The sequence below is a fragment of the Hirsutella rhossiliensis genome, assembly GCF_020360975.1.
Source record: "Hirsutella rhossiliensis strain HR02 chromosome Unknown scaffold00013, whole genome shotgun sequence".
Lineage (NCBI taxonomy): Eukaryota > Fungi > Ascomycota > Sordariomycetes > Hypocreales > Ophiocordycipitaceae > Hirsutella > Hirsutella rhossiliensis.
Genome location: NW_025408679.1, coordinates 1,528,317 through 1,599,190, shown reverse-complemented (window position 1 = coordinate 1,599,190; position 70,874 = coordinate 1,528,317). Strand labels below are relative to the sequence as shown.

Below are 70,874 nucleotides of genomic sequence, written 5' to 3'. Positions count from 1 at the left end.
CAAGCGCTACATTCGCCGTGCTGCATGGTGGCCCTTTTTTCCAACGAGTCGTTATTGACCGTAGGCCCTATAACGTCATGATCTGGGGTCACGACTGCGAGGGCTTCGAGGCAATGTAAACAGAACGCCGCCACCCAAGTGCGGTGTCGTGGAAGTAGCGCACTTGTTTCCGTGCTCGGTACACCTATCCGCCACGTTTGTCGCGGTAGGGTGAACACAGGACGTGCTGAGCTAGTGAGGCGCTCGTTACAAGCCTGCTACCCGTCAGCTCGCGGGCTGTCTTCTAATTCAGTTCAACCGATTGTTTTCTAGCACTTCGGAGCCCTGGTGACCCGGGCGGACGCATGTCGCAGGATCTCTGCGCCCGTCTTAGGCCGAGGAAACGAGAGGAAGGGCAAAAAGGAAGGAGAAGGTCAGGGCGGAAGGGGGAATGAGCGCCTAGTTGCGTGGGCCAATCCCTCTGAAGAAGGAGGTTGCTTCGCAAGCTTGATGAAGCGTACAAAGTCTTCGCCTAGCGCCCGATTGACAGCTGCGGCCGGCGAGGGCGCAAGCCGCAGCCGGTGGCGTGACGGAATCTTCCTACAATAGAAGACATGCGTTGGGTCTTTCCGTCGTCCGCATGAGTAGGTCAGTCGCGCGTCGTCGTGATTGAACCTTTCGTAGTAGTCAGCAAAATCCCCGTGATGGGTTCTTGCTGCAAGGAAATGATGGAGCGAGGGCCGAGAAAGCGCCAATTCAGGCGGGCAGCCGGTTGTAGCCTTGAGGCCTAGATCTTTGTATCGTTCGGGCGCAGAGGCTTCCCACCAAACCTTGAAAGCCTTTTTCGGCCGCTGCCGTGCAATCTTGCGCAGGTTTGCAAGTGTTGGAAAAGCGTCCGCAGGTTCTGGCAGAGGAGTGCCTGCCTTTGCCAGAGCATCTAGGGCTGATATTTGAAGATTTTGAAGTCGAATCGGCCTCGGGACCCTTGAATTGAATGAAGCCGAATCGGGTAAGGTCTTCAAATTCGATGAATCAAAAATCAGGAGTCTTTATTCAATTCATTCATCAAAATCTTGAATGAATGGCGATATGGTCGAAATATACGGTGAAAAAGGATCACCCGCTTCGCAGCTGCCAGCCAAGGGGGCATACAGGGAGGAATGGGCTAATGCCCAAAGCCACCCACCAAGGGCCTCCTTTCTTTCTGAGCAGTGTCAGAAACAGCGGTTCTGCGGCTCGTCCGAATGAGGAAGGTGGCAACGATAGTGGGCACACAGAAGAGGTCAATGGAGCTATATGCACGGCTGTGTGTGTGTAAAGGCGATGTGTGTGTTGCCCCCTTCCGGCTAGGAATGTGCCCTTTGGGCCCGCAGAAATCTCGGCTGAATGCCCCACGTGACCTGGCAGGTGACCCATGCCGCCCTTCCTGCTGCGCCGTTCCAACAAGCAGACACACACGTACACATCAAGAAACAAGCTGCTTTGACCCCATCATACCTGTTGGCAGGGCTCGAGCATGAGACAAACTGGGAACGTCGTTCAACCGGTGTGTCGTATTATGCTATGAGGATTGTCTTCTATCTAGGAGGAGAGGCCAGCGTGGAAGATATAGCCACGCAAGCCTCAGCCGCACACGTGACCCTAAGGCCACATGCTGACCGTGTGATCTAGATACAATTGACGAGCATGATTCCCACAATACCAATAGATTCCACAATGCACTTTCCCATTAGGCACGCCACAGAACCACCGTTCTGACAGGAGCAAGGGGTTCGCCCCGCGCGGACATGGTAACTTCGAAATCGGCCGCCCATGCGATGACGCACTGCGTATTTAAAAGTCTGTTGTGCGTGTTTCAGTTGGATTCCGCCGTCACACTCCACTGGGAAAATCCCAGTGGGTTGGAAGTGGGGTAGTTAGGGCGTCCATATATGTTGGTATAACGACCCTAACAGTGCCTGATACGCCCACCGTTTCAGCAGTCTTGCCACCCTATACGGAGTATCTAAACCATGAAGCTTATGAACAGTGCCATTTTATAATGCACACCATTTAAATGTAGTATCACTCGAATGTTCTGGATTTTCTGGTTCGGGTGATATAACTCTCGATATCTGTGCTTAACATTTGCTCAAGAAATGCCACATCATCCTGAAGGCAATAAATAGATCGGTCATTTGCTACTTGCAAAACTACATCTCAAGCACAGATTAAGCTCGGCAGCCCAAATTTTTGAAATATAATACAAGACTTATACCGTTAAACAGCCTCCGGCAAACTGATTAGAAAAACGCGTTCAGATCCCTCAACGTCTCAATACTGCGCGAACAATTGGACGTGACACGAATTGCGTCATCTCGCGATTTGGAGACTGTTAGGGACTTATCTACTCATCGAGCCCAATATGACTGCTAATTGCTTGTCACACAAACTAGCCCGATCAGAAAGTACCGAAACATCTGCATGATAAGGATATGTTGTGCCAACTAGCCGCGTTTAGACGCGTTATTCGCGCTCAATTGACCACCTGTTAATTCTACTGTCGGAAAGACACGGTCGTCAGCCCATCCCACATTTTTTTGCCTGCATTGGGCAACGGTCTTCGCGACAACTGCCACGACATTATTTTACGACGATCTCGCCTAATTCCTGCTTCGATGTTTCCGACAGCGGCTTCGGGTCGGCCCCCGAATCAACGTCCTGCCCGACGACCTATCCCACCCGTTCAACCTCGACTCCGTTATACTTTATTGTGGGTTATTTGGTGTCGTCCCGACTACCTGTCTCACGTCCATTCTCGAGCCTTTTAGCCTAGACCAGGTAAAACTTCATTACTGTCCAACCGATAGCTAATTATAACATGATACATAGTATGGCCCCTGCTGAATCGAAAACAGCTGCCGCAGCGAATTTCTTTGCTCCTAGGACCCGGCGTAAATTGCCAACGCAGAGTTATGCCCGCATTGAACGCCCTCAATTCAACCTCAGAATCCCGCGCGCGCGCCCTGATCCTAGCACAACTCCGGCTCCTTCGTCCTCCTCCGACTGGCAAAGATACGATTGTCTGCGCGCCCCCGGGCCATCCTGACTGTGAGTCAGATGATGACATGCCTGACGCGGATACATCAGAGCCGCCATTGAACAGTACCGGTAGTCACATGACGCTCGCAGAGAAAGCCAGACTTATCAAGAAGTGGGCCGACAACAAACAGAAGCATGTTCGCAAGAAGAGAGACAAGAATAGCCACGTTTATTGGTACATGCAGAGGAAGCCATAGACAGAAGCTTTTACTCGAGTACAAGGATGGACCGAAAATATTCCAAGAGTTCCGGTGGACTTGTATAGAGTGCCTTCAAAATCCTTCTACTCTTCGGAAGATATTCCAGGTCCTTGAATCGAACCGCCGAGGGGTTACCTCTGGCATGGGAGACCATTTAAAATCCCACAGTATTACGAAGGAGTCTCACCACGGTCGAATCAATGGATACGGCCGCGCCATTGGTGGAGGAGATTATACAGAGGTAGATGCATGGAGCGGTCGACCCAGGCAAAGAGCAAGGCTCACGGCAAAGGAGTCTATCCGCCAGTGGTTTGTAAAACACCGACAACCCTTCTCTGTTGTTGAGAACTTGAGACTCCTGCTTTCCAAGAGATGTTCTTGGCTCACAATACAACCTGTGTGTACAGGAGCCGTATAACCTTACGCAATCACATCTACACAGACTTTGTGGAACGCAGAGAGAAGCTGAAGATCGAGCTTCAGTACAATTGTGCTACCATCTCGCTCACCCTTGATATCTGGACAGCACCGAATCGGGTGCCTATTTTCGCCATTATTACGCACTGGATTACGCCGGAGTTTGAGGAGAGAGAGGAGGTTATTGAGTTTATCGAGCTCAAAAAATCTCACACTGGCAAACACGAGATAGTTGAGAAGACACTTGAGGAGCTCAGGCTCAAGCCAAAGCTTCTCGCCATTACGGGAGACAACGCCGCCAACAACGGCACGCTCTATTATTTGAAGACCAGACCACATTCCAATTTCCGGGCAAGCTGGTAGATGGTGTGAATATACCCTCATTGTTTGTGTATATGCTAATCTGCGTTCAGGCGAGAATCCTCCTCCTCAACCCCCTGCTCCGGCGGAAGTTCCCACCGAGGCTACTACCGAGGCTCCCGCCGAACCTCCTACCCCCCAAACCTCCTGCCTCCCAAGCCGATAAGTCTGCGATATCAACCCCCTGTCCAGATACAATGGAGGCTTCGGAGGATTGAGGCTCTACAAGTGTGTAACTGTGTACAATCGCGGATTCGAACGCGTTGGACCGATATATTTTGAGGATTCGGCAGAGCTTTTGAAAGTGCTTATTTTCGGTCCATTTGCCTAGGACGGGCGGATCAGTATTTATGTAAGTTAATTTTTGTAATATTCGAGATTATCGAGAGACTTCCCAGAAGGCTATAAAACCATATACTACTTATTGGCGTTTTCGAGGTATCTTTGCAATCGCTTAGGTACACACCAAATTCACTTCGTTTAGGGGATTCCTTCAAACTATTCATGAATGGCCTGAATTGGCCCAAACCCAACTTGAATCGCGAAAATTGGAGCTTGAAGATTTTGAATCAAGATCCAAAAAATTCAATTCATTTGATTCATCCTTCATTCAAAATCTTCAAAAAATTCACCTTCGTCTATCACCCCTAAGAGCATCTGCCTCCTCGTTACCTGGAATATTGGCATGGCAGGGTATCCAACGGGTCTCCACAGCTCCTTGTTTTCGAAGCTGAAACGATGTGTCGCCCGACCATGGGTAGAATGCGGGTCTTCATGGCTCCAGAGCCTGAAGTCGGAACTTAAGGTGGAAGGAGCAAATAGGGCATTCTCACTTCTGGCTGTTGTCTGCCTAGGAGGCCATTGGCCTCTTAGGCCCTCCCAGGGAGGGAACCCTGTAGGTGGATAAGTCCCTGCACATAGAAATGGGCACCCCCCTGTTTTGGGCACCCAAGATGGGTGCCCAACCTAAACGGCTGCGTCAACTTCAACAGCAAATTTCACCGCGGAAACGCATCCAATCTGCTAAAAAATTGACGCATGTGTCTTCAAGCCACTACTGATGAAATATACAGAGTCTGACATTCACAGCGCCCTTGAGGCAATCGCCAATGGCGGATCCGCCAAGAAGGCTGCTCGCGATTGGGGCGTCCCGAGGGCAACTCTTTACAATCGCATGCATGGTCACGAATGCAGAAAGGATGCATTTTCTGCTCTTCAGAGGCTTTCTCAGACACAGGAAAGCAACTTACCGAATGGATTCTCATTCAGGACGCCTTGGGCCTTCCTCCCACTCACTCGCAGATCAGGCAGTTCGCGCAGCGCATGCTCGCCGTCAAAGGAGACCACACACCGCTCGGAAAACACTGGATGCAAGCATTTTTAAGACGAAATCCTGCAGTTCGGACCCAGAAGTGCCATCACAGAGACTCTGCGCGTGTCAACGGCGCTTCTACCGAGGTAATTCGGCCTTGGTTCAACAATTTCTTCCTTCCCGAGATTCTGGCTATTAAGCCGGAGAACAGGTACAACATGGATGAAGCAGGCATCATGGAAGGACTTGGGGAGAATGGCCTGGTCGTTGGCAGTGCTGAAAACGATCTGTACAAAAGAAGACGCCTGGTTCTCGGGTCTGGACGTCGTTCATCGAGTGCGTGTCCGCTGCCGGCACCTTCCTCCCTCCACCCGTCATTTTCAAGGGCAAATCGGTCCAGCAACAGTGGTTCCCAGAAGATCTCAGTACTTTTAGTGACTGGCAATTCACTGCGACAAAGAACGGCTGGACTTCGGACCAAACTGCGGTGGAGTGGCTCGGAAAGGGGTTCATTCCAAGAACCCAGCCACCCGACCCTTCGGAGCGAAGACTGCTAGTATTGGACGGCCACGGAAGTCACGAGACGGTTGACTTCATGTATCTATGCTACCAGCATCAGATTCACCTTCTTTTCTTACCTCCCATACCTCTCATGTGCTGCAACCGCTCGATTTGTCTGTCTTCCGCTCTTAAGCACTACTACCGCAAACAGGTCGGATTTTCAGCCTCCTGACCGATTCAAGCCCAGTCGGCAAGCAAAACTTTCTTTCCTGCTACCAGAAAGCACGCGAGCAAGCGCTCACTGTGTCAAACATCAAGGGTGGCTGGAAAGCGACGGGTTTGTGGCCGGTGTCGATGGCGAAGCCACTTTTGAGCCCTCTTCTGCTGGAGAACAGCAACAGACGCAAAAGAACGCGAAAAATGTGGCCAATGCATTCAATAGCCACTTACCCACCAGTGACTGGCAATCAGACACATCCCAGATTGCGTGGTCGACCCCGAGGCGCTCGCAAGATCTGAAGGTTCAGGTAGTTCAATTCAACCAGCTAGACGACGACGTGCCCACGAAGAGATTGCTGTTCAGGAAGATCACAAAGGGTTTGACGAGAAGGATGGCCTTTAGCAAAAGCTCAATTGCAGATTCAGGCACTGGAAACACAATTGGCGGCCGTCAAGCCGAAAAAGGAAGAGGGTGGTCACGAGCCCGAATTCGAGGTTCGCCAATATTGAGGCAATACGACGGGCGCAGGAGGAGGTGAACGCAGCTGAGAATGAAGAATCTGATGAAACCGAAGCTGAGGTTTCAGAAATAGGTGACGATTGTATCGTAGTGCACGGTGGTGGGCAGTGAGAAGGGATTGAATTAATGGTGTTGAAAATGGTCGTGATTTTTTGGGGTGCCCAAAACAGGGGGGTGCCCATTTCTATGTGCAGGGACTTAGCAGATTTCAGGCCTACTCTATTCTCGGGCTCCCTTCCGGACTGCGCACTCACCCGACATCAAGCGATCTGCACATCGGGAGTGGACAAACTACTCAAGAGGCGCCTACAGTACCCCGAGGAGAGTCGCCGCTGCCACCAACTGGACGATGGAGCTTGAGCTTCAAAAGAACACATCCGAGCATTGCGCTTCTGGCTGCGTGAGTTTAGGGTTTTGGATAAGTCACAGCAGCTATTATCCACTTCTTGCCGCCGCGGGACTGCTATTCCCGCACCCCCGATTGAAGGTAATCAGTTTTCGACGTGCAAGGGCTTTACGGAAGGCTGTCAAATCGCCGACGCATCACCTCAAGGAATGTCAAAAATATGATCATGAAACCCCCGCGAACCCAGTCTAGAGAAAAGGCTGCTTTCTTGCCTTTCAGTGTCATTGTTTGCTGGAAAGCATCCCCAACTGGACAAGGAGACACTGGTCGCAAACTGGCGTGTCTTGGCCGCGCGAGGCATCGCATTCATTGGGGACGGTTGTAGCCTTTTGATGGATTGGTCGGTCAGTCCCAGGGGCTCTTGTACTCTTCTGGCCGCACTGGACCCGCTGCTCCAGGGACAACCCCGCCGTTGCACGTCGCCAGTATTGACCTGTCGTCTGTCCGCACTTTGCCGCCCATGAATGCGGCGCAGGTGTGTCGAGAATGCTACTCTTTTCGACCTTAGGGTCCCTGTTTCCTGGGGACAGGCTCAGCTGCACATTGTAACACAGGCCGCGGATCGGCCCGGTTGTGGCTTATAGTGGCCTCGCAAAGCGTTTCCTATTCGTCAGTTTCCCCATGGTGGGGCATATCTGCGCAAGGTCGCTAGGCAGCGACCAAAAGACGCATTCAAAGCCTGGTGGGAAGTTTCTGCACCCCAACAGTACAGGGTCCTCGACCTCGATGCCACGACTGGCTGCCCGCCAGAACTTACCATTCCACGACCTCTGCTCCACCATCTGCTCGCAGCAAGAACCCACCACGGGGACTTCGCTGATTACCACGAAAGGTTGAACCACGACGATGCGCGACTGACGTGCTCATGTGGTCGACGAAAAGAACCAAAACATCTCTTCTATTGCCGGAAGATCGCGCCGCGACATCGGATGAGGCTGGCACCCTCACCGAGCGCGGCGGTCAACCGAGCAATAGGCAGAGACTTCGACCAGTTCGTCAAGGTGGCGAAGGCAAGCTCGTTCTTTGGAACGATCTGCCCCCAGCCGATGAAATGCTGAATGGTGGATTGTTTACGTTCTGTGGAAGGGGCAGAAGACGCGGATTGGTTCTCGTTTCGTTTCGCGTATTGTGGGCCTACTCCGCGATACTAGACTTCCAGCAGCTCAGCACGTCCTGTGCCCCGTCTCGGGGACCTGAGCGACCTAAAGGTCGCTGGACGGAAAAAAATAATAATAATAATAAAGTTGCACGGTGGAGAGCACCGAGCCATCTGCGGATCCAATTGAACCCATTGCAGAGATGCCGAACGATATGGCGTCGTACTCTTGCAAGAGCCTTGGACCCAGGTTCGGGGTTCACGCTGCCTCACAAAAACCCACCCCGCCTATGATACCTACACGCCGGTCAACGACTGGGAGGACAACGACACACGACCGCGCGTCATGACTTATATACGACGAGGCGCAAGACTCTTAGCTGATCAACAACGCCCGGCCGCGACCCGAGACATCCTTTGGCTCATGGTCAACGGCGTAACAGTGGTTAACATCTATCGGGAGCCTTCTTTCGATGCCGCTCTTGATATTCTGTTTGCGTGGCCGATAGCAAGGCAGTGCATTATAGCGGGAGACTTCAACGCTCGGCACCACTCCTGGCAGGTCGGACCCTCCCGCGGTCACGGTAGCAGCATAGCTACTTGGGCGTCGGAAAACGACCTTTCACTCCTCAATCCAATCAATACACACACCAACGTCCATGGAAACGCAATCGACCTAGGCTTCTCGAATATCGCTCTTGCTGAAGCGACCGTGGAAGATCATCTCGCCACAAGCTCTGACCACTTCACCCTTAGCATCTCTCTCCCGGCCCTAACGCCAGCCACCGTACCACAAGGAAAAATTCTGCTTGCAAGCGACGAAGAGCTTAAACGGTATGCAGAACTCGTCGAAGCTGGACTAGCGACCATTCCCGCAGCGGCGTCGGCAACGGAGGATCTCGATACGCTCGCAAACGCAATCATAGACCTTATCCAAACCGCGGCCCGCGCGGCTGGTAGGCGATCCCAGCGTCAACCTCGAAGAGCTCCTTGGTGGAACGACGAGTGCATAGCCGCCGTGGCTGAACACCGATGCGTGAGACGCGCCTTCCCCCTCGGGTTCAACCGCGACGTGCAACTTGCCCGTCGAGACTTAAGGCGCGTTGTTCGACGGGCCAAAAGGGCATACTGGCGCAACCTCATCGACGGGGTGCAAGACGATTCGGACATTTTTAAGATCACACGCTGGCTGAAAAGTCCTGGGGTATTCCGCCCGCCGCCTCTGCTGGTGGGCGAGACGATCGTCGAGACACAGGCCGGCAAGGCCGAAGCTCTACGACGCGCCACTCTCGAGCGAAGAACTGCGGAGGATGACATTCCCGATCCTTGGATACCGGTAGATGTCACCACACCCATCCCGTTCCTGTCAGAGGTGCCGATCGAAGAAGTGCAGGACGCTCTACTTCGAACACGCAATACGTCACCAGGATCGGACAATATCACGGTGCGCCTACTCAGGACAGCGTGGCCTGTCCTGAGTGGCCATATACAGCGCCTATATCAGGGATGCCTTTCAGTCGGCTACCATCCTCGGAAGTTCAAAGAGGCAGAAGTGGTCATGATCGAGAAGCCAGGGAAGCGGGACCTTTCCAAGACCCGCGCCTGGCGGCCAATATCTCTACTCTCCTGTCTTGGCAAAGGTCTCGAAAGGCTAATCGTGCGCCGCCTAGCCTGGGCCTCGATACACTACAGTGTCCTGCACCCTCAGCAAATTGGTGCTCTCCCGAAAAGGTCCGCAGTCGACTTAGTTGCCGCTCTCGTACACGATATCGAGGTGGCCCTGTCCCGCGGCAAGGTCGCTACGCTAGTCACTATGGACGTACAAGGTGCCTTCGACACTGTCATGCGCAACAGGCTCATCCTCCGACTTAGGCAGCAAGGATGGCCACCTAACCTCGTGAAGTGGGCCGGCTCATTTATGCAGGACCGCTCGGCCGCCGTACGGTTCCAGGACGTCACGACGCCAGCGTCGCCCTCAAATGCGGCCTGGCACAAGGCTCCCGGCATCACCGATCCTGTTCGCTTTGTACATCGCCCCAATCTATCGCCTTGGAAGTTCTGGCTGTCGCTTCGGCTACGCAGATGATACAGCGATGCTACGTACCGGGTGGTCGCTGGAGGAAACGACTACGCTCGCCTCTCGCGATATGAAAGAACTGTTGACCTGGGGTGCGTCCAACGCTGTAACGTTCGACCCGGACAAAACTGAAATAATGCACTTCTCTCGCAAGAAGGACATCTCCCGACCGTCGATCAGGCACGGCGGCGTTGAGGTCGCCCCGGAGGGCTCCTTACGCTGGCTCGGCCTCTGGCTTGACCGGAAGCTTTCGTTCAAGACCCACGTAGAAGAGTGGGCAGCCAAAGCTCGACGGGTAGCCAACCATCTTAAAGCCCTTGATAATACCAAACAAGGACCTCTCCCCCGTTCAGTTTGAAGGGCCGTCAAGGCCTGCGTCGAACCCATCCTTCCGTACGGCGCCGAAGCGTGGTACCCCGGCCATACGGCCCCAAGCACCGCGAACCTGACCCGTCTTGTGTCCACCAAGATACAGCGTCTCGTGCTTCGCCTAGACGCGGTCTTGAGACACGCCATCCGAGCGGCCCTTCCCGTCTGGAAAACGACGCCATCCCCGGCCTTACATCGTGAAGCGGGATCCCGCCTGCGTCTGTCTTACTCATGCTCAGAGGATTCGCTTCTCAGCCCGCTTGAAGTCCTTTGACGTACGCCACCCCCTAGTCAAAAGGGTCTCACCGGAGTCTTCCATGACGATCCACAATTCTATCAAACGCATGTTCTTCATCAAGCCGCGAGGCTATAAGTCCAGGCTCGAACGCACTGATCAGCTCCTCCCAATATGCCCTCGCCCAGCGCTTCTACCACGACGCTACTTCGACACTGAAGCCAGCCCGCTTCAGACAGCAAGGAAAGCCGAAACTGCCGAGGAGTTCCTCAAATGGCTCAGAACCGCCCCTGCGGGAACGCTTGTTGTATACTCCGATGGGTCGCAACTGCCAAACGGATCCGTAGGATACGGCTTTGCAATCCACCAAAATAGCCAACCGCTATCCCAGGATCGGGCCGGCTAGGTCCGGCCGAAGTCTTTGACGCGGAGGCAACCGGGGCCCTAGAGGGCCTGCGAGCCGCTATCCGCCTGGCCGAGACTGCGACAAGCAGCATCATAGTCTGCACTGATAACCTAGCAGTGGCCACTTGTCTGCAAGGCAATCCAGCCGATTCATCGCAGGACAAGTTTACCGAATTTCAGGGCCTGACAAGGGCACACGGAGACGTGCAGATCCGCTGGATCCCAGGTCATGCCAACATACCGAGCAATGACGAGGCCGACGGCCTCGCCAAAGCAGGATGCTTGCAACCCGAACCACCAGGGGCCATGCCATCCCTGGCACACCTGCGCAGACTGGCCAGGCAACAACCGAAAGACGCTTTCCACACATGGTGGGCCGTCGAGGCGCCAGTGTCATACAGACCTCTAGACCTCGAAGCCACCACAAGTTGCCCTCTGGAGCTCACGCTGTCAAGAGCGACGCTCCACAACCTTCTTGCCGCAAGATCTCGGCACGGAGACTTCTCCGACTACCACGAGCGTTTCGACCATGACGATGCGAGTCTGGACTGCTCATGCGGACGACGCAAGACGCCAGAACACCCCTTCTACTGCAGAAAGATACCGCCTCGGCTCCGGATGAGGCTGATCCCCTCACCGGCCGAAGCGATACACCATGCGGTAGGCAAGGGCTTCAAAGCCTTCGTCGCGATGACATCGGAATGCTCCTTCTTCCAAAGGATCTGCCCGCGCCATTAGACGGAACTCACTCCTTTTTCTCTCCCTTTTGTTTTGTGTTTCTTAAGTCCACGGTCACTTCACCCGGCCGGGGCCTCCCACTCAAGCAAGGCTCGCAGAAAGCGACAGCCTGAGCGGAAACCCTTTCCAGGCTCATCGCGAATGATGGGCGCCGATTGCGACTTCAGGTCGCATGCAACTCTACACCCCGCGGACGGGTGCGAGGCTCAGACGAAACAGCGCCTTTGAGCCGTTGAGATGCTAGATGATGTTGTTTTGAGATGAAGTCGGGCGGCTTTGTACAATAAATTCGTCAGCCTAGCACGTCCTTTGCCCCAATAGGGCTTCAGCTACACGCTCTTCGGACGTTAAATAATTATAGGTTATAGGTTGCACGGCAGGACCGTTGAATGCCACTTACGACACTTGTATGAGTGAAATGACTTTGTTTCTTCGAATTTGTGTTGAGTCAAAACTCGTCAGGAAGCTATGCATCGTTCATTTTTCTTTGCGAATCCTTGCCTACGTAGGGTCGCCATTTATCGATATCTATCCACACTCTCCCTTAGCAAGCACAAAGCCTACGCTTTCAAATGATGTCCGTGACGTCAACTAAACTCATACACGATGTGACTCGCCTTCCCCGTCCATCCAAAAAAGCGTAGTCTATTGGCATTCACGCGTCAGATACGCGTTTTGAGGCTTTTCGCGATGCCGGTCATGTATTCAACGATACCATTCGCTATTTGCGACGTCTATTGAGTTGGCTTGCTGATGGAGTACCGTACTCTCGACTTTAAATTTTGCAAGCGCGCCTCGCGTCGCGCGCGAAGCTCGTAAACCCGTACCTAGTCCTCGAGGTTTACATCGCGGGTAGACCGAACCGCGTACTTAGTGCAACGCCGTTGACATACTGGGGGATATCCAGCCTTCCAACCTTCTACTCTAAATCGTTTCCACTAGAAAACCCCCATAACTCATTTCCATCCCGCCAACATGACTTCGTGCCCTTCCGTCAGTTCATCCGACAGCGACAGCGAGATAGCCGGAATGGGTCTCGAGCCAGCGCCTGGTCCAACGCCCTCTTCGCCACCCCTTCCTCCTTGCAAGCCGTCTCCTTCGACGGGCATGGCAACCATCTCGCCCACGACGAACAGTACGAACGCACACTATGGAGCCATTTCCCCGGATGGCTTTTCTCCGAGCGAGTCAGAGAGACGCGTTGCTGGGCATGGCAATTCAGTATGACATCCAGAAACAAGGCGATCGCAGATGGGTGTGCCAGGCTTGCATACGCAAGAACGCGCCACGTCCACGCAATTTCGAAGCCGATGGCATTCATAATGTGTACAACTATCTATTCAACGATCATGGGATTGGCGCCCCGCCTGGAAGACCCAGGTACCGCTGAAAAGAAGACGTCGAAACGCAGGAGGCCCGTGGGACAGAAAACTCTCGCGGAGTCCATGAAACTTGACCTACATGACCCTCGAGAACAAGCCATCGCGAACTGCTTCATCAAACGTTTGACAAAGAACACTTCCGCAGAGTCCTTGTGAATTGGATCGTAGCCAAGAACCATTCTTTCTCCACCGCGGAAGAAACCGATCTTCACGCCATCTTTGAGTACTTGAACCCATCTGTCTCGGGTCGCAATGCCAACATGACCCACACAACAGCTCGGAAGAAGATCATGGTCGCGTTCGAAGAGCACAGACACAAGGTCATAGACGTCCTTCGCAAGGCTCCTGGCTTAATCCACATTTCTTTTGACGGCTGGAGGTCTGGGAACCGGCATGCGCTGTATAATATCTATTGCTTTTTCAGGACCGAGGATAACAAACCCTGTAAGATCACAATCGGAGTTCCCGAAGTTAGCGCTCGACACACCGGCCCGAATATTGTGGCAGAGATCCTGGATGTCATCGAATCGTATCAGATTGAAGACAAGATTGGTTATTTTACTCTTGACAATGCGCCAAACAATGACACTGCCTTGGAGATTATTGGTGGAGAGCTGGGATTTGTTGGCAAAGCCAGGCGAGGGCGCTGCTTCGGACATATCTTGAACCTTTCCGCCAAGGCCATTCCTTTTGGCCATGATGCCGATGCCTTTGAGCGTCGGTTGTCAGGTGCAGAGCCTCTCACCGAAGCCGAGCATCTGCTTTGGCGCAAGAAAGGGCCAGTGGGCAAATTGCATAATCTCGTGGTATCAATCCACAGATCAGACTTGTTGACCAACATGCTTCGCAGCATCCAAAGAGAGGCATTCGCCAAATCATCTGATCCCAAGCTGAACACGAGAAAGCCGATGGATGTGATCCTAGATAACGATACCAGGTGGCTTTCCCAGCTGTATATGATAAGGCGGGCCCTTCTACTACGCGATAACGTTGAGCGACTCATCGCGCATCATCGCATCGAGTTTGAACAGCAAAACAAGAGTAAGAGGGGGGGTCTGAGAAGACCTACCAGGCTGCCTTTCATTTGCCAGCCCGAGAGTCAGCTCACCGATAAGGATTGGGAGGTACTTGAGATATTTGACCAAATTCTCACTTTTTACGAAGCCACGATCAGAATGCTCGAAGGTGATGGTCAAATTCGAAAGCGGAAGCACGGATGGATGGGATCATATGGCAACGTATGGGATGTCGTTCAAGGCTTTGAATTCCTCCTGGGACAACTCGAACACTGCAAAGACGTGGCAGAAAATTTTCCCGATCCCGAACATCTCAGGATCAACATCAATCTTGGTTGGCAGAAGTTAAATGACTACTACAGCACATTGAGCGACACTCCTATCTACTACACCAGTTTGGCCCTTCATCCAGCGTACCGATGGAAATGGTTCGAACGCAACTGGGGTAATCGGCCAGACTGGATTGACGAGGCACAGAGGATCGTGCATGATGTCTGGCGTGCTGAGTATCGAGAGGTTACTCTTCCGGATGAAGTGGCGCCGGGGACAGAACTCGTGGTAAAACGGCGAAGACTTTCTGGCAATCCGTTCCAAGAATTTCTGGAACGAAACCGCTATGCGGCTCCAGCTGCAGACCAAGACGGACTCGCGCCCGGCCAGGATGAATACCTGCACTGGATAACGCACTGTGAAGCTGGCGACGGCTCAGTTGACGATCCCATTGCATACTGGCATAACAAGCGACACAAATATCCGAATCTGTCGCGAATGGCACTCGACTTCCTGACCATACAGCCAATGTCCGCCGAATGCGAGCGCCTTTTTTCCGCAGCAGGCAGAATGGTCAACCCTCTCCGGAATCGACTCGAGGCGCAGACGATTGGCATGTGCCAGGTATTACGTTCGTGGCTGCGGGCGGGCATCATCCAAGATTTAGACCCCTTCTTCATCTCAGTTGAAGAAGAGACGAATAATCTCGAGCTGGCCCAGATGTCAGATCAAGAGGTTGAAGAGTGGGCGACAAAGTGGCTTACACGGGTGGCTAGCGCTCTGGAGGAGGCAGAATTCAGCTGGAGATCATCTCGCTTAGGGATGCATAAGGTTATGCAGGCCATGCAAAGGCAGAAGTGGTTCCTGCTCTCAGAGACGCTAGTCTCTCAGGAAAGCTTCAAGCTGCATTTCGAATGAAGGCACTTGCCAATCCACTCAATCCACGCAATCCACCATGGCTCCCAGTGGATCCACTGAATCCACTACACTGAGGCATTCAGTGGATTGTAGTCCACCCACTCCGCTCGAGCTGCCAGTGGATTGAGTGGGTGGATTTCAACCCTGATTCGGCATGGACGGTAAACTCGTTGAGACCACTCATGCCATACCAACTGGATCGTCCCCCATGACCTTCTGGGTCTGGGGCAGCGCTTATGGTGCGCCTTTTTCGACGTTGATCTCGCGGGAACTATGATAGGGTAATATTTGGCGGCTAATTTCTTCACTGAGATTTGGCCAATTTTATGTCCATGGTTGCGCCTGATAATGAAGCATTAGTTGATTCTGATGTATAGAATAAGCGATTCCATGCCGATACTTCGGCCCGTGCTATACCAAAATCTGCTCGAAATGCCAAGGACATAACGAAGTCACCTGGCCAAGCAATGGTGAGCCATGGCAAAAAAATTGAATTACGAGCCTCAGATCTCTTATCGAGTGCGTATTTAACCGTAAATGTAGTAGCTACGCAGAGGTCACATTCGTTCTCAATATGGACGCCGCCAGGGCAGCCCTCCCTTGTTACAATGATCCATTTCCCGTGAGCTTCGCCACCCCCCAATGCTTTCCATGCATATGCTGCGTAATTGTACTTAAGACCGAGGCGAGGAAGAGAGATTAGCGGACAGGAACTTGCTTTACTTCTAGTTATCTAAATGCAGAGAATCCCCATTCCATCTTTAAGATCTGATGCAATCTGTCGGCCAGTCCTGGGACTGCGAGCTGTTCTCGGCGCCATAAGCTGAAAGCCCTAATCACCAAGAGGGCAAAATATGATTGCATTGACAGAACGGTTGCTTTCGAATATCTTCAAAGTTGGCTGAAATCGGTGGAAGTGAAAATGATGGTTTTTGGTGGGCTTTTTTTTCAAATGCGCTACTGCAATAGCAGGGTCGTCGCTGCCCGCATCCCGTCACCAGCCCTTCGCCTTCTCCAGCGCACTCAGCCTGTTATCCACCAGAACCGTCTGTTCTCTCCGAAGCGAGGATCTGCTCTGTGACACCCACCCACGGTCGCAGCTTGTCGAGCTCCTGGCGTGCCTCGCGAACGTCAGGCCTGTCAGGCCCGCTGCGGCCCCCCAGGCGGCGCGACTCGCTCTGAAAACCACTGACCACGCCCAGCTATCTCCACTGGCATATCCCACAGCGTAAGGGTCGAGGTCGGGCAGTTGAAGCCCCACCGCCGGATCGGAGGCTGCTGTCCGCCCGGCCGGAGACACTGCAGCGACGCCACCTTCAGTAGAGCCTCACGGCATGCCCTCAATTCTCTGGCTAGCGGCTACTCTCTCGTTGTGACGTTGAGCGCTCGTATATGCCGGAACTCTACATCAGCTCCATGTTGTGAAGCTGCAGCCCCCTGTATGAACGCTTGTCCGCGGCCGGCGCGGGCAAGAAGGCTTTGTTACCCAACAGCGTCCGATCATTGCCATGGTTCCTTACGAACGGTCTATGGGTTGCAGCGAAGGCGTCGAACCGTGCCCGCATTGTAGCGGGTTGGATTTATGAGAGGGGCCCAGAACTGGATCCTGAAAAGAGCTGGGATGTACCGCGTGCACGGATGACGCATGCACGGACGATTTCCGTGTCGTTTGCTCGATTCCGGGCGCGGCTGCCTACGGTAGTCTGCCTTGCCGCGACCCTGCGAACCGGTCGCCCGGTGGTCAGGCAAGCCCGCGTCGGCTCCTTTTCTTCTCCCTCATTGGTGCTACTCATTCTCTCGTGGCTGCCTATCAGAGTATCAGCTCCCACGCAGAAACAGCAACCAACGCACAGTTCGTGGGAGGTGCCGAGTTGCTTGATGGTCGCAAACGTATAGCACGTTTCAGTAGGCGCTGGACATCCTTGCTACTGCATATGTGGCCCGCCCAAGACTGCGGCCGTCACCCAATAGTTTGCCATCAGGCGACCATCAGCAGGGCATAAAAGGACGACTCTGCCTCCCCCTCAGTTAAGAAAGGCCATCGACCGCCAAGTACAGTAGAACCCAAGATAACTTCATAGCTTCTGTCACCATGGCTCGAAAATGGTATCCTGTACACAAGGTCAAATACAACATTGCCCTTCCTGACCCCGATATGCCTCCCGGCCGCCTTCACCACGCCATCCTCGTCCAAACCAAGAAGAACGGGTCCGGTACCCTCTACCATGTTATCGGCGATATCACTTCGAGAGGCGGAATGACTTACGAGAGCAAGAAGACGGAAAATCCGGCGGGCTCGCGGTCTTTCCACCCAGGAATTACTGGGTTACACCCACTCCGACGCCCACCCGGGACAGTGGAATTCGGTCCTCAGCTTGCTGCCCACTCCACCCCAACAGAAGGTCTCAAACCCCAAGAAGCATGGCCGGGTCGAGCCCTTCAAGGAGAAAATCGGCGAGTACCAATACGTCTTCTACGAACCTGGGGAGGACCGCCAACCTCTTTGGAAGTGCACCGAGTGGGTTGAGTGGTATGCCATTCCGGCCCTGTGGGAGAACGGTCTCATTCAGGACCAGATCCCCTCCACTGAGGGTCAGTCATCGTCATCGGAATGGGTTTGGGACGAAGGGGTGGGACTTTACAGATACTGGGACGAGACGGCTAATGTCTGGGTATGGCAAGAGCGGGAGTGATGATCCTCGAGTTCTTTTCCGCCAAGGCTGCCGGAAATGGCGCCGTTTGAGTACGACCCTAGCCTCGTCTGACCCTTAAACCATGATGTATCTCCAGATCATTACGTTTCTTAGATGCTGCAAGATTGTCATCAATAGGCCTGCTTCCAGCTCAAGATGCTCTTTGTTCGCATCACGCCAGCAACACTTACCGTCGCAAAGAGGCACAGTGCATCGTTGGAAGTTGTAGGAGTTATTCTAAACAATACTCCTGCCGGAAGCTTCCTGCTCCTCTAGAAAATCTTCTCTTCCGGCAAGCCGCGATACAATAGCTACGCCTCCCCTGCTATCCTGTTGTGCTCTGTCGCGTCCTCATGGTATCATAGGTGAAATTTTTCGGTCTCCCTTTCTTCAAAAGTCGTTTCCACTCAGGCGCGGTTTCACTATAGAGCAATATCCTTCCCCCGCTCCTCTAAAGTAACGGGTTGGGCCTGGGGATATCCTGGTTTGCACTCTCGGCCAACCAATCCGACCCGGCAGGGGACCAACGGTAGCTCGGGAGCTCTCAAGGTTCATTTCCTTTTCCTTCTTTCCTCTCTCCTCCCTTAGCTTTAGGATACTCGTTGCTGTCGCTCAGCAAGGTTTTAATATACTCAGCCGAGGCCGCCATATCTAAAGCCCGATAGTGTCAGCTGAGCGCTTTGTGCGTTATCTGTCCAGCTATTAACCTCCTTTCCCTCCTAGACGACATAGGCTCAGCGCGTAGCTTGGGACTTATGGGATTCGTCTATACTTGAGCTATGGGAGAAGAGTCATCTATTTCTGTATGTCTAGGGCAAAGACAAAGGCCGACCTGGATCCATATACTCAAACAAACAATGATTGAACGACTAAATAAATTGCAAGTCCTGCAGCACCAATAGAAACATCGAAAGCTCTAGCGGGTACGGTTTGATGATGGCATCTATAGTCTCCGGCCAATCACTCCCCGATTGAAATCGTGCAACTGCCGAGGCATATTCCCAATACGCGGGATACCATCCCGCCGACTCCCAGTCCACGATACCTCTGACGTGATAGAGCCATCGCTGGTCAGACTCCGCTGCTTTGACCCCGGCGCTCCCTGGCTTGGGTTCTGTGAGTACTTTCTCCACCAGGATGTTTCGCATGTGTAGGTCTCCATGAGTAAAGTTTACTCCATGGTTCTTCAGGGCAGTGGCAAGGTGCCGGGAAAAGAAGCTGGATGTCCACCCGCGCCGCCCGGTTTGTTCCCAATTACTTCGCGATGCGAGGGCTAGCGCCGAACCGACCTCTTCCGCGGTCCTGAACGGACCATTGATACTTGGATTGGGCCAATCCGTCTCAAAGACTGGGTCAGGAATGCTGCCACCGCAAACACCGCCAATAAAGTCGTGGGGCGGACTAAATGAACGCATTTGCGCGAATATAGGGCCGCAGCTGCGTGGCAATCGACGACTTAGCTTCTACCGAGAGGGGAGTTCCAGACCGACTCCAAGTCGACGCCCCGAATGTACTCCATAACCAGATAAAGAGGGCCAGAGGGCGGGTCACGGTACATGGCATATAAACGGGGCGCGGAAATATTGAGATGTTTCTCGACGAAGAGAAGGGCGTTCCCCTCATTTTCCGTAACGGTGGCGCCGAATTTCACAACGTAGACACCCCCTGACGAGGCACATGCCACCGCCGTCTCCCCCAGGCGCTCCTCCTAGGAGACAGCTCGGACTTTGATGCGTCGCGGATTTCATCTGGGGTAGGTAGAGGCCCTGGCAGTTCCGCAGCAGCGCGAAAGTAAGGAAGCTTCACGGGCGCTTGTAGTGCCATAGTCGAAGCATTGGCACATAAGCCGTGGAGCGATGAAGGAGTAGGATCTGCTTCAAAGCTGCAGATATGTACTGCAAGCGCCGTGCGCAGCGATGGTGCAGTGGTTTGCGAGGAATGTTTGCCAAAGGATAAGGTGAATAGTCAACGATGGTAAGAGGGCCTCGGATGCGGGAGTGGCAAGGCGGGCGGGCGGTAAAGGACCAAGAGATTTTCGTCACCGTCCGTCACATTAGGCGCGCCTTCCTGAATATCGGAAAAGGTGCGATAAACGTTCGGGTAAGGTCTAGCCCGAGTCGGACTTGGAAGCGAGAGAACACTTGAAGACCTGGCGAGAAATGAACTGAACTGAACTGAACTGAACTGTATTCTTACTTGTAGCCACTAAAAATGCGTAGCCATGCCCGGTGCGGAGTTTGCCAGGCAGCCGACACGGTAAGACGTTTATCCGAAACCCAACACCCCCAACTCTTTCTTCCCCCAATGGAGCCAGCGCTCATCATATATCAATCAACTCAATCAAGCCATCATCCCAATCAAATCAATCAATTCGTTGAACGGGCCTTCTCAATTAAATCAATTCTCCCATTTTAGCAAGTTGAAATAATTGATATATGTTCATGCCGAGTTAAAACCATGGAAATCACTTAAAATGTCCAGGCAGGCTGGAGCTTACCTTAGACTGGATGTCTACAGCTCTAGTTTACTTTCTTACGCGCCTGTACAACCCGCTGACGGGCACCAGGTTCAACACAGAGCGCCTCAGAGCCGATGAAATGCTGGATGGTGGTTGTTTACGTTTGCGAGAGGAGACTGTAGACAGCCCACTAGCTCAGCACGTCCTGTGCCCCAACGGGACATGAGCGGCCGCTGGAGATACGGCGCAAAAAAATAAGTGCCTCCTATCGCTATCTAACGCTGGTGAGCCCGCGACGCGTGACGCGCCCCAAATCACGTCGCGTTGCCGTATTCCTCGTTTCATCAGCGGATACCATTTGCCATGGATGGCGAGATGTCCGACTCTCCAGCTCCGTCGCCGCCCCCTAGTCTTCCGCAGGTGATATCAACGCCTTGCCCCACACCTCTCTCCTCGGCTTCCTCACGACTGCCCCACGCCAGGACGGTGGCCAAACAGCTCGAAGGGGCTGCTGTCACACAAGGTGCATCAGCCTCCAACGGTCTGATCATGACTCATATCCTCATCAGCCACGCCACCGTTCCCTATAGAACCTTCTACCAGCTTCTAGACACTCATTCGCATCGCTTATAAAGATGTAGTCCCTTTCCCACTCTAGATAGAAAAACAAGAGTCTTCCAGTCCCTGATCTTTATGCTCACTTGCTCATCTCCCGTGCGATAGCTGCAAATGCAGCATTGCCAGCCAATCCGACCATTCAGGATTTGCCCAAGATCGCCAGTACAAATCGTCGTTTCGTGCAGGAGGATTCGCTGGCCCGAAAGGGAGCGAAAGGCCGGAAGAGCTGGATCAGATCCCATGGGACATTCCTCGTCGAATTGAACCACCAGGATCAGCCAATAGGCCATTTCTGGTGCTGCCATCGATGCGACCTGAAGGGCGAGGCCGAGTTCTTCTCTGTACAGGCCACATCCTCGACGGCGGATCATCTTCTAAAGTCCGCTGCTTCCCAGACCCCCCGAAGGCAAGCGAAGCCTTGCTGACTTCCGCAGAACCCATCGGATCACGCCAGCCAGCCAGTCGAACGAATCGAGCCCGAGCCATGACAGCGCCATCGATCTCCATCCGGCCGTGATGCCGAAACGGCGTCGGCTCGAACAAAGCGTCATCCTGAAGGCGAAGGTCAGAGCGCTGAGCGTTGGATTTGTAGTCGATAGCGACGTGCCATTTACTATCTTCGAGCACAGCTTTCTTCGAAGCCTCTTTATCCAGTTCGACCATGACTTAGTGCTGCAGATTCCATGGAGTGGCAGTTCCATCACCCGAGAGCTGCAGCACCTCTTCGACACGAAGCGGAATGTCATCAAGGCAGAGCTGCGCGATGCTTTGACGACGATACACCTCAGCTTTGACCTGTGGACGTCGTCGAATCGTTTTGCGATTGTGGCTGTCTTCGCACACTTCATCGACCGGGGGGCGCGCCAGCAGTCGCGGCTGCTTGCACTTCGATGTCAATTCGGCACCCATAGCGGAGAGAACCTTGCTGCGTCACTTGTGGGCATCGTCCAGGACTGGAAGATCCGGGGGCGAGTCGGCTGTGTTATCTCTGACAACGTAGCCGCAAATGATCATTGCCTGCACTATATGCACAAGCAGCTGGACTCATCCATGAGGCCCGCTGACATCAAGGCACGCCGGATGCGTTGTTATGGGCACATTCTCAATCTTGTTGCGCGGGCCTTTCTCTTTGGCAAAGATGCAGAGTCCTTCGAACTCGAATCCGAGATCAATTGCATGCGAGGCCTTGCAGAGCAGGACCTCAGCCACTGGCGCGCGAAAGGACCCATCGGGAAACTTCATAACATTGTCAAGTTCCGCCGATCGTCGCCACAGCGGAGCGAACACTTCAAGCGCATTGTGCAGGAGGAAGAATATGAGGAATATCGGCTTTACGAAGAGTCTACTGCGGAACTGGAGGTCAACCTGAACAATAAGACTCGGTGGAACTCCACATACATGATGATCGAGAGGAAATGAGGAAGCGGACGGACATCCGGGCATTCTTCTTTGCACTTGAAGGCGAACAAGATGAGGCAAATCGCATCCCGGCGGCTGACATATTATCGAATGAGGATTGGCGCGTACTTGGTGAAGTCAATGCGATTCTCAAGCCAATATACCTTCAGATAAATGCGGACCCAGGGCTGGGGCAAAGCTGACGGCCATGGGCGCCTGTGGGAGGTGTTGGTAGGGATGGAATATCTCTTAGAGCACTTTGAGGACTGGAAGGCATTTTACGCGGAGATGACAATACAGACGATGAGTCAGGCTACCTTGGTCGACCTCGAGCCGGTTGAAGCAGCGTCCATTCCCACTGACTCGCCAGGAGGCCGGCCAAACCGTGCGCGTCGTCTCCCCGCTCGCTTTGATGATGACGAGATTTACGTAGCCAGACAGCGGACCCAAACGTCGAGGTTCACAGAGTCGGCTTTGCCAGAGCATTCACGAACTGAGTATCTCACAATGGGAAAGTCTGCAGCCTCCGAGATCTCGCAGAAGAGCACCCTGCCAGCAGTCTATCGAGCGTTTATCCGGACATCAATAAATAACGGGTGAAAGAAGCTGGACGAGTATTACAGCAAACTAGGAGAATCCCCTCTGTTTGCGGCCGCCATTATTTTGCATCCAAGGTTCGGTCTCGGGTGGCTAGAAGCAACTTGGGTTGCGGAGGAACAGCTAGCCTGGGTGCGCGATGCCAAGGCGGGAATGAAGGACTACTTTTCGCGTTGGTACAATACCTCATTTTTTGCATCAGACGATTTTCATGCGGAATCACACCGATTCCTATGCGACATACTCTATAGCGTTTATCGCAGTACTTCCTCGAGATGTTAAACCTCGGACGCCTCGCGTTGGTTGGCACCTTGATCTGGGCGACGAGGGCCTCGTGCGATCCCATGAACCAGGCGGGTTGCCGCGACGAATGTACCGCTCCGTGGTTTGAGTGGAACCTACAGAACGAAACATGTAGGGCCTCACTATGTGCAAGCAATTCTCCATACCGCAAGGCAGTTGCAGACTGCTTCGCGTGCATGGATAAGAACAATGGGTGGCGTTTCTTTACGTCTTGGGAAGATCTTTATAACTGGCCAAATGTTGAGGCCCTAATGAAGCGTCAAGCCCTGCATCAGTTTTGCCCTCCGAGAGTGTCTCACAATCTGACAGTATACCGTCAGAACCTGAAGAATATTCATCTCTGGCAGCAGTCAAGAGGAGGAAAGTTGAGAGCGACATCGACTTGGCATCACTTTCGGCAAGCTCGAGGCGATGAGCCACGTACGGCAGGTGGCAATTTGCTCCACTACTGTTGACGTTGTCGCAATCCATCGTGGTCAACCCACATTTCTGGCAATGCCCGCTATCATCTTGAGAAGGTCCATCACGTACACGTCAGAGAAGACACGAATGCTCGCTGCAAGCGTCAACTGGCCATCGAGAATGCCTTTGCGAGAACAAGCGAAAAACAGCTAGGGCCGACTCGAGAGAACGAGATCAACACTCTGCGGAGTGTGATCAATGTCGATGCCTTCCGAGAGGCACAGATGCTACTTTCCGCGAATAGGCATCTGCCTCTGAGCTGCGCGACATGGCCAGAATATCAGGCACTTTTGACCGCTATCAACCCTGCAGTCGAAGAGTTCTTGATTGACTCTGGCAATACGGTTGCTTCGGATCTAGACAGGGCCTACAATGCGCATCAACGATCCGTGTGCAGGTGGCTAGAAGGCGCTCGGAGTCTTGTGCACATCGCTATGGATGTATGGTCTTCTCCCTAGCGCAGGGCATACATCGCTGTTCACGCGCAATGGGTCGACGAGGCATACAAGCCCCGCAAGGCATTACTCGGGCTGCCAAATCTTCGCCGATCTCACGCAGGCGCAGCTATGACGCCGCACCTGATGAGAATCATCCGAAGATACAGCTTAGCACAAAAAATCGGCTACTTCACCGGGGACAACGATGCAAAAAACGATACTTGCCTCCGCCAACTTGCCGTTGATTTGTTGCGAGAGTACGGTTTGGCATTCGATCCAATATCTTCTCGAACGCGTTGCGCCGGCCACATCATTAGCCTCTCCCTCCAAGCCTTTCTCATTGCGACCAGCGAGAGCGCCCTTAGGCCGCCATTGAACAGGCGCAAGATGAATCGAATCAGGTCACTGTCGCGGGCGCCTTGCACGACCATATTCAACTGGAGCCTGCGTCAGGACGTCATGGCAGGCGCAGGAGACGAAATGACACTGCCGGCTGGCGGAGCATCGGCCCAATGGGAAAACTCCACAATATCGCTGTATTCATCCGCAACTCTACAATTCACAACGATGCGTGGGATGACATTGCCGGAAGGGCGCTTGGTATCGACAACATTACACGCTGGAACTCGTGGTTCAAATTGCTTGATGCAGCTATCAGCCAAGAGGGTCCGTTGTCGGTGTTCGTTAATCAGTACCACAGAGAGCTAGAGGACGACATCCTGACTCACGATGGTTGGCAAGTACTGAAGATGACCCATGAGCTCTTACAGCCGTTTCACCAGGCCACTCTGGAGCAGCAAATGCAGTGGGCGTCAATAGATCAGGTGCTGGAAAACATGGACATTCTTTTTATGCAATTTGAAAATGCAAAGGTTGGTCATCAATCGTGGGCGGCATCGCCGTCGAGTTGAACTGTTGAAGAACCCAAGCTAAAATTCCGACGTAGGTCAAATACGCCGATAACGCCCACATGGTGAACTCCATTCACATGGGCTGGTGGATTTTCTCGAAATATTACGAAGAAACAGACAAAAGTCCCGTATATGCCACGGCACTGCTGCTTCATCCGGACAAACGGCGGAGGTATCTTGACCGTCATTGGGCAGTGTAGTGGCAACAGACAGCTATCGCCGCCGCACAAAGACAATGGGCGAAGTACAAGGACAGGCCAATTTCGTCGGAAATAGCCGTTCGATCCATTTGCGAAAGGCGGGAGGTGACCTCTTATGAGCGCATCAAGCAGTCAATGAGTGTTCTGGACGAGCCGGGCGATGAGGATGAATTGGACAAGTTCATTAATTCTCCCCCGAGACATATGATGACCGACAATCCGCTCGAGTGGTGGTGTAGGGAGGAGCAGAGAGTCGAGTACCCACGCTTACACCAGATGGCTATTGACATACTTAGCGTACCAGCGATGTCGGACGACCCAGAGCGAGTGTTTTCTTGGGCAAGGCGTACTATCTCTTGGGATAGAGCTCGACTTTCGGCAGACAGAATCGAGAAACTGCAATGCTTGAGTAATTGGGTAAAGAATGACTTGATTCGCAAGCTGTACGTTGCGGTTGATGATGAGATCATGGATGTGAGCAGCGGCGACGGAGATGTGGCTGACCCTTCCGTCTTATATTAATAATTATTGATAAGCTTAAGAATACATAACAATATGAAGAATCCGTAAACAATACATAACAATATGCCAAAATTATGTATTTATTTATTTATTGAGATGTCTGCTCATTGACAATGTAGCTTGACAGGAAGCCCCATAAGAAAAACAAGCAGGCACTGACCGGACAACGCAAATTAGTGACTGCCAAAAAGCGTCCGTCAGCGGACAAGGACAAATGCCCGGACAGAGTCCGACCTGATTCTGCCTCCCCTACTTCCACCAGGGTTCGCTTTGGAGAGCTCCAACCATCAACGGAGAGATGGATCTTGGATTAAGCCCGCGGAAGCTTTCCTCGAAGAGCTTTTTTGTGCTGTTATATGTCCTTGTGATGATTTTAGTGACCTCTGAATGAGAACAGGCCGCCTCGCTCCCGATAGCAGGATTAATGAGTTTCAATAAAGCATGTAGCTCGGGCCATTCAGCGCAACGGTCAGACAAATTCCTCATCGTGATGAGTCGGGCAAGAGCTTCGGAGATGGCGCCTTTATGGAGCACGCTCTTTAAGACCTCGTGGCCATGCCGGTCCTGGACCTGTTTCGCCTGGACAGCTTGCTTTTCGAATATTTGACGGATATGAACCGCGCTCTTCTTCTTTATTTCTGGATACGCTGCTTCGATCCGGATGCCGTGGATTATTTCCAGATGTCTCCGGGCCAAGGTTCTGCAAAGAGCCTTGTAAGTAGGATTCTCGCAATAGCGGCAATTCCAGTACCATGTTCTCTCTTCATCACGTTCTGGCTCGCTAAGACGGGGTTTTTGAACATGGCCCCACGTGTCATGCGCTGTACAGCCTCGCTTCCGTTCTGCGAATGACAGAAAGGGGAGGATGATGCTCTTTCGGGGCTTTGGCTCCCGCTGGACGACACTTGAGTGCCACTGAGAGCTGATTGTGCCTGGCGGCATGCCGACGAAGTGAGCATCTCTCGTTATCTTCGACTCCAGAATTATCCCCGCCGGCGGTCCGAAATTTACTACCATGTCTGCCGAGATCCGATGCCATAGGTCCAACTTGTCAAGGATGACCTCCAGCGCTGTGTAACTGGCACCGTTTACCAGCTTCAGCCCCTGATGGGTGTTATTATGGTTCACGACGACCGGCATCCTGGGCACGAACATGAAGACGGCCGGCACCGGCATTGTGCTATCATTGTCCTGGTTGAGGATCATGACTGCCTCGTCCTCCGTCGGCAAACCCTCTTCTCACACATGCTAGGACATGGAGGTGCGCATCATCGACCGCTGCTGAGTCTAATCGCCAAGCTGGCCTCCATGTTGAGGTTCCACCAGCTCCCGTTCGGCGGCGTCACCACGGTAGTGCCTAATTCCCACGGGATTTGCTCACCCTCGTGGTAGCACATTGAGTTGAAGAGGTCCAGATCCGTGCGGTCCACACGCCCCGTGGGATTCGCTTCAGTAGCCTCTGCAGCTACGGATCGCCCGCGGCGCACTTGCTCGTCCAGCATGACGACCGTCTTTAACTTCTTCCACAGCACGTGCGACTTGTCGTGCTGGTGGCGTTGATCGGCCCTGAACGAGTTGTCCAAGTCCCACGAGACGGCCGTGCTGGGGAGGAGGATCGACCGCTCTTGGACCAGGTGGAACTGGTATAAGTCTTCGCGGTTCACCGTACTCGGAGCATTGTGAGCTGCTTGAACCTCTCGGACCCACAACCTTCTCTTGTTACAAAGTTAGCTGTATCGGTTTGTCTTCAGTCTCGCTGTGGTGTCATACTTCGACTCCGCTCGCTGGTGTATTTGGCTAGCTCGGACAATCCGAGTTGTGGCCAGTGGGCCAGGGCCTTCTGGTCAGTCATCGAGGTGAATGTCGGAATTGTTTGGACTTGCCTGACATCGCCACGGCCACTGCTACATCGGATTCTTCCAAAATTATATGGTGCGCCTGTTTCGTCATAAAACACATGTGGCACAGTAGACGCCTGCCTGAACAATGCGGCGCCAGTTGGACAGAACAAGGTATCACTCGCAGGAGATAGATACGCAGAGAACCACCCTTTGGCCTGGGCGGACGATGTAACTTTGCGTCTTCACTGTGGTGATTGCTCCCCCTACAGGCTTGCGGACTACATGTAAGGCAATGGGGACCGAGGCGATATTTTGGTAGCTTGTATCTATTTGCACCAGAGCAATGCCTACCAGACCGAGGGGTACTTCTCTGGCAGGAAGTACAGCAGCCATTGTTCTAAAAGCACCTGCAGAGAAAGGACGCCACCGTTCGGTTTAGAAAGTTGTTGGAAATTGACCATGATATGCGTCCAAACAAACTATGGTGCGTAGGATTCTGGAAGACTTAGAGAGTGATGGTGACGTCGACTTAGATACGGTGTCTTTACTGTAGTTATTCCACAGGGATAGATTTAATCTATCGGTGTGTGTGGTGCAGGTCGGGGCTGGCGAGACACTGGCTATGACTTTTAGCTGCTCTCTCATAGCAGGACGAAGGTGTTGCCGTGTACTACCATCTGACACCCCCCTTTCGCTCACACCCCCCTTATGCTCAAACAAATTACACTTGCCTCACCAAAAATCTGATCTTTGAACCGCATGAATTCTAATTACAAAATAAAGATACACTCATAATAATTATATCATGTGATAGAGAATTGAATTCTTCATCCGATTCTTGGTCTTTTGACCATGCGACCTGATTGGGTAGTGCGCGGAGGAGGTTCAAGTACTCTCACTTCAGTCCCTGAAGCTGCCTCCGACTCCGACTCCGACCCCGTCTCCAACAGGTCACAATCCACCACAACAGACTTTTGGACTCCAAAATTCGGGAATGGCTTCTCCGACCGCCAAAGCTTCAGCGAGATCCATGAAACGTCTGTCGGGGTTCTGAATTGCCCTTCTCTTCCTTCCCCTCTTTAACCTGTCCACTTCTTCCTCGAGCTTGGCTATTTTGCTGTTATTCTCTGCTAGTGTCTGTTCCTGCGTTTCCCAGCCTTTACCTATCTTAGTATACCGTCTCCAGATCGCAGGTGTTTTGCTCTTGCCAAGGTCACGAATATGGGGGCTTGTTTTCGGCGGATCGTCTGACCCCAAATATTCTGGAGAAGCCTTGACCCTGTCCTGTTGGATTTCAGGGTGCCGCAGCGCCTTCACTCGTGAGATTGGCCAATTCCCGGTTACTCTCCAGCCAGACAATATGTTCTTCTGAGTCATTCCCATCTCACAGGCTCTCGCGTACGCACGTATAAAGTTGACCTTATCAACTGGCGCAGAATCCGTCAAAGAGCCAGTCTGTCAAGCTCCTTCCGATGGGCTGCCTTTATGGCATTGAAAGCACCGTTGTCTAGCGGCTGGAGGCCATGAGAACAGTGAGATGGAAGGTAACAACAATAGATATTGTTCAAGAAGCACGTAGCCATCCAATTGTTCTGTCGTCAAATTAATGGGACTCCATTGCCATATACGGAAACGATGCACCGTTGCATGACTTCTATGTCCATCAAAATGATAAGCCTAGCCTCAGACTCGTCAGAAGGCCGTGTTTGGGGCAAATAGACCTCCTCAAGCCATTCAACAGCGATGTGGTTGTCCGTCCACCCGTTGGGCGAAGTTATGTAGTGCCAGTCCGCAAACATGCGAAATTCTTCCTTAAACCATTGTTTCTGCAGCTCTTTGCTCTTAAATATAATCCGGGAGTCAAGGCGCGCCCATCTGCGGTGATAGCCTCTGTAAAAGAGGTCCAGCCGCGGGACTGGGGCCCCTTGAGAAGAGCCTTCCGTTTAGGGTCTGAACTTCCATCTTCCAGACTGTCTAGACCTAACAAAGAAATCGGATTAGCTTATATCGCTTATGGAGAGTTGATTACATACCAAAGCCCGACGTAATTCCCCTTCATCAACATTTACGGTGTTCTCTGGCTTGATCCACCCGTACTCTTTCTCCTGATGTCAAAGTACCAATGCACCGCTTTAGGGGTAAATGAGTTGAATCTGTTGGCTTCTTGACGTCTTCCAATCTTATTCTTGAGCTCTGGATGGCATCTAATGAACTTGACCACCCAGTGAACTCCCAAATACGACTCACGGCCTTCTTGTTTCAAAACAGCTGTGACGCAAGCGCGGATCTGACTCTGAGACGGAACATAACCCACAGGCTCTTGACGAAGTATCCAGGCGACTAATATGGCCTCCTGATCTCTGGATAAGTGTTGTTGAGGCTGGCTCTGGTCAGCCAATGCCGACTGACCTCGCATTCTGCTGGAAACAGTCCTCTGGGGTATTCCCCATTTCTGAGCGGCCTGGTGCTGCGAAAGACCGTTATCCGTAATATCTAAAATTGCCTCAACCATCAAATCTTCCGTGTATGTCGAACGGCGCCGTTTTGAAGCGATTTGTGAGAGGTGGTGGAGGATGAGCAAGTGAGGAAAGGAAAGGAGGCAGGAGAGGATTAGGGGTAAAAATTGCCATTTTGCGATGCTAGGGTGTCACGGACCATGAGGACCGGGGTAACCAAATGACATTCGAAAATGAATCTCTAGCCATTTTCATTTACTTGAGAGGTTGCCGCTTGTGAATTGCTTCTCAATTGAGCAGATCCGGTGTAAGTGAAGTTGGCCAATTTTGTATGGGGCGGTGGCATTTTTGCTAAGCATAAGGGGGATGAGCGAAAGGGGGTGTCAGATGGTATACATTACACCAGACTCAGCAGAAGCAACTCCTTAGTCATCCACCCTCCCCTTCTTTTTGTTTTTTTGGTTGTATTACGCCCGGAGGGTTCCCCCATAGGGCCACTACGCTAAGCTACGTACCTACTGTACATGGTTCCATCGCACCTGAAGCCCCACGCTTCTTTTCATCTGTTTCCAGCCTCGTTCGCTGTGACATGACAGGCCTACTTGAAGGTCAGTTTCTCCAAGTGTTCAGCGTCCTACCTTCAGCGACTGAAGCGCGGTCTGCCAAGTTGAAGGCTGTTGTGTTAGTATGATTATCCCTTGATCAGTACATGGTCCCTCGTCGGTCCATACTGAAGCGTTTTGTTGCCAATGCGAACTGTATTGTCGCCCGTACAGCCCCCATATCGGGCTGCCACTTGTCGTCGTCTGACTCTGCCTTTCCTCCTAGGAAGAAAGACAGGTTTCCCATCTTTCCGCGAGCATATCGAAGCATGATTTCTCGTTGTACCGTCCATCTTCTGCATCGAAGAGAAATGTTCCACCGTTTCCGCCGACTGTCCGCAGGTGCACTCATCCGATTCCTCTGCCCCGATTTTGCAAAGGTAGCCATTCAGTCGTGATTTGCCAGTTCGAAGTTGTACCAACACTTCAGATTCCTTTCTAGTTAGCTCGTCGTACATCTTGCGGGTGTACTTGCCCGGCAATGCTTTATCGATGCGCTTTGAGTGCTTTCCAACCCTTTCTGGGATCTGACGAACGCGAGTGTGTTCGTTGAGCAGCAGTCGTAACGTCGTTGCTCTTGCCTGAAACGTTGCTGGTTCAGCGATGCATTCATCTCGCGTCGCTCTTTTCGCCTGCATTTTGGCCAGTGGCCCAAGGTTGAACTCCTCATTCTTTGCAGGCACCCAACGAAGTCTGACTCTGCAGCCTCTTTTCGCAAGATACTCAACAGATCCGTATATCGCCCGTATCGTGCACTGACCAGACTGCTGCCGCGGTCGCCCGATGACTTGCAGGACAGAGCGGTTGCTTGTCACAACTGTGAGCTGTCGGTCATGAAGACCTAGGTACACACCTCAGGGCCATGGCGATTGCCTCGAGTCCTGCTGTGTAGGCATTCTGCTCATCACTGGAGCCAAGGGTGACGGAGTAGCTGGCCAGCACCTCGTCTGCGCTGTCACGGGAAGCATCCCGAACGACGCCTCCCAACCCGACCTTGCCTTTCCTTTGCGAGCTGGACGTCGCGATAGTGATGTCCTCCGGGTCATCCGACTTCAGCACCTCCGCTCGGTCTGCCTCGTACGTTGCCTGCATTCGTTCGTCCCACGGCGCCAGTGCGAACTCGTGGATGACTTCCAGGCGCTTGGTATCTAGTCTTCCCATCGCCGAGGCGAGCTTCTGCATTGGTGACGCATACCTCCTGTTCAGCTTGAGCCTCAACGATGTCATAGGATGCGTCTTCGGGAGCGTCCGCATCCTTATCCAGAATTTCGCTGCCGCTTGAGCATGCCGTTCTCGGAACGATTGCACGCCGGCCTCGGCCTCGGCCACTGCCGTTGCCACTGTGCGAAAGCCTCCCGTGACAGCCTGGGCTCCGATTCGCTGGGCCCTGCCAATCCACGCCGCTTCTTTCACCCCGCACGCGTGCGACCACGTTTGAGGCATAGTCCATGGCTGGCGCCACCGTCGCTACGAACAGTTGCCTCGCCATCCGTGGCGAGGCCATCTTCAGTCGTTTCAAGCACATGGCCGCGGCCAGCCCTTGGCGGCTGCTCTGGCGATGTGCTCTTTGAAGCGAAGCGCTTTGTCCATGATGACTCCCAACAGCTTCACGTTGCTCTTCGGCTGACATCGTTTCCTTTGAAGATGAGAGGCAGGTCGCTGTCGCGCTCCGCGATGCGTGTGAAGTGGATGACGGATGTCTTCTCTGCTTCAAATGTGGCGCCGCTGCGCTTCTCCCAATCAAGCGCCTCATCGATAATCGATTGAATACCATCTCTGTTTGACTCTGCCGTTGGCCCCGTGACCCAGGCAGAGTAATCGTCCACGAAGGCGATGGAGCCGCCATTGTTACTGATCCGTCGTTGCACCAGGTCTGCGTTGAAGAAAGAAAAGCCACTGGCGACAGAGGATCCTGGGGTAGGCCGGCCTGCGGCAGGGTTTGTTGCTCGGATGTGTGCCCGTTGACAACCACCGACGCGGTCCGTCCCGAGCAGAATGCGTCTATCCACTTGACCAGACGACTCAGGATGCCTCGGGCTTTCATCCTTTCGAGCATTCGCTCTTTGCACACTCCGTTGTATGCGCCTTTGACGTCAAAGCTGATGAGGCTGAGCACTCTGCCCGTTCTCCAGGCCTTGTAGATCCGCTCCTGCAGAAGCACAAGTGCTTGATCTGCGGACCTGCGCTTCCGTGCACCAAAGTGGTTCGCGGGCAAAAGCCCTTGAGCCTCTACTGCATAGCTGATACGTTCCGCAACGACTGCTTCCAGGATTTTGCCAAGCGTTGACAGAGAGAAATCGGTCGCCACGCCTTGGCAAGGTGTAACCCCTTTATCTGGTTTCCTCAGGGGAATGATCTTAGCCGTTCGCCATTGATGAGGCACGACGCCCTCTCGGAGCGATGAGCTGAAGAGCGTCCACACCCGGTGCTTGACCACGTGCCAGAGCTTCTTCCACACGATCGCAGGAAGGCCGTCCTCCCCAGGCGCTTTCCAGGGCTTCGCCGCCATCACCTTCTCCTCAATCTCTTGCAAGGTGAGGTCTGGCATGGCTATTTCTTGTCTCTGCGGACGTTCACCCTCCGGCTCGATCCTCGTTGGCAGAGGCGGAAAGAAGGTGCTCAGGAGTTCCTCGGCTTGCTCGCCCTTGCTTTCAGTGATCGAGCCGTCGGCTCTCTTCAGCGGGGGCACCTTGTCATCCGTCATCTCCGTACCAGGCTTCAGATACTTGGCAGCCCTCCAGATGTTGCTCCCTTCGATGACGAAGTCATCCCAATGGGCCTTCTTTTGTCTCCGCAAATTGTCGTGGTACTCCTTCGCAGCCTCCTTGGCGCGCTGCTCCAGATCCGGCCGCGATTGACCGGCTCTTCGCTGCGCCCTTGCTTGATTGCGCCAATACGTGTACGTCCGACGGAGTCGCGTCAGGTCCTTTGTCCACCATCGCCTGTCTCGCTAGCCATTACGGACGCCTATGTGTGGGTCATCGACGGCAAAAAGAAAATACGGTTAAGTAGCACGTCGTTCAATTGTGCTTCTTGGTCGGTAAATCGCCCAAAGCTTTCTTTTCCAGACTAGTTCGCAAAAAGGGCGGTTACGACCGCCTGTATTCTGACAATGACGTTTCTGGCCAATGCGCCAAGCTACATCGACCATAAACTGCCCCAGGCCGGTCATAATCTTCTGAGTCTATCAAGCGCTTAAGACAGACAGCTCACCTGCGTCTATAGTCTTAAGACATGGATTACAAGTATTTACTGTCATATTCCTAATGAACATCCGTGCGTCGGGACCTCCCGGTCGAGTCCCAACATTAGCCGCTGTGCCCATTATTGAATAGAGAAATTTCTATACTGGTTATCGCCCACGGCAACGGCGATGGCGGTGAAGGTGATGATTGTACTTCTGGCTTTGGTTGCCCATGGCTGTGCAGTGTTCACTCCCGAGCATCATCACATCTTCAGTGGTCCTTACATCAAACGCCAATTTGTGAATAGGACCGCCGCCGCAGCGGACCCATTCACGGCAAGAAGTATTACTATGGGTGAGTCGAAATCATCAACGCTGACTCAATCTACCGATTCCATCACAACGGAACCGAGCGTTGGGGTTGAAACTTCGTCCAAACTTAGGAGTGGGGAACGATCAAAGTTTTCGACTGTCGTGGCGGAAACTATGGAGACCAGCCATTCTGAACGCTGGACCACTCGCGTCCAACATGTCAATACTCGTAAAGATACAATTTTCCCGACCATTCCCCCATTGGCACCAAGCGCTCAGGTCGAGGCTGCTGGAGGCAAGCCGACAACATTTGTACCAGTTTATCAAACCCCTCGCCAAAGCTACGGCTTTCAACCTTTTGAGTCAGGAGATCGCGGAGTCACTAGTCAGGCCCTGCTGGATCCGGCACCAGGCACCTCGACTCCAACCACCTCCGCAGTGCCTTTAGAGGCCCCTCAATCGAGTGCAAGTCGCATATCTGGATTGGCTTTTGTTGATGCTCCGACCAGTAGCGTGGCGACCAGTCCTCGTGGACCAGACCGTACCACCGACGCGTCGTATTCCGAAAATACCTCAGATTGGGCGCCGAACATGACAAGGTTTTTCCTCAAACAAACACCTCTTCCGGAGGGCAAAACTGCGAAGACTTCAGTCTCACCGTCATCCAGCCTCGCTGCACATATGACGTCTCTTGACGTCCAGTATCGCACGAGTTTGCTGTCATCGGCTTCGTCAATCCCCATACGCTCCGAGTTCGCATTTCATCTATCTTTGCCGTTCGACAAGAAGGTTGCCCATGGAATACTCAAGGAGAATAGCGCTGTTACTGGAGGCAGTAGGTCGATTTCGAGGATAGCAAGCAACGCTTTGCCCACATATTCTTCTGCCACGGTGTTGCCGTCTCTGGGCGACTCTGCAACAGCCAGGGAGTTGCATTTGCCACCTACAGTCCCTGACAGCTCGGCTGGTCTAATTGGCTCGAGCACCTCCAAGCCTGAAACAAGCCTTGATTCAACTGTTGTGGCTCAGCAGCCCGGACGGGCGGCCGGTGATAAGGAACCCCTTCCCAATGGACGATTCACCACTGCCACAGTACCAGCTAGCAGTAGTCCAGAGAACGATGTATTTGCCACCAATGAAACAGGAGACCAATCTCCGAAGCAAAAAGCCACCACCGCTGGCATCGCCATGGGCGCAGTTGGTCTTGGCTTGTTGTGCGGTACAATGACATTCGTTGTCGCCAAGCGATACAAACACCGTCAACAGTCATATCGACGTTTCGGTTCTGCAACGACCAGTCAAAGTTCTTTGGAGATACGGTGTGCGGGGCTTGTGACCAGTCCTCCTGTGAATCCGTCTATGCTCCCAGGTCCGTTCTCAAATCATATCAACAGTAGTCCGCCCAAGCAATCTAGCAGTGGCCAGTGGAAGACAAATCGAAACCGAGCCCCAGATATTTCCAGCCCAGTTTTGGTGGAGAACACGCTCAGCTGGAGGTGACAACGGTATTCAAATGCACTGCCACTCAGCAACCAGCGGCTCGGTATTAGGTAGTTTGCTAGGCTGGCGCAGATGATAAGGATCATCTCTATTTGGCGGGAACAAAAGCCCTTCAGATGGCTCAAGCTCAATGCTGCCCGAAATACTCATATTAGAAATACTTTATCTGCGCCAAGCAGGACTGGGCTTGCCGCCCGGCCCTCCGTGTCGAAGGCTGTTCAGGGACCGAAGAGAACCCCGTGTTTCGTGCTTCCAAACTGACGGGACGGTAACATCTTTACTGCCTTTCTAGCCAGTTGAAGATCAGTCTCTGGCCTGAGCAGTCATGTAACGTGGCACTTGCGACACGGAAGCTATAGCGCGACGGGGACCAGAGAGAGTATGATCCCAGAACGTCACCATTAAAGACACGCGTGCCAGATCGTCCAACTCCGTGATGTTCCGTACGAGTTTCCGACTACAACTGAGCACCATAAGCTACTGTTCGGCATCATGCCCAGAGTGAAGTTGTATTGTTGATTGCCGGTACTGCCCTCGGCGCATTTCCTGTATTGGCTGAGGGAGCCAGCATAGCAATTGTCTCACTGTGGGCTAGTTTCTGCTTACTACCGGTAAGTCACCGTTGACACGCATGCTAAGCCCCACCATGCCGTCTAAACGCAGTGGTGTTAGCATTGCCGACCGGGCTATGGGCCATGACACGCCAGGTAGCAGTTTCCTTTGCTTGCGGCAAACTGCTCCAAAACCCCCTTTTGAATAGGAATCAAGCCTCCCAACCTTTTCTGCAATCCAAAATAACATTTGCTACTGTACAGTGCAAGGCCTGGGTGCAACTCGTGTCGCGGAATAGGCTAAAATGTCTTTTCTGATGATGCCGCTTATGGCCAGAATGGTCGCAAGACGATGTATGAAATGCTGACTCCACACTCATCTTCAGGGTAATTACTGCAGGGCAGTAGATGGCTGCCCTGAAGTGCACGTACCTGTGAGGCAAGCTTACTCTTCTGCATGTTGTAGGCAAAGCCTGTAGTGCCCCTTTCTGGCCATTAATGAGGCCTCGGACAGGTGTCAACATGTCCGCAGCCGCAAAACGGCATGGGATATGAGAGTCCGAAAAGGGCCAATCGGCTCCGGACGGCCTAAAATATATGGCGCTATAGTAGTAGAAGCAAAGCCTGGACCTCCAAGGGTTACGGGTTCGGTGCAGAAAGGGCATGTCCAAGAAACACTAGCGACACATCGAGCAATGGATGACCTGGCTAGTCTACAGAACTTAACAAGGAGATATGATGCTGCACGGGCACCAGAAAATCCAATTTTGCCATCAGCAGCCTTATTCATTGGTATCCCAGAGGCCACGGCCTCACCGGGGCAAAATGGTATTACATGCAACTGCCTCGCTCATGTCGTTTGAAGGTGTAGAAGCGACTGACAAAATCACCATGGCAACTTCCATCCTCTAACCTCCGGGTGATTTCACCCTTTGCGGCCAACGAACGGAGGGTAGCTAGGTGGGTGGTGCGGCGTGCGGACAGGAGCGTCCCATCTAAGTCGGCAGGTAGTCAGCTCTTGGCTACAAACACAACTGAACTCTAAGCATTCGTAGCTGGTTTCTAGATAGCGATACAGTACTGTATCAAATATAAAGGCAGGGTGCATTTATTGCAAGAACAGGACATCAAGCTGTGAGCACTTTCCCTCTATGTTTTTTTCGCATACCTCGTCCGAAGATTCTCAACTAATCAAAGGTAACAACAGTACGGGTGTTCCAACTCGGGCACTACCAGTGCGGAGGAGTAAGCACGAGTGGCCCGAAGTGGCCGCTGGCCGCTCCTTTTATCCACCGCATATCGTATAAACCCGTCGTGCTAGCGATAGAACCGAAAACAACCTGGGTGATTGCTGAGCGCCGGACCGACCACCACTTTAACATGCCTTCCATGCGGGAAATATGCTTCGTTTGTGAAAGATGTAACCGATCACGCGTCAAAACGTACTATACGCGGTGTCATCCTCCGCTCCGCTGGCTACACTGGCTCAGTCGTGTCTTTGTCCAGACAGTCACCATCTACGACATCTGCACGCGATGCAGGCCAAGGCAGAGGTCGGGCTTGAACGCATTCCACGAACATCATCTCTATTTTCATGAACAGGATTACCCGCCACCATCATTTAAATGCGCAGAATTACCTGCCAACCCCATTTTAAGACCCGGTACTGCGCAATGACCCCCTCCTCTCCGCGGCGCGTCACAGAGTGGGAGCCAGACTGCACGGTTTGTTGTTGGGTACGAAGGTACACACTTCACGGATGTAAAGCGAGGCGGGTATTTATGAGCTCGTAAGGCTTGGAGTGCCGGAAGAGCCAATCCTGCAGATTAATGGGGGAAGCGCCAGTTTGGCACCAGAGGCACCAGAATAGTTCACTTCGTTGTGTCGCCTGGATAAAGCATCAACGCCTAGGACCGCTTACCGCTACAGAAGACACACACGCAGGTACGGGTGCTCACATATCAGTCATCTACTGTCACCATCTTTGCCAAGCCCCGAGACTGCTTGCAGCTAGCAATGAAGTCCTCTCCCTTCCCGGCTTAGACGGGCAGCTGGGCTATGAGAAACTATCAACACTGAGTAAAGTGGCCCATTGCGCAGCCATCAATTGTGCGCCTGGGGCCCAGCCAACCTAATCGCTCGCCACCCACTAGAGCAAATCCATGCAGTGCCTTGTTGCGTGCTGCAAAATGCACCCGGTGCCAGATAACGATGGCGAACACAAGAGCACGAACACTCTCCATGCCTTGAGGGTACATCGTAGTAGTCAAAGAGGTAACTGGAACCACGCTATGGCCACGCGATGTTTTAACGTGTATTGAGCAATTCCTTTCAAATATTGATTCTAATCAAGGTACTGTTATAAATCGAGCAGTAGCACATATTATTTGGCGGATTAAATGTCAACAAAATATTATGGAAATGATTGTCAAGGTTCATTCGCTGTTCCACTCTTGCTCTTGGTGCCCGCCCAACTGGGCGATCAGCGGCGCCATGCAGACTTGTAGGACTGACCCGCAAATAGAGACAATCCTGCAATTAGGAACGCAAGCAACAAAGTCTTTATCCAGGGAGCGTCGTCGATTGCGGGGAGACTCATTGGGATCAATGCAATAACAGCGTTTAATAGCAAGGGACTGGTTTGTTTATTAGCAGGCGCATTATCAATCAGGACGGCTTGCGTACAATAGTAGACGATAAAGTATCCAGACGCAGTTACGCCTTAGGTACCACCAGCACCATGTTAGACTAACGGCGGAAACTACACCAAAGAGGACGGCGCATGACAGTGCCGGCATGCTTTTAGCGAGCTTTGCGGCAGGTCTCATCAATTTGCCCGCCATCCTTAGGAACCCATGACTATACGTGTAGATATGAGACAAGGATATGGTCCTCGTGAAAAATGTCCAAGACAGAAGCGTAGGTATGAGCCATTGGCTTTTCGAGCCGGCGTTGTCTTTTTCTAGGATATCGGCGTATTTCGCCAAAAGGCGCCTGTACTGAGCTTCGTCTTCTTGACGCTGCGAATGGGTGGAGTCAAACTGCCTTCGATGTTGCATTTTGCTTGATGAGGCGAGAAATCTGTACTGAGGTCTACCAAGCTTTAATACTTGTACCGCGTATAGACCGCTGTCTCGGAGGAAACTCTTGCACTTTTAGACCAAGTACACGGCTGGATTGATTGCATTCCACGAGATGATGACTTCCAGCATCCAGTCATTGCTAGCCGTACAGACGAAGCCAGACTAAGGCCAATATCCAGTACTGTGGACTTGCCCATATACACTCGTCGTCTGTTATCGACGTGCATCCCGTATCCATATATGGGTCATCCGTCGTAGTTGGCGACGAGACAAACCTGTGCATTCAAGTAGAATCACATGCTGCATAGTACTGTAGTGAGATCTGTATGGGTGAGATGAAGCCAAAGGCGGCTGACGATTCATTTCGTGGCTTAGTTTGCCCATTGGAGCTATATTTTCAGGTAGTCAGACTTGCGGTCTGGTGCCGCCATAACGAACCTATGGCAAATAGGCAAATTCTGGCTGAATCGCTGAGTTTGCAGCCACTATGGAGACAATAAGTGGCATGTCACATTTCTGACTAGTGCATTACACGGAAATGCTGCTGGCCAATCTAAACATGGGCGCGATGGCAGCATTACTTTATGTACATATCAGAGCTATTGTACCCGCGTGTGGCTCTCCCACAAGGTCGTTTGTTCGAGCGCAACGATTACTTACAATACAGGTTATCTGCTTGTACAATATGCTACATGGGCGATCATACACCACAAAAGTCCACTGTATCATGAGAAAGTTACACCTGCGAAGACGCCTATCGCGTTGGCTGAAGAAAGACAACTCATGTCTCACTACTCGCCGACGGCGCATTGTCGAACCCGCTCACTCGGAGCTGCGCCCGGCACTAGAGGAAACTGTGAGGATTCCGCTGGACTGCGCCTCCCGCGACCATGTCATCTTTATGACCCGTGCAGTGGGCAAAATCCGCTCAGATCTCGCGCATTTTCAAGATCTGTCTAACAACATACTTATACCGGCCATTCCACTTATCCAATGGCATTGCGACGGACTGCTTTCAGCTGTCCGAAGCTGCAATGAAAGGGTAGCGCAGGCTAACGCAATCTGGCAGAAGGAGTGGTTTTGCGGCGACCGCTGCTGGGATGGTCGGGGCTAATAATAGTGAGATACAGGGGAACGTTTGTTTGATGAGCTTGGCCTAGCTCCAGCCACCTCGTTTCAAAGCTTTTCAAGCAATCTAAACGCGTTAAACCTGTGCCATGGAGCAAGCTATGTACTGTACGTGAAATTGTTGCAAGGCGACGAAACCTGACGCAATGCGAAGCAACACGTCACAGCAACCTGCCGTTAGTGCCCGCCTCACACTACTACGGCGCAGCGCGGCCGATCGCCGGCCTCTCCACTAAACACTCGCAATTCACCATCCTAGTCCCAATCTTGCTCTAACGGCCTCGGGCCACTTTGGCTGCCCCCTGTGGTCTCTGATCCGTGCACTGCCCGGGCGCGGATCGATATACGTTCACGTCGGCTAACGGGGGGATTTAGTCGCCAAGGCAGTAGGCACGGTTCACTTACGAGCCAAACGATCAGACGGGCTGGTGACTGAGATGAATCTCGGCCGGTCGGTCTATTGTCCTAACGCCCCGATCAATCTCCTCAGCTCGGAACAGCTAAGGGCTGGCGGTGCCATTCGCGATGGATTCAAAGACTGCATCATACACAAAGATTCCAAGACTGAAATGGCAATGACTGACTGGATCAACAACGTGGCTGTCGTCCGATCGGAGACACCTTCCCGCGGCACGCCTAAGGCTCCAATGCTTCTGGCAGCAACCTATCAACTCATGCTTGCTTTTTCGAACTTAAGGACCTTGGAGAGGTGAAAGACTTTCTCGGCTTTACAGTCATCAGAGACAGACCAAACAGGCGTGTATATCTCTCTCAGAAGAATTTTGCCGAGAAAGTCATTTCGAAATATGGATTCCGGACATAGAATGCAGCGACAATCCCTTGGCCGCGAGGATTTGAGCTTCCTGCTACTTGGGAGCCAGATGAGACCTCTCAAAAGTCGTACATCAAGCAGACGGGCTCACTGAACTTCCTTTCAACCGGAACGAGACCCGATATCACGTACACGACGAATCGTCTCTGCGAAGCCAATGCTGGACCATCTAATCAGCATAAACAGCTTCTGAAGCATCTTTTTAGGTATCTTATTGGTACTACAACTCTGTCTCTCTGCCTAGGCGGAAAGTGTTCTATGACCAACCTTCCACTACTTGCCTTTGCCGATGCAGCATTCGCCGACCGAATACCGACACGCCACTCGACTGCCGGCTATATAGTCCTTTTGGCCGGTTGTCCAATTCTCTGGAAATCCAGCAGACAGACAATTGTTGCACTGTCGACAACGGAAGCGGAATTCATGAACCTCACACCGACTGGACAAGCTTTTCTGTGGATCAATCGCATCATTCGGAACCTTGGGATTCGATCTAGCAAGCCGGTCATCATATTCACAGACTCGCGCAATGCACAGCTCACGGTACTCAACCCAATGAACGGCACGAACAAGACACATTGACACTCGTTACAAATGGATTATTGATCGCACAAGTCGAGAATTTGACATTCAACATGTCTCTATACAAAATATGACTGCTGACGGATTGACCAAGCCTCTCACTCAAGAACGCCATGCTGCCTTCGTTCGTCAACTTGGACTTATGTCCCCTCCGAGTGTCTACTTTGTAAGTGAAGAACCTTGAGCTTCGGACTATTCAGTCATCTACCCATGTCTGGCTACGGGGGAGTGTTGGAGGAGACCAGCTGTCTCTAGAAGGTTCTATGGGCACAACGACTCTATCGGCTATGTCTACGGTACATAAGACCTAGCATTGCACTCCTTTCTGTAGCTCGAAGACATCATCAATAGATCATTTTCATTCACTCCTTCACAGTCTGCGTGTGCAAAATAAGGTAAGCTGTCCGGTGAAATGCGTGCGGAGTTCTTGGTTAATGACTCTCTTGAGGGTGTTGATCCGTACGGAGTCCGACCAGGTGGCCCCTCCACTGTCCGCAAGCTCTCTCTCAAACTTGGCAGGAAAGTGGCGAAGCTCTCCTTCTGGCTCTGCCTCGGTGTCTCGAGCCTGTGTGAGGGCTCGTTGTTCTGCGTTTGGGTCGCCGTAGCAGCCCACAAGGTAGGTATTCCATAAACCGGGTTGGTTCGAATTGTCCGTTGGACGGTTGGAGCCGCCGTTCTCGAAGAAGGCTACTGAAATCGACTGGGGCGTCTGGCCAAGCCTCGCGTATATATAGGCGAATTGGTCGGAGGGCGATCCAATGGCGGAACTATCGACTCGCAACTTGCTTGTCATCTCGAGCTGCCAGGCGCGGAACTTCCTGCGCGTTCCATAAAATTGTTTAGGGGCCAGCAGGGTGGTTTCTTCTTCGTCGGTGCTTGATCAGGTGGTCTCTGATCCTTGGGGGTCTCGATCGTGGTCGGGGCGTTCGAAGGACTCGGAGTGGGGGTCGCAACTGCGGCTTGAAGGTTTCGGATTTGGGGGCGTACTTCGTCGCGGTCTAGGTCTCTGTCTGCGTGTAAGGCCTGCAGCAGGGCCATCATCTCACTCAAGACTTGCATCATTGACTGAGGCGTGGGCTCGAACGAGCCGCTCTGAGTTTTGCCAGCTTCCATAGTTGAAGCTCTTCCCCTAGTACTTTGTGGCTGGGCGACCTGATCACACAGCAAGTTGACTGGGAAGGGATCAATGCACCGCGATCAATTGCCATTGGCACCGCACAGGCTCCTTCCTCTGCTACTGGGCTTCCCTAGCACGGCGTCCATGCCTATTGACCGGACTGTCGCACCCTTGGGACTCGTATCGCCATGGCTGTCGGCGTGGGGAGCGTTGATCACAGGTATTGACTGCGAGGTGACGGCTCTGACGGTCAAGCCCATGGTGGGCGACATCTGAGGCGCATTCACTGCACGGCTATCCGCTTGCGCCACTCCAGACATTGGAGACTGTACTGGGATAGTGACGAACCACGACTGACTCTTCACCGATCTTGCCATAATCTGTCACTCTGCTCTCATATGGTGGGCTCGGTTGGGCATCAGAAGCTGTTCCAGTGACTGGACGGCGGCCCCAGGGTCGCCCGCGCGAAAAGGATGGCCTTGATGGCATCAAGTGGCACGAAAGTCCCCGACTGCAAGAAATGGGCAACATGGCTGTCACTAAAGCCATGCCTGTTGAGAAGCTCCCGTAGCCGCTTGTTCTCCTCGGCTGCTCTCCTCGCGGCCATCTGAATCTCGGTCGAAACCTCGATGCCCTGGAGCTCGTATACTCTGAGTCGCTGTTCGAGCTCCTGGACATACTCTCTCCGTCGGGCGCGCGATCTCCTTTGATTGTCTCGAATTCGGACCTCGAGGTCGTACCCGGACTGCGTACACAAGTCTGACGAAGCTCAAGCAAAAGCCCAATCAGTCATTCCGGAATTTCTTCCGACAGTACCGAGCGATCGAGAGCGAGTTCCCTCACAGCGTCCCAGACTGGCTGCGCATCGAGATGTTCTTGTTTTGTTGCAATAAGGATATCAAGGATCTTTTCCGGTCTCAGAACTACCCTAAGTCGTGGAACGACTTGGTAGAAAAGGGTCATGAGTACGATGACGATTTCCACGAAAGGGAACACCATACCGACCGGACCGTTGGAGAGTCAAGACCAACAGACACTTCTGGTAGGGACAATGCGCCGACAGGGAAGGAGAAACCCCCTACGTGCTTTAAATGTGGCAGGCCAGGTCACATACGACCAAATTGCACCGAACCGGATTGCAAACGATGTGGTGAGAGCAGGCACACCACGGCCCGTCATGACGACCCAGCCACGGGCGCAAATGGGGTGCGCAGGGTCAAGCAGGATCAGCGAGATCAGCAGAACGAGGATTAGGGACCGCACCGGCTCCTGTCTGAAAGCGGTGAAAACTGGATACCTTACCAGTTGCGACAGGACGGCCGGTGGTCCAAAGCAAGCTTTGCCTTGCTAGATCAAGGCAGCCACTACAACCTGATCTCTCCAAAGTTGCTCACTCAACGCGATTGCAACGAGTGGAACCGACTTCGGAGCGACCCGAGGTGTCAGATCATGAAGCACCTTGGTGACCACCCGCATGAGCTGATCCGCCTGCGTCTGCACCCCCACAGTCCACGGGAGAGGCCGAAGCTCGTCCTCGACCCTTGTTGCGATGGCGATCCACGGCGCGTTCTTGAGCATCAGGCGCTGCGGAAAGGTCCGTTCCGGTACTCGTATGTCAAAGGTCGTCTGGATCGCTCTATGGTCCGATCCGTGCTCTGTCGGGTGAATCAGGCAGGATGTCACCTCGTCCGCCAGTTCTGCCGATACCAGCACCAAGTCGATGGTGCTCTCCTCGTCCGACCTCTGCCACGTTTTCGTCCCTCTCGGGAGAAGGCTGCAGAGACCATAGTCGTCCATCAGGTCAATGATGGGCTGGCCCTCCCCTTGTCTGCTCGCTGACACTTCATCTCCGCCCCAGAGAATATCGTGGCAGTTGAAGTCCCCCGCCAAAACCACATCGGTACGTCTCCCTGTCCCATTGCGGAAGCGATCGATCACGTCGCGCAACAGTTCCATCGCGTTCGTCAGCGCCTCGTCGTTCTTTCCTTGCACATACACTGACACTACCATCACCTCCCTTCCCTCGAGTCGGAGTACCGCTGCTGTGAGATCGGCCGACGGCACAGGCACTTGCTCCGCCTCAAGGTCACTTCGGATCCAGAGCATGCTGCGGATCGGCCATAGGGCGTCACGAACACACGTCGGAATCATCTTTGTCCAGTTATGGTGTCCCATAGGACTCGTCACCACCTTTCCGTCGATATTGCGCGCATGTGGCTCAGATATAGCCAGTGCGACAAAATCCTTCAGGTCTTCGTCGTTCATCAGACTCTGCTGCACCACATCACTCTTGTGTGCATTCAGCTGTAGGATGCGGAGGGACTCAAGCATCGCTGCTCGGGTTCCTCATCCTGCACTTCCAGCTAACCGACTCATGCGGTCCGCCGCACGGGACGCATTTTGGCTCAATCGCTGTGCACTCTCGGTGGTGATGCCCAGCGTTTGCGCACTTGCCGCATGTCCGCTGCTTCTTGCATGAATATGCTTTGTGACCGATCTCCTGGCAATTGAAGCATTGGATCGGTCCCGTTCTTGGCTCGAACTTATAAGTGGTGGCCGACTCTCCCGCTAGGTCAAAGTAGTCACCGTCCAGAAGCCTTTCTGCATCGCTTTTCTTGGTGACGTATACTACCATGGATCCGTAGGCTTTACCAGACTCTCGTTTGCTCAGCCAGGAAATCTTGCCAATGGTCACTCTGTTTTCGGCACTCAAGGCTTCGATCGCTCCGGGCAGGATATTGTCCTCCGTGTCGAGGATTGCTGTCCGGTTGGCGTTGTCGACCCGGACCGGATACAGCTGGTCTCTCATGACTCGCGCTCCCTCCACGGCTGTCTTCTGCGCCGCCTCTTTGACCAGCTGAAGCTCGGCTTCATCTCTGCAGACGATCTTGACTCGGTCGGCGTTCCGGGATTCTCTCACAACTGCTGCGCACCTCCAGGTCTCATGTCCGTTCTTCGCTCTCATCTCAACCTCGATGGCCTGTCGTATCTGCCCGATTTGCGCTTTGTTCCTGTTCAGCTCACTTACACGAGACGTGTCAATGGTACAATGGACAGAATCGTTGGCTGTCTGCTGTTTGGTTGGACCAGGTATGCTGCGTGTACTGGAGGGCGCGCTGTTTGGCAGGGCGCGCGCGACGTCCGCAAACGTTGCTCGAGGGCCGCTTGGCAAAGCCACCTCGCCCGATACATCCAGCTTTTGCATCAGCTGATCTAGTTGCTCTTTCACTCCGACCAATTCTCTCTTAAGATCCCGGTGCTCCTGTTTCATTTGCTTGTCGTGCTCTTCGCTCTTACGTCGAAACTCTTCCTTGGATTCCTGGACCTGGGCTTCCAAGCCTCTGATCAGATCTTCCTGTCCCTGAATGGTGGTGCTTTGCTTGTAAACCGTGGCGCTCAGCTTCCTGATCGTGTCGCTTTGCTCGGATACTCGATGTTTCAGCTCCACCATCTCACTTCCCATCTTCGCCAGCATCTCTAGAACCCTTTGCATCGTCGATTTGGCGGTCTCCACATTGCTGCGTGACTTCACCTCGTCGCCTCTTTCGCTTTCGTTGCCCACCGATATGACTCGTGTGGTTCGGGTCGAGACACGCTTGGGAGCTCTCGCGGTCGCATTTTCCAGCGATCGTAACGTATCCTGCACTCGTGCGCTGGGCGTCATCCCTCGCGTCGGACGCGTCAATGGCGACGGGCTAGTTGGATCCAGCCCCGCCCCCACGTCGGCCGGAGGCGCCACTTCAGGCTCTGCCATGATGGCAATCAAGAGCCACACCTACCCCAGAGTAAAGAAATATGAAGAACTATAGTAGAACGTCGAGGAGCGTCGAGTTCCTGCCAGGACTCGAACCAGCTTATTTTTTTTTATTTATTTATTATATTCCGCCATTGACGATAGTCAGAGGCACTGCGTCAGACTCGCTAAGCCTAATCTAGAGCTGTCCAATACTCGGTTCCGAGCCCAAGGAATTCGTCCCGATCTAATCCCTGAATTTCTCTTACATCCTTCAATCCGTCTCTTGCTCACTTGACCTGTCCCTTTCCAATTCTGGAGCCTGTCTGATGAGGTACAGACCACTCTCCTCCGCCGCATTTGACGAAGAGTCCACCTGCCTTTAGCCGTCCGGTGTAGCTAACCTACCAGCTGTGGGGCAACCACAGGTATAGGTAGAGGTTTGTGCTGAAAAGAAAAGGTTAAGACAGAGGATGTATGTTAGTAGGGCGACGGTCGTAACTGGCGAGTTCCCGGCGATATACCGGGCACCCAGGATCTGTAGCCTTGTGTGCTCCTTTTCCACCGCACGCTGCACACTTAAAAACGTCCGAGGTGCAAGTCGACGCAGAATGGCCCGGTTGGGCGCACTGTCCACAGATCGGAGCTGGCGCCTTGCAGCGATAATGCAAGTGTCCGTAGAGGTGGCAACGGTAGCATCTCGCTGGTTGAAGTCCTGAACAAATGGTCGCGTGTATGCACACTCGCCATTCGCCATCTCAACCGTTCGTTGTGCAAGCAACCTGTCCACCTCCTCTTTCTTATCCAGGTGTACCACCAGAGAGCGGTATTCCTTGTCGACAGACGCTGTCCCGAGCCATCGCATCTTGTGCACTTTCACCCCGTTCATCCGCTCAAACACGGCGCATCCGATATCATCCGTCGCAACCCCACGATGGGCTCTATCAACCCGTAGAGGGTACCACTGTTCCCCATATAGCGTTCCCTTGTCGAAGTGTGTCTTTATCCAGGTGTCGTTCTGCCGTACTTTATCGACGTCCGTCTCTCGAAAGAGAAGCCGAAAACGCCCTTTTCCTTAGAATTGACGCCCAGACAGGTCACACCCAACTTCTCGAGGGCAGCGTTCGCGCGCCGACGAATAGTGCCGGCGTTGCCTTCCTTTATGTCGCTGTCTAGGACCCGACTCACGTCCAAGCCAATGCCAGGCAGTGGCCCTGGGACCAGAGGGTGGTGGCGAAAGTGGCAGGGGCTGTTGCTGTTGCTGATGAGGGGCACTTGGGTGGCGGACTCCGGAGGGCTAGCGACGCGTGGGAAGAGCTCGTTTCGGATGAACTCTTCCAGAGACTCGACGCGTTTCTCCGCCCTTTCGGCCCGCTCCTCGACGCGTTTCAGGAGAGCTTCGATTCGCGCCAATGAATCCTCGTTGGAATTGGGGTCGGCATTCGTCGGTTTCGCTTTCGGGACGGCGGATTTCTTTCGTGATGGGCGCGGTTCAGGGTCGAATTGCAGCGTCGGTTTCAGAGGGCGACCGCGGGCGCTGGTCCTTGTCGCGTCGGCCGCGCTTGTCGAATTGGCCACGATGCTACAGGCCACATTGTCGTTCGTACCGTCTTCCTCGTCATCGAGCAACTCGAATTGGTTCGAGTTGCGCTTGGTGCTGTTCTTGCTCTTCCGCGGCATTGTTCTTTTTCGCCAGAGCGCGAGTTTTTGGAGCTGGTGAGGAACGAACGCGAAAATAAGTGGGGCGTGGCACGGGTAGCTTTTTTTTTAGGTCAACCACCCCCCCATCGTGACTAGGGAGCTCCAGGCCGTCGTGCGACGAGAGTGGGTCGAGGCCGGATTGGAGATTTGCCGCCATGCCCTCCCCGACCCAAAGACCCCATGCAACAGCGGTGGCAGGCCGATTCTCGGCGCGACGTAAATATGCGAGCGCGTCGAGAAAGGTGTTAGCGGCAGCGTAGTTGCCCTGGCCCGCGGTGCCCATGATGCCGGAGACGGAGGAGAACATGACGAAGAAATCCAGGTCGATGTCGCGGGTCAGTTGGTGCAGATGCCAGGCTCCGTATACCTTCGGCGCAAAGGTCATATCGCATCGCTGCGGCGTCAGGGCCGAAAGGACACCATCGTCCAGTGCGCCGGCGGCGTGGATCACTCCGCGCAGGGGACGAAAGTCGCTGAATAGTAACATGACGGCCTTGATGCTGTCGACGTCGGCCATTCCACTGGAAACCAAGGAGGCTTTGGCGCCGAGTTGCGCAAGCTCACCCACGAGTGTTTCTGCACCCGGAGCCGCCATGCCCGGGCGCGAGGTCAACACCAGGTCGCGGATGCCGTGGGTGCGCGCCAGCCACTTGGCTACGCGCCGGCCGATACCTCCTGTCCCGCCCGTTATGAGCACCCCGCCCTCACGGTGGAGGAGTCGCTCCTCTGTCAGCCGGGGCTTGGACGGGACGTGAGGCTGCATCCGGGGGACAAGCACCTGCCCCTGCCGTACGGCGCATTCGGGTTCGGCAGGTAGCATCAAAGCAAGGGCGAGGGCATTGAGGGCCCCCTTGCCTCTCGCCCAGGTCGATCAGACGCAGGCGCAGATCCGGGTGCTCGCTCCGGGCGGTGCGCATCAGGCCCCATAGCGGCGCGGCCCCGACCCCCATGGCAACGTCGTCGGAACCGGTGCCGACTGCCTGCCGGGACCCACACTACCGGCGGAGCGAACTCGTTCCGCGCTGCGTCCTGTAGCTGGGCGAGCGCCAATGCGGTCAAGTCGCGCGATAAGAAGGGGAAAGCCGAAGTTTGGCGAGGGAGGGAAGACTCAAGAGAGAGGAGCTTACCCGTCGGCGTTGTTGGCGAGGCGGGCAGAAAGTGGCGACTCTGGGCTTGCGCATTGTCGCGGCCGTCTGTCCTCAGTGAGTCAGCGAGAGATGCCCAGAACCAGGTCTCAACAGGACGATGCGCGAAAGCTGTTCTTGTCTCCATGGCGAATTCTACGAAGGAGGCGCGGCGGTGGACAAAGAGATAGAAGAGAAGACGAAGAAAGCAGGCCAAGCCAAGGAAGGGGACTCACGTCTTGCAGCTTGAGTCCCTGTTCGGGTACTGAGCAGGTCTCGGCTGCTGTTCGAGGAGCGCCTTCAACCTGACAATATCGCGCCTCGCTTCCTGGCGCCCCTGTTCGGCTCCATCAAAAGTCTCCCCTTGTAGTGACTCGAGAATGACCTCTTGGACTGTCCACTCCTCCGTCAGCGCATCCCGGTCCGGAGGCTCCGCCAACAGCCGCGTTCGTGCTTCAGTCAAATGACAGGGGGATAAGGCGCGCGCATTCGTGCTCGCTTGGTCTTTTCCGACCCTTGGGCTGCCAAGGAAATTTGGCCCGATCGTGGAATGCTCGAGGTGGGATGTCGGGGGGGGAGCCTGCGCGTTGGCTTTCGTCTTGTCGTCGGCCGGTTTTCTGAGCGAACAAAGATGAAAAGAGGGGTCTTTCCGTGAGCAAGCAAGAAAGAGTTTCCTGTGCGACAAGCCGTCGTCAGTGGAGGGGCGGTTAATTGTCGAGTCCAAGTCGCGACGCGTCGTACGGGCTACTTGGAAGTTTAGGTGCCCTCTCGAGAGCCGCGCAGACAGTGAGGTGCGCAGTGGAGGTACTTACCTCAGCAAAGGGGTCAAATTGATGCAGGAGTCTCGCGTATTTCGCGCCATCAGCTTTGAACCTTGTGTTGGGTTGACTTAGGCGCATCCAGAGTCATGGGGAGCCCTGCGCGGCGCAAGACGGGTGGGGGCGGACAGCCATTCACCATCGAGGCGTTCGACGCGTGGAGTAACGCCGAGAGGAAGGGCCCAAGACACGCTCCGTTCGCCGGAAAATGAAACGGCAAAGACGGCGAAGAGATCAGTGACTCGAGCGACGCGAACATCAACAACCGAAATCAATCTCGAACGAGCGGACGAGGAGAGAAATATGCGAAGCAGATGGCGAGACGGGGAAGGGGATGCTCCAGAGCACGCTGGAGGCGTTGGGGAAGATGGGCGGTGAAATTGGGCAGCTGTTTCCGAACAGAGTGACACCATACGCATGCAGAGCGACAGACAGCATCTGAACAAGGAAACACAATAAGGAGCTTCAGAACGTCGACTTCTTCCAGCGTACACGCACGGCTAGGACCCGCGTGAGGTCCAGTAGGTGCGACCGCCCGAGAGAACAACAAGCTCACATCTAGTTCTTCAGGAAGCTACCCTGGGAACGGATCATTAGTGGCCCAAGCAGACGACGGCCCGAAGCCGCGATTGTCCAATATTCTCCTGCCAGTTCAAGCTCCGTCGTTCTGTTGTAGAGCCGTGGCGACGTGCATTTCAGCCTTGGTCGGCGCTGCAGTCCATCGCTGCGGCCTGTGCATTCGGGTCTCACTGAACAAAGAAGCATTGTGGACATGCCCGGCCGCTGCTGCATGGGTCGGGGCGTGGACAACTTGTCGACGCCACCTCGGGCCCCCTCGCGCCGCCGCGTCGTCCAGTCCTCGACGCGCAGTTCACTGATGTGGCCGGTTGGATGCTGATGCAAGTCCAAAGGGGCCCTGAGAAAAGAGCAGGCCTCACGTCCACTAGCTCTCCAGAAGGCTACTATGGGAACGGATCGTTATTGAGCCCCTACAGACGGCGGCCAGAAGCGCAAGCGTTCAATATAGTCTTTCCAGTTTAAGCTCTTTCGTCTGTTGTGGAGCAGTGGCGACTTACATTTCACCCCTTGTTGGAGGCACTCGCGTCGCCAAGAACAAACAATGCGACAACGGCCACAAAATGCATATGGACGTTGAATCGCTGCGTGTGCTCAACTGGCCCAGGTCAAAAGTTGCCTTTTGCTCGCCGTTTCGGGAAGAATTACATGTCCGCAGCTGCACGTAATGGCTGACCAGGGGAGTTTAGGACCAGACAACACGGCGGCGCGGTCGGCGTAAGCCGCACAAAGTGTTAATAAGGGACCTCAAGAGAGCCCCTCAAGGGGGACACAAAAAGGGCCCACGCTCATACCTTTTGAGGAAAGTCATCTCTTTGCAGAACGGACTAAGGGAGGGTATCGATTAACCTTACGTAGCAGGACCTCATTTGTGTCAGGATCATTCTCAATTAAGGGCCCAAGGGAGGTATCACTACCTATACATACCGCCCTGATGTCTCATAGCTAAATAGATGCATGCATCGTTGTTTATCCAATTGTGAAGCCCCTTTTACCGTGCTCTCAATGTCACCAGATAACGCCACTTTGACATACCGGTAAGCAAATCCCTATGTAGGCCCCTTTGATGCCAGTCGAGCGCGTAAGATGTTGGTTGCAAGACGCCATTGCGTAGAGCCTGTGCACTTCAGCGCACAAGCATTATTTTCGTATTGCTGCAAGGGCAGTACCTAGCCAAGTCAACTTCTGGCCGTTGTACCGCACTTCTATTGCGACAGCTACGGCTCGCTGCAATTCCTTGTTGGGAACGACCCACTGGCAGAGTCCCGCGGCAGAATCCCGCTGGAGGGCTCCCCACTGGCAGAATCTCGAGCGGCAGAATCGCCACAGCAGAACCCCGCTGGCGGAATTGGCAGAAACCCCATCCATCACGTGACGTTGCTACTTGTCCTTCGCGCGATGAAGACACATTATGTCTTTCTCTTGCTTCCTTGCGCTACGTCTTGTATCTAGAACCGACGTATTCTGCATCTTCAATCAAACCTTGCCTTGGAGAACATTACTCAGCCTGATCTCGATACGAAATCCTCACATAGCAGAATCTCCACGGCAGAATCGACCCCGGCAGAACCCTCTGGCAGAATCTCGACTGGCAGAATCGACCCCGGCAGAACCCCGCTGGCAGAATTGACAGAATCCCCACCGGCAGAATCACACGGCAGAGATCCCCCCTTTGGCAGAATTTGAACTGGCAGAACGCCAAGATGCCTGCCAAGGGCAAAAATTTCCTTTACCAATCTCTTCGAGCGCTGCTTTTCTGACACCCTGCAGTCTCAGCGAGGACGTGCAGCCATTCCGAGTATCATAACCGACATGCTCATACTGTCTTTCACCCTTCCCGTGCAGTGACAATACAACGATGTGACTATTCTCGTGGCGACATTCAGAACTGGACCATTGCCGCGGTCGAGGAAATGCACGTTGCAACACCATTTGCACTGTGCTTTGTATACGTACTAGTTAAAAGGCCACCCCGTCACGCTAAACGGCCACCCAAAAGTGGGTCAATTGTGGCTTGGTCGCGCGCAAGGTCCGATACCGCAAAGTTTGGGCTCCAGAAGATAGGGGGCGAATACCGCGCTGTGGCAAGGAATGCCGCTTCAAGCGACCAAGAAAAGCCGCCGCCCGGCCGCTGTGATCTTCTTCATCACTGCGGCTTCAAGTCAAGTCTTGGTTGGCCTTCCTTGCCGTCACGATATTTTCAAGCGGCCCAATGCCGCCGCCGCCGTTCCCTTCGAAATGAATGACGTTGACGAGCTCTGGCATGGCAGAGCACAAGCCCTAACGATGCTCCTCACGATCCACTCCTATGCACGGGAAAGGCCGGCCCAAGGGCTCATTGAACCTCGAGGCAGCAGGAGGTCGTAACGGCCACGCGGAGAGCCGTCAGCACACGATATCGCGGAATCCGACGAACGCAGCGAGGCCACAAGGCCGCCGCCGTCCACAGCGCCGGCGGCTCTCCAAAGTACGAAGACGAAGGCTACGGGTAAGAAGCGCAAGGCTGGGGCAAGGCTGGAGGAAAGCTGCTGCTGCTACCGTCAACACCGCCGGCAGCGCTGCTGATGTGACCAAACGGGGTTGGAATACCTTCAAGCCAATGGCGATTCGTACGAGCCTGGCACAGCGATGCCACGAGCGTATCAGCGTGCCGTACGCCGCACGCCTGACTCTGACGATGAGCTTACTGGCCCGGGCGAGACGCAGGGCACGATTCGCTGTGCCACGCAGCCAATGCCGATACCCTCAATTCGTCAAGGAGGTGAGGATATAGAGGATGAAGACGACCCTTTAGCCGATTTTAACGAGATGGACCGGCAGGTGGATGAGGAGGAGTCTGTACAGCAGGAATTGTGTGCAGAGGGTCTACTATAGCTACCGGCGTTACCGCTGCATTTGAATTGACGGAAGTGTGTTTTCTACGACCCCAAGAACATGGCCCTACGTACTTGAATTTGCATCACGGCCAGCTTCACTTTGCGGCTTCAATTGCGGCTTCAACATGCCCTCTGGCGCGCACCTCGATGCCGGCAGCGAATGCGCGCACACACCTTTGCGGCATCGGCGCTGCGCGGCGACCAAGCCACAGTTGACCCACTTTTGGGTGGCCGTTTAGCGTGACGGGGTGGCCTTTTAACTAGTACGTTTGTATAGCAGCAAGCCACGCGAAGTGGCTGTGCTGGCAGAATTCGCCGTCACGTGGCGGCCGCACCAGGCAGCAACGCGTCAGCAAATGTGGAGACAGCTTACCCGCCTGTTCCCGGGGAGGAAACCGCGCCTTCCTGAGTGGGATGCTCGAGGATGAAAAATACTATAGTAAAGAGGACCTACTTAATCTATAATAAGGAGATATTAGCGATTATTAGCTACCTTAAGTAGTAGTAAGTAAAGCTTTATAGCTATAAGAGCTTTAAGATCCTTATAGACTATAGGAACCTTAAATACTTTATAACCTAATAGTATTTCTTAGAGTAGTAAGCGCGCTAAGCGGAGTATCTCTTATACTTTTAGTTTTATATTAAGTATAAACTAAGTAAGGAGGCTATAGTCTTAAACGCCTTCTTATAAAAAGAGTAAGACCGGCCTACCTTTATAGACCTTAATATATAAGATATATAGATAATCCTAGATAAGGCGCTTTAGACTTACCTTAGCGCTACTTTATTAAGGGCGGAGGGTAACCTCTTAAGAGCGGCTAGGGTCCCGGCCCCCTTTAAGGGTATACCTAACGCCCCTTAGCATATCTTTTAAGATAAGGAGCTCTAACGCTTATAAGACTAGCTAGCGGTATAGGATAGTATATATATAAGTATACGCCGCGCTATAAAGGTAGGGGCGCGCTTTCTTAACCGCGGCCTTAGGTTAAAAGTCTAAGTAAGCGACTACTATATCGACCCTTATAGCTACCTTCGCTATAAAGGTAGGCTATAGGTCCTAGGCGCGCTAGCGATAATAGAGGCTATAGCTAGGGCGGCCCCCTTAAAAGTTAAGGAGCGGGATAGGTTAAGAGGGTAGATCGTATAGATAATCTACGACTTAAGCGTAATCGGCTATCTTAGCCGCGAGGGCACGCTAGTAGCGATTAGCGAGGACTTTTACTAGCTACTTATAGTACTATACGTCTATTATTTCCTTTATAACTATAATATCTATAGCCGCTTAAAGATCTAGCGAGCGCTTAAGATAGGGCTATTAAAGTTACTACCGGTCCCTAACTAGTTCTATATATATATATAGATAGACTTTATTATAGACCTCCCCTTTATAGCGGGCGGTAACTATAATCTCTAGGTAATTAAAGACCGTTTAAGTAAGGAGGTAGTACTAAAGCCTATACTATCTATAAAAGTAAAGGCCTACGCTAAGCGCTTCCTTTAATACTATACTTACTTTTACTAATAGCTAGCCTTAATTATTAGTAATAAAGGTACTAATTAAACTAGCCGCTTTTAATAGTACTTTTATAAGCTACTTTAAGTTACTTAGTTACTAAGTATAGTCTATTACTTATAAATTAATAAGGGGCCTAAACGCCTTAACTAAGAAATATAAGCTTACTTTTAAAGGGTAATAGCTTATAACTAAGTAGACTAAGATAAGTAGCTTCTTATAGCTTAGATAGCGCTTAATAGTAAGTTAAACGCCTTTATTAGTATATCCCTTTTCCTTACGCTATATAGGTTTAAACCGCCGTTAGTATAGCTTATTACTATAGATATAAGTATAGAGCGCTACCTAGCTAGCTCCTTAAAAGGTAGGGCGTCTACCTTTATATAAAAGCTATAATAAGTTATAAAGTTTTATTAATCCTTAATAGCGTCTACCGCTTAAGACTAAGAGCGGTAGGCTAATAAGTCGCGGGATCCTATAAATAGGTTTATAGTAAGGGATAAGGTCTAGCTAGACCTCTATAACTATAAGTTAATAAGGCTAAAAAAGAAGCTCGACTAGCTATATATTAAGTATATAGTAAAGAGAGTACTAAGTCTATAGACTATAAAGCTAAAGGGGCTACCCTTTAGTATTTATAGTATAATTAATATCGACCTCCTTTATTACGCTACTATAGACCCCTTACTAGGCTAAGAGATAGCGGATCCTTAACTAGCCGCTATCCTTATTAAAAGGGAGAAAGAGTTCTTAGTAAAGGAGTTATAGGTAGCCTATTAAAAGAATATAGGCCGCGGTAAGAAGTATAAAGTCCTTATTAAGTAGCGCGGCTACTAAGACCTAACGTAAGAGCTAGCTTTTAAGTTTAAGGGCGCGGTAGCTTTAAATAAGTTCGAGGCCCTTTATAAGCTAGTAAGAGAAAATAACGGCCTAGTAAAAGAAGCTACCCCCTTAGTAGTAAAGCGGCTAGTACCCTAAGATATAAGGGAGACTATACCCCGCCCTTAAAAAAGCGGCGGGGTACTAAGCCTACGGCGGTTACTATACTAGTATAAGCTATAAGTATATATTATAGATACTATAACTATAGATAATAAGCAGGGTATACTTAGGTCGGCGGTAGTATAAATAAATCGAATTAGCCCTTATAGGCGCGCTAAAAGGTATATAGACTAAGCTTAGTAGGGCTTTTTCTTTAGTAGGGTCTTAACTATTAAACGGTTATCCTTATCCTCCTCCTTATCCTCTTCCTCGTTCTCCTCCTTAGTATAAAGCGCGGCCTTAGCCTTAAGGGCGCGGATCTAGCCCTCTAGGCTACCTAGCTAAGCGGCGATAACGGTAGCGTTAAGGACGGCGGCGGCAGCGGCGTAGGTAGTAAAGTTAACGGCTAAGAAGCTAGGTAGTAGGTAGCGCGGAGCGGCGGTAAGCGTGACTAAGGCAGCGGGGGCAGTAGGTAGGGTAGTAGGCGAGGTAAGGGCGCGATTAATAAAGTTATTAATCTTAGCGGAGAAGTAAGATAAAGTAAGGAAGGATATATTAAATTATTTAAATAACTAATAGGGGTATAAGTTCGCTTATATATAAGCGATAGCGTATAGCTAGGCGCTAAGAGACTTATAGTTATAGTTATAGCTACTACTACTAATATTAATAATAATAGTATAGTTAAGAGGAAAAAGCGATAAGGGCGCGCTAGTAAGTTATTTACTTCTTAGCTACGCACTAAGGTATAGGATTAATATTATAAGGGACCGCTTATAAAAAGAAGGGCAGGGACCTTATATAAGGGTATTTACCCTTAGTATAGGTCTAGGTATTAGCCTAGACCTTAGCTAATAGCGTTATAAGGTAAGGTAAGCTATATATATAAATATATATTTAGTAGTAGTAAGCGTAGTAAATAGTTAAATCCTATATAGCTTATTATTATAATATAATAAAAGGTACCTATAGTATAACCCTTTACCTACCTTATAATAATAATAGTTTAATAATACCTTTATTATTATTATTAAGATTATACTAAGGACTTAGCTAGAGGTATTTAGAACTTTAATATTAAATAAGAGGGAAAAACTAAAGTACTTAAGGGAAAACCCTCCTCTCTTTTAGTATAGGTCCGCCTTAAATAAGGTTATAGTAGTAGTACGTAGGAAATTTACGCCGGCTACTATAAGCTTCTCCTATATATTTATATTTTAGCGTAGGCCCTTTTAGGCTATAGCCGCTACTATCTTAAGCGGCCGTAGCCTAGGCTAGCTAGCCTAGGCCTAGGGTTATAGGTAGTAGTCTCTCTTTAAAGGCCTAACTTATAGGCGCCTCTATTCTTTATAACTCCTACGTCGCTACTATATACCCGCGGCCGCGTTAGCCTATCGGTCTATTAGTTAGTAGGGTAGGTAATATCTAGTTACCGGGCTAGGCACTAGTATAGGTCGCTCTTAGGTAGGGCTAGCTAATCGAAATTTAGTTAGCTAGCTCCGCTAATCGAAAATCGGTTCCTATCTAGCTACGCGACTTCCTAATTAAGGGCGCGGCGGCCTATATTTACTATCTATCGTATAGTTAATAATTACGCGCGCTTAGCTCGCGTATATATATACTTACCCTCCCCCCTTAGTTTTATTCTTAACTCCTTTTACTCTTTATTTACTATCTCTTTTATAGGTCTTAATTTCTTACCTATATCGTTTCTATATCCCTAGGTTTCTCTAGCACTATATTTAGTTTATTTATCGTTATATTATAATATCTAACTAAGAAGCCGACTTAGGTAATAGTAGCTTGCCTCCTTTAAAACCCCTTCCTTATAAGAAAGTTACTACTATAGCGGGATTAAAGCGCTCTATCTTATATTTTATATATATTAGGCGCCTTACTAGTAAGCTTACCTATAAGTCCTTTACCGGCTATTAAAACTAGTCTTATAAGTATTAGTCCTAGTCCTATCCTAGGTCGGTCTTACCTTTAGTAATTTTTCGCTAACTTTATTAGCTATAAAAGCTAAAGTATATATTACTTACGCTAACTTTAACTAGTCTTATTATTAAGTAAGTAACCTTATCCTACTATAGTATAGTTTATATTTAGTATTAATCTATATTTTAGATTACCTCTAAGGGTAAGGAGGCCGCTTATACCCTTTACTAAGCTTAGTCTAAGGTTAATAGCCCCTCCCTTATTAAGGGCTCGGTATAAGAGCGCCTTTACTATATTACTTTAGAAACTTATATTTATATTAGTTAGAAGGCCCCTACCGCTAAGGGTAAGGGCGCGTTAAGTAAGTCTGCCCTTAGTTTAGCTATAGTCGCTAAGAATATTAAGACGCTTACCTTAGCTTTTACTTACTTTATAGATAATACCTACTATATATATAAGTCCTTAAAGAAATACCTAGGTAAGTTTAGCGATACTATTAAGACCTTAGCTTAGGTTAGGCCTAAGTTACTTTTAGTTACTTAAAAGACTCTTATAGCGGTTAAAGATCTCGCTAACTAATTTTATCTTATTACTAGTAATAACTATAATAGTAAGGATAACGGTTTTAATCTTACTAGGTCCGGTCTAGCCTTAGCCCCTTTTAATAAGGGGAAGGGTAAGGGTAAAGGTAAGGGTAAAGCGGCTATTACGTTTAAGGCTCTATCTAAGGCTAAGGCTAGGGAGTCCGCCGTTATCCTTATACCCGCGGTTACCTTAAAGCTAGTATAGGGTCTTACCTTAATATAGACCTTAGTTATTACTTTATTTTATAAGCTAGCTATTTAGGCTAGCTTTAGTTTAAGTTTAGGGTTAAGCTTAGCTAGCCGTTATTAAGCTTCTTATAGTAGTAATAGTCCCTATACTCCTTATATGTCTTAGGTTACTCCCTCCTATACCCCGCGTACTACCTTAAAGGGGTCTTATTATTTCCGCCGCGATAGTAAGGTAAACGTTACTATTAATAAGTTAAGCTAGGGTTATAGTTTAAGGGCTAGTTATCGGCTCTATCTTAGTTTAGTTTTAGGTTAGGTCTTATTTAGTTATAGTCTTTTAATAGTAGGTCTTATTCTATAGCTATTAAAGCTAGCTTAGTTAGGTCTTATTAGTTCTATTTAGTCTATAGTTTAAGTAGTAAGGTTTATACTTAGTTTAAGTTTAGTTTAGTTAATACTATAGTCTTATTATTATAAGTCCTCTCCCTTTCTTAGGTCGCCTTAATAAGGGAAGTAGTTAGCTAAGGTAGTCTTAGTTAAGGCCGCTTTATCTTTAGTATAACCCTAGTCTTATTATCTAGCGTATTTATATATAGCTTTTAAGCTAGGTTAAACTAGTAGAGCTTACTTAAGTAAAGGAACTATTACGCTATTAGCGCTACTATCTTTTTCCTTTAAAGGCCCGCTCTTATATTACTTATATTCCGGGCCTATATTAAGAGGGACTCCCTTACCTTTATTATTAATAGATAGTTAATTATTATATAATAGATAGTATCTTATTTTTATCTATAGGTATATATTAGCGAGACTATACTAAGGACTTATTAATCGAAGAGGAAGTTATTAAGCCCGATCTTTCCTATATATATCTAAGTAATTACTATACTAATATACTTAAGGAGGCCCTTATAACGGTCTAGCGTTATCGCTTTATTAAACTATAGCGGGAAGTTAGAGGGGTAAAAGGTAGTTTAGTATTATTAAATCCTATCTTCCTTAGCGTTCTATTAAGCGGTCTATTCCTTATTTAGCCTTTCGAGCGACTTAGCTTTATCTAAGAGGTCGTCTAATCCTATCTAGCTTTAGACCCCCTTTATCTCCTCTACGAGGGGGGGCCTACTAAGTAGTAGCGCCGCTAAGGGCTTACTTTCTCTCTAGTATTACTTCCTTTTAAGTATATCTACGACTATATTAAACGTACGTTAAATTTAGCTTAAGAGCCCTAAGTCCTTTAACCTTTAAAGGGTATCTATTATTCTTTAGTTTAAGTAAAGGTCGATTAAAGGTACCTATACCTCCGCTTTTACTTAGTAAACTAGGGTTACGCGGTAAGCGCTTATTACTACCTAGAAGTAAGCTAACTAGTCTTATACTAGGTCCCGCGCGATCTTATATAGTTTCCCTCTTATAAGCATTATCTTATAAAATATAACTATAGTATAAGAGATTAAGGACCGGATTACTTTACTATAGACTTCCTTAGCGCGTAGTAGGGTATAGCCTTATATAAACGCCGCGAGCTTAGTTAAGGTTATAGTTTAGCGCTTTATCTTTACTTAGAGCTATTTTAGGTATACCTTTTAACGTAATTTCTAGTATACTTAAACCCTTAGTAAGTAGGCCTCTTAGACTAGTATTACTACGTTAGCCTTAAAGTAGACTAGCGTTAGTATTACTTATCTCCTTTATATAAAGTATATTAACTTACTCTTTAATAGTTTAAAAGTAACTATAAACTTAGTCGCTTACTCTACGTATACCTTTTAGGCCTCCTTTAAGCGTACTACTATAATAGCCTTATTAGGTTTAATACTAACTATATTTATATTATTAGCAAAGCTAATAATATAAATACTATATATTATACTAAGCCTTTTATATAAGGGGGTTATATAGTATAGAAATAGGATTAAGGATAAGGGGGAGCTTTAAGGGACTCTTATTAGCACTTAAGTTAGCTCTAAGGTCCTCCTATTAAAGTAAAGGGTCGATCTTCTATTACTTATAAAGCTCTATATTAAGCTTATAAGCTATCTAAGGTATCCCTTAAGCTCTAGTTCCTTTATAAGCTATCTAAGGTATCCCCTAAGCTTTAGTTCCCTTATAAGCTTATTATAGTTAACTATATTAAATACGCCCTTAATATCTAGCTATAAGAATAATATAATACCCTTATAGGCCTAGGTCGCGTATATTAGTTCCGTTACTAATAAGATCGCTGCTTTTATAAAGCGTTCCTTCTTATTCCTTATTTATCTATTTAATAAGATACCGTTCGCCTTTACTATTCCCGCGATCCTTTAAGTTAGTATCTACTTAAGTACTTTCCTTATTATAGGTAGGAGGAAAATTAGTCTCTATCCCTTTATTATATAGTAGGCTTCTAGCCTCTTACTTAGCTTCTAGATTACTACTATATTCGCGCTATAAAACCGACCTAAGAAATATAAGAGTTAGGTATAAGCGTTAAAGATTATAGCTAGTCGCTAGACTAAGGCTAGTTTATACTTCTTAATAAACCTTAAGAGGACGCTATTTAAACCCGCTGCTTTCTAGCTTACTATCTTACTTAGCGCCGCTATAATTTTAGCTAGCTAGATCTATTAGTTAACTATAAGGGTTACCTTAGCTATAAGCTAAGGTAGCCCTTAGGTTATACTAGCTTTTAATAGGAAGAACTTAGTAGCTAATATTTAAGCCTTTCCTTTAAAGGTTTCTATTAGTTAGTCCTTACCCTCTTAAACTAGTAGTAGGATATAAGTTAGCTCTAGTAATAGCCTACTATAGAGTCTAGCTTACCTCTTTATATTTTAGAGCTTAGTATTATCGGCGCTATATTCTTCTAAGAACTCGCGCTAATAGGCCCTCCTTACCTCGCGGACGGTTTACTTTTAAGCTATAGACGCCTTATATAGGTCTTCTTAGTTTACCTCGCTCCTTTCCTACCTATACTTCTTTCTTACTATAAGGGAATACGTATTATAGTATAATTAGTTAGGTAGTAGAGATAGCTAGAGGTACTACGCTATATATATTATATTCTCCTTATTATAAGACTAAAGCTTATAAGAAGAGGGATTTCTCTTCTTTAGTTAAAGTAGTAAGTAGTCTATAATATATAAGTAAGGTAAGTATAATTCCTTACTAATACCCTACTAATATATTAGTACTATATACCTAAGTACTTTATTAGCCTATACCTCTTAGTAGCGCTCTTATAATTATCTCCCTTCTTATATAAATATCTTAGCTATATCTTTAATATATATTACTTTTACTACGCTATATATATTTAGTTAGGAAGAGAGGTAGTTTCGGTTATATATCGCGTATATATACCTATATAAGTATATATTAGTCTATACTTTATAATATTAATAGTTATTATACTAGTAGTTACTATTAAGTAACCGTTATAGTATCGCTTATATATTAGCCGCGTAACTATAATATAAAGAGTATATATATATCTCTCTTACTTCTTTTATTTTCTTTTCTTTTTTAACTCTCTTACTTATAATTACTATAGAGTTTTATACCTTTTTTTATTAATCCCTTATACCTTTTTATATTACTTTTTATTAACGATTTATTAATAATAATACCTTTTATACTAAAGAAGATAAAGAACTATAACGCTAACTTCCTACGCTATATATAAGAGTAAGTAGTAGTAGGTTGGCCCTTAAAGTATAAGTAATTAGCTTAGAAGTCTTATAGTAATATTAGTTCCCCTTTAGCGAAGAAAGCTAAGAAAGGTATAAGGGAATCTTAGTCTTAGGAGACTTTTAGTCTAGGACTTAACGTTAGTAAGGGTTATACTCCCGTTACCCCGCTAAATACCTTAACTCTAACTACTAATAAGCTTACCTTTATAGGCTAGGAAACTTATAAGTCTATTACCCTTATTAGCGATACTAATACTAGTAAGGAGATCGTGCCTAGGCGCTCTTAGGTAAGTACTAATAACCTAGCTACTTTATCTTAATAGGGCGGCTTTAGCTAATAAGAGATTATCGCTTAGGCCGCTCCTTAAAATAAGTAGGCCGATATTAACGATAAGGCCTAGCTAAATAAGGGCTAAATTAATCCTAATACCTAGCTAAATAAGGGCTAAGATAACGATAACGGTAATAATAAAGACGGCCGCGATCTAACTCCTCCTACTAATAAACCTAAGAATAGCGGCGCTAGAAATAAAGGCACCTAAGCGGCGGTATAAGGCGGTCGCGCTCCTATAAAGAAGCATACTTAATCTAAGGCTAAAGCCCGCCTAGTTAAGGCCTAAGGGGTTATCCCTTATAAGCTTTAGTATATATATTATTTTAAGATAGTTATTAAGGAGTATAGTATAACCGAGCTTAAGCCTATTAAAGTGCTCTCGATTAGCTATATTTTCTTAAGGGTTTCCTTAACGCGCTATAAGTAGTACTATAGATATACCGCGACCTATAACTAAGTAAGTTTCCCTTTAACTTTAAATATTACGATTAATAAGCTAATCTTTCTTAAGGCCGCTACTCTTATATCTAGTAACTAGGCCGATATAGTCGCTATCGTAGAGCACCTACGCGAGCTTAATAAGCTAAAGACTAGTAATAAAGATACCGAGGACGATAGCTTAAATATAGGCGTACTTATTTTTAAGGAGGGTAATCGGCGCCGTCTTACTATTATAGTATAGTATTTAGCTAAGGCTTTTAACGCCGCTAAGACGGCCTATCGTAAGTCCTTTAAGACTATAGGTATATAAAAGTCTATAGTTATAAGTTTTTATCCGACCCTTTTATTAGCGATAGCCTAATAATATACTAAGTCGAGCGTGCTAACTACTATATACTAATTAATAAGCGCTATAAGCTTATTATTTACCTTAACCCCGCGCCCTTATTTAATATTACTTATATAAGCCTAGAGTACTAGGCCTAGGAATCTTAGTTAAAACTCTACTTTATTAACGGCGATATAGGCTATACTTCTTAGTAGTACGCCTTATTATTTACTAAGGCTAAGGTAAGTGCTATACTAATAGAGATAGGTCTTAACGCGGAGGATAAGGAAAGAGTAAAGGATAAGGTAGTTCTATTATTTCTAAGGGTATTTAGTATAATAGAGGGGGTGCCTCGGTTAGTTCCTACTATATTAATAAAGAAAAAAGGTAGTTAGAAGTAATAAATAAGTCTTATCTTTCTTTTATTTAGTTACGACTATCTTTCTCTCCTTTATTATTAAGGTCTTAATAGAGTTATAGTTTAGTTTTATTTTCCTTAATAATATTTAATAGGTAATATAAATAGTTTTCCCTTATTCTCCTATTTTACTATTTTATATATAGTTATAGGACGTTTAAGTATACTAATATATTAATAAGTTAATAGTAATTTAGTAGGGATTTATTACCGATTTAGTAGCGTCTCCTTACGCTAGTAGGTTTCCTTACCTTACTTAGTCTTATACTTCTTTTTCCCGGTTAAGTAAGTAGTATATTCTTTAATAAGGTCTTAGCTATTCGCTATATCTTTAATATCGACCTATTAGTTATACTTAGCTAGCTATCCTTTTTATTTAATAAGGAAAAAGGTATCGCCCTTAAATCTCTTTTAGTCTTTAATCTCTTAGACTTCTTATTTACCTTCGTCGTCCTTTAAGTCTAGTATTAGTAGGGTTTTACTATCTTTATAGGTGCTTTTATACTCCTTCTATAGCTCTAAGAGACTAATATAGAAAACGTTATAGAAGCGTAAGTACTTCTTAGGGAGTATAAGATAATATACTTACTTTCTAATAGCTTATAAGACCTAAAACAGTCTAATATACTTAGGTAAGAGTTTTCTTTTTTTATCCTTAAGGTATAAGTTCTTTATCGATAATATTATAAGGTCTCTTACTTTTAGTATAAGCGGTTAGTGCCTTAAATTATAGTATTTTACTTACGATTTAATAGCCTTTCCTTAGTATTCCTTAAGCCTCTTTTATAGCTTTTATAGCTTAGTAACTCTTACTCTTACTTTAGGTACCCCCCTCTAAATAATATTATCCTTAGTATTAATATAGAAGTTTAGTTAGTAACCTATTAACGCTTCGTTAAGTAATAACCTAGGTATCGCGTTCTTTATATTATTATATATAAATTAAGTAATATATAAGAGTAACGCTTAATTAGTTTATTCTAAGTTAGTAAAGTATCTTAAGTAGTACTATATAGCTTAGTTTATTTATTCCGTTTACCTATTAGTTTATAAGTAAAATACTATCGATAGCCTATATTTTACTTATAAAATAAAATAAAGATCTAACTAAAACATACTTATAAATAAGGACCTTCTATTTAAGATAATGCCTTTTAGAGGTCTATATATTAATTTAACTTAGTAATAGAATAATTCTACTAGCTTTAAAGCTATTATTATCTTAGAGATAAGAAAGAAAAGGTAATACTTAGTATATTAGTCTATAATTACTAAGATTATATTAACGTCTTATCTATTATACTATACTTTAAGTAGACCTATAGTAAAGTCTATTAATAATTCTTTCTATAGTTATATAGGATATAGTAATAATTATATAGTACTATAAGGGCGATGCCTCTTAGATACTATACCTTAATATACTAAGTATAACTAGATATATTTATTTACGTTTTTTATTATTTTATCTTAGTAGAAGTTCCTCGCTAGTAGTTCGCTAGTATATTAAGAGCTAAAGTATCTTATTAATAGATCGTTATAAAAGAGCTATATTAGCTTTTACTATAAAGCTACTTCTAAAGGTACTACGATATAACCCTTTTATAATAGTAGTTTATCTAAGCGTATTAACTAAAAACCCTTCCCTTTTAAGAAGTCTTCGGTCTCCTTTAGCTTACTAATTACTATATTAACTAACTAAGTACGTTTTAGTAACTCTAGTAATAGTTCTAGAACTTCTACTATATAAACCTTTATATAGTAGGCCGCTTTTTTAGCGGTCTTCCTTAAGAGTAGCTATTTATAACTAGCTCTCTCTTTAGCTTAATTAGCTAATTATTTAGGTCTTACGCTTAAATTATTATAGTTTCGCTATAAATAAGCTTTTATATTTTCCTTATATAAAGGCACTTTACTACGCTTATATTAACTTAAGGTTAAGTATCTCTTTACCTATAAAAACGCCTTATTATTTCTCTATATAGATATAGTATTAATAGTAGCTAGCTTCGCTTATAGCTCTAATAATAGTTCTATAGATAGGGGCTTCTCGCCCTTATATCTAGGTATTCTTAATAGCGCGTCCGCTAGGTTTAATTTACCTATATAATACTTAATCGTAAAGTTAAATAGTACTAAATATATATACTATCTTACTTACCTCTTATTTAAGGAGGTCTAGTATATAAACGTCTAAAGGTTATAGTAGTCTAATAATACCTTTACTTTATATACTACCCCTTTAATATAATATCGCTAGTATTTAAATAACTTAACGATGGTAAATAGTTCTTAGTTTAAAATACTATAATTAAGTTCGGCTCTAGTAAACTTCCTTAACTAAAATATAATCGGATAATAACGTCCTTTATTATTAAGTTAAGAAATAATCCTTACTATCGCGAATTATAATATATCTATTTCGATATAAATACGTCTTTCTAGATTATAATATTAAAGGAGTAGGGCTCTTTAAAAAGCATCCTTAAGAGCCTAAAACGCTACCCTTTTAATAAGGTTTAGCTCTATACTCCCTAGCTTCTTCTTATTCTTACTCCCCTTTAGTAATATAGTTAAGGGCGCTATAACTCTTAAGTACCTATATATAAATCGTTAGTAAAAATTATAAAACCTAAGGAAAACCTAAATATTATAGTAGGTTATAAGTTTAGGCTATTAAGCTATTGCCTTTACTTATTAAGGGTCTATTAATACCTTAAACCTAAGGAACTTAACTAACTATTAATAAAAGATATACTTTAATAGTTTTATATAAAGCTCTATAGCCCTTAACCTTTCTATTACTTATTTTAAGTATTTAATATATTCTTTTCTTATCTTAAAGTATATAAGGATATTATTAAGGTAGACTATATAAATTATATTTATAAGACCCTTAAGCGCTTAATAAATATAGCTCTAAAATATAGCTAGTATATTAGTAAGTCTAAAAGGTATTACTAGGTATTCGAAATATCTATAACGCGTTTAGAAAGCAGTCTTTTATTTATCTCCTTCCTAAATTTAAATACGTTAATATATATTTTATATATTAATCTTAGAAAAATACTTAGCTCCTTAATAGCGGTTAATAATCTCTAAAATAAGGGGTAAAAGGTACCGATTCTTTTATATAACCTAGTTAAGTCCTTAGTAGTCTATATATAGCCGTAAGGTATTATCCTTTTTTAGAACGAAAAGGATAGGCGCCCTAGCTAGGCTCTTTAACTCTTAGATTATTTTCCTTCTTATCGCGTCTTAGATCTAGTCGCGTAATAAGTTAGCACCCTTAGCTTCCGGCACCCCCTACTTCTAGCACCCTTCGTAGTACTAAGGCAGGCATATTCTAAACGTAATTAAAGCCGTATTTTAATATCACGATAATTAAATTTAGTGTTTCTAGCTACTCTAGCTGCTAGCTATTGCAAAGAGCTTTAAATCCTACGTTCTAATTAGCTATAGCGGCGGCAGCCGGCTTAAGCGTGCGCTCGAGCTATTTCTTTATCTTTATAACTTATTTAATCTATATAAACCGCCTATTAGGGTCCTAAGAGACCTTTTTCTATTTTTAAGGCCGTAGATAATATAATTAATGCTCTAGCTACTATATTCGAAGTTAGGAGGCTATAAGCTGCTAATTTTACTTATTAAGGCTACGGCTAACCTTATTAAAGAGTAGTCGGATCGTACGGTTAACTTAACCGCGGTTTTCTAGCCCTATAATAAGGCGACGGACTTCTTATAATCGTTTAGGCGTTTTAAGGGCATTATAAATAGCTAGGGTACTAGAATTCTTTCTTTTTAACGGCGTTAACGGCGTTAACGGCTATAGTAAGACGAACCGGCTTAGTAAGGGCTTTACTATATTAACTAGCTATAGTCCTAACCTACGCTACCCGCCCTTAATATTCTTTTTAGTTAGACCGGCCTACTAGGCTTAATAATATACTTAGAGGAAGGTAGCCTTGCTAATTAGCGCTATATCGTCGAAAGATATAATTTTTTCGAGTTAACGTCGGTAGGTAGCCTTAATCGGCGAGAAAACTAAGATATTAAAAGGTTAGAGGACGTAGGAGGAGTATACTAGTAGAAAAAGAAGATAAATACGATTCTTAAAGCATTTATATATAAAATCGTCGGTCTAATAGCTCCTATAACTATTAATAATAAGGAGAACGTTCCCCTATAGGTAGCGCCTTATTTAAGGGATAAACACCTACTTAAGCTATTAAATAGCGATAGAATCGCTTATCTAGCCCTTTAAGGAAGTAACGAAGTCCTAATCCTTTAGAAAATCGAGTTCGTTAAGGAACTATTACTATTAGAGGTCCTAGCCCTTAAAGATTATAAGGGGAGTTAAGGCCTAGCCCGTTATAGAGGCGCATTCGACGATTATAGTCTAATAACGCGATCTAAGCTACTTCTTAATAGCCTCCTTCTTCTCTAAGCTCCCTAGCACTAGCCCGTTATAGCTAAGGCCCTTAAGGATACCTATTTCGTTTATATTAAAGCGTGATTCTAGTAGGATTGCCTATATTATAAGGGAATATATATCACGGTACGATTAGTTAGGTAGTAGAGATAGCTAGAGGTACTACGCTATATATATTATATTCTCCTCGTCGTAAGACTAAAGCTTACGAGAAGAGGGATTTTTCCTCTTTAGTCGGAGTAGCGAGTAGTCTATAATATATAAGCGGGGTAGGCACGATTCCCTACTAATACCCTACCGATATATTAGTACTACGTACCTAAGTGCTTTATTAGCCTATACCTCCTAGTAGCGCTCTTATAATTATCTCCCTTCCTATATAGACGTTTCGGCTATATCTTTAATATATATTACTTTCGCTACGCTATATATATTCGGTTAAAAAGAAAGGTAGTTTCGGTTATATATCGCGTATATACGCCCGTATAAGTATACGTTAGTCTACGCTCTATAACGTTAATAGTTATTATACTAGCGGTTGCCGCCGAGCAACCGTTACGGTATTACCTATATATTAGCCGCGTAACTATAATATAAAGAGCGTGCGTATATATCTCCTACTTCTTCTATTTTCTTTTCTTCTTTAACTCTTCCGCTTATAATTATTATAGAGTTTTACACCTTTTTTTATTAATCCCTTATACTACTTTTTATCGACGATTTATTAACGATAATGCCTTTTACGCTAAAGAAGATAAAGAACCGTAACGCCGATTTCCTACGCTATATATAGGAGTAAGTAGCGGCGGGTTCGCCCTTAAAGCGTAAGCGATTAGCCTAGAAGTCTTATAGCAACGCTAGTTCCCCCTTAGCGAAAAAAGCTAAGAAAGGTATAGGGGAATCCTAGTCCTAGGAGACTTTTAGTCTAGGACCTAACGTTAGCGAGGGTCGTGCCCCCGTTACCCTACTAAGTGCCCTAACTCTAACTACTAATAAGCCTACCTTTATAGGCCCGGAAACTTATAAGTCTATTACCCCCGTTAGCGATACTAATACTAGCGAGGAGATCGTGCCTAGGCGCTCTTAGGTAAGTACCGATAACCTAGCTACTCTATCTTAATAGGGCGGCTTTAGCTAATAGGAGATTATCGCCTAGGCCGCTCCTTAAAATAAGTAGGCCGATATTAACGACGAGGCCTAGCCGAACGAGGGCTAAGACTATCCCGATACCTAGCTAAATAAGGGCTAAGATAACGATAACGGTAATAACGGAGACGGCCGCGATCTAACTCCTCCTACTAACGAACCTAAGAACGGCGGCGCCGGAGATAAGGGCACCTAGGTAGCGGCACGAGGCGGTCGCGCTCCTATAAAGAAGCGTACCCGATCTAAGGCTAAAGCCCGCTTAATTAGGGCCTATAAGGTTATCCCTTATAAGCTCTAGTATATATATTATTTTAGGACGGTCGTTAAGGAGTATAGTATAACTAAGCCTAAGCCTATCGAGGTGCTCTCGATTAGCTATATTTTCTTAAGGGTTTCCTCGACGCGCTATAAGTAGTGCTATAGACGTACCGCGACCTATAACTAAGTAAGTTTCCCCTTAACTTTAAATATTATAATTAATAAGCTAATCTTTCTCGAGGCCGCTACTCTTATATCTAGTAACTAGGCCGATATAGTCGCTATCGTTAAGCACCTACGCGAGCTTAATAAGCTAAAGACCGGTAATAAGGATACCGAGGACGATAGCTTAGACGCGGGCGTACTTATTTTCGAGGAGGCTAATCGGCGCCGTCTCGCTATTACGGTATAGTATTTAGCCGAGGCTTTCGACGCCGCTAAGACGGCCTATTATAAGTCCTTTAGGACTACGGGCATATAGAAGTCTACTATCGTAAGTTTTATCCGACCCTTTTATTAGCGACC

General features: G+C 49.1%; 8 protein-coding genes across 8 annotated transcripts; 4 read left to right on the top strand and 4 right to left on the bottom strand.

The window, feature by feature from the left end:
* Positions 1-2,933: 2,933 nt before the first annotated feature.
* HRG_09699 (uncharacterized protein) lies at positions 2,934-4,040 on the top strand (the record flags this gene model as incomplete). Its single annotated transcript, XM_044868170.1, has 3 exons — positions 2,934-3,227; positions 3,262-3,634; positions 3,703-4,040. 3 exons carry the CDS (start codon positions 2,934-2,936, stop codon positions 4,038-4,040), a joined length of 1,005 nt encoding a protein of 334 aa, XP_044716751.1.
* A 9,025-nt stretch (positions 4,041-13,065) lies between these two features.
* HRG_09698 (restless-like transposase) lies at positions 13,066-15,501 on the top strand (the record flags this gene model as incomplete). Its single annotated transcript, XM_044868169.1, has 2 exons — positions 13,066-13,295; positions 13,389-15,501. 2 exons carry the CDS (start codon positions 13,066-13,068, stop codon positions 15,499-15,501), a joined length of 2,343 nt encoding a protein of 780 aa, XP_044716750.1.
* Positions 15,502-17,593: 2,092 nt separating this feature from the next.
* HRG_09697 (uncharacterized protein) lies at positions 17,594-18,194 on the top strand (the record flags this gene model as incomplete). The annotated part of the gene is made up of 2 exons (XM_044868168.1): positions 17,594-17,826; positions 17,876-18,194. The coding sequence occupies 2 exons, from the start codon at positions 17,594-17,596 to the stop codon at positions 18,192-18,194; spliced, it is 552 nt and encodes a 183-aa protein (XP_044716749.1).
* A 2,821-nt stretch (positions 18,195-21,015) lies between these two features.
* Positions 21,016-22,689, top strand: HRG_09696 (putative transposase; the record flags this gene model as incomplete). The annotated part of the gene is made up of 3 exons (XM_044868167.1): positions 21,016-21,193; positions 21,397-21,649; positions 21,705-22,689. The coding sequence occupies 3 exons, from the start codon at positions 21,016-21,018 to the stop codon at positions 22,687-22,689; spliced, it is 1,416 nt and encodes a 471-aa protein (XP_044716748.1).
* Positions 22,690-27,368: 4,679 nt separating this feature from the next.
* HRG_09695 (uncharacterized protein) lies at positions 27,369-27,952 on the bottom strand (the record flags this gene model as incomplete). Its single annotated transcript, XM_044868166.1, has 2 exons — positions 27,369-27,784; positions 27,871-27,952. The coding sequence occupies 2 exons, from the start codon at positions 27,950-27,952 to the stop codon at positions 27,369-27,371; spliced, it is 498 nt and encodes a 165-aa protein (XP_044716747.1).
* A 3,878-nt stretch (positions 27,953-31,830) lies between these two features.
* HRG_09694 (reverse transcriptase) lies at positions 31,831-33,547 on the bottom strand (the record flags this gene model as incomplete). The annotated part of the gene is made up of 5 exons (XM_044868165.1): positions 31,831-32,364; positions 32,432-32,546; positions 32,611-32,872; positions 33,022-33,148; positions 33,422-33,547. The coding sequence occupies 5 exons, from the start codon at positions 33,545-33,547 to the stop codon at positions 31,831-31,833; spliced, it is 1,164 nt and encodes a 387-aa protein (XP_044716746.1).
* Positions 33,548-43,706: 10,159 nt separating this feature from the next.
* On the bottom strand, positions 43,707-46,781 carry HRG_09693 (endonuclease-reverse transcriptase domain-containing protein; the record flags this gene model as incomplete). Its single annotated transcript, XM_044868164.1, has 6 exons — positions 43,707-44,033; positions 44,105-44,216; positions 44,403-44,561; positions 44,712-45,562; positions 45,774-46,510; positions 46,586-46,781. 6 exons carry the CDS (start codon positions 46,779-46,781, stop codon positions 43,707-43,709), a joined length of 2,382 nt encoding a protein of 793 aa, XP_044716745.1.
* Positions 46,782-48,023: 1,242 nt separating this feature from the next.
* HRG_09692 (uncharacterized protein) lies at positions 48,024-48,701 on the bottom strand (the record flags this gene model as incomplete). Its single annotated transcript, XM_044868163.1, has 1 exon — positions 48,024-48,701. One exon carries the CDS (start codon positions 48,699-48,701, stop codon positions 48,024-48,026), a length of 678 nt encoding a protein of 225 aa, XP_044716744.1.
* Between the last annotated feature and the right edge of the window lie 22,173 nt (positions 48,702-70,874).